The 54,217-nt window shown below is 38.3% G+C and overlaps 1 protein-coding gene across 5 annotated transcripts; it reads left to right on the top strand.

The window, feature by feature from the left end:
• The first annotated feature begins 10,661 nt into the window (after window positions 1-10,661).
• SKIL (SKI like proto-oncogene) lies at window positions 10,662-45,714 on the top strand. Of its 5 annotated transcripts, none has more exons than XM_067738013.1 (7): window positions 10,662-10,738; window positions 14,169-15,931; window positions 27,658-27,751; window positions 36,595-36,827; window positions 39,877-40,118; window positions 40,413-40,637; window positions 41,300-45,714. In XM_067738013.1, the coding sequence occupies exons 2-7, from the start codon at window positions 14,830-14,832 to the stop codon at window positions 41,456-41,458; spliced, it is 2,055 nt and encodes a 684-aa protein (XP_067594114.1). In that variant the 5' UTR covers window positions 10,662-10,738; window positions 14,169-14,829; the 3' UTR covers window positions 41,459-45,714. The 5 variants fall into 5 exon arrangements, with proteins under 5 accessions (XP_067594114.1, XP_067594113.1, XP_067594117.1 ...); XM_067738012.1 differs by lacking the exon at window positions 10,662-10,738 and adding an exon at window positions 12,510-12,574; XM_067738016.1 differs by lacking the exon at window positions 10,662-10,738 and adding an exon at window positions 12,903-13,760 and having other exon boundaries at window positions 40,413-40,568.
• Window positions 45,715-54,217: the final 8,503 nt, after the last annotated feature.

Raw genomic sequence — 54,217 nt, forward strand, 5'->3', positions numbered from 1 at the left:
ACTGCCTTGCCCAAAGGCTCTTGCAGGCAGTCATGCTTTAATGTCCACAGCCCACTATTCCAGCAGGTTAGGCAAGAGGTGGTTTCCTGACCCAGGACTGTCACTCCCAGGTGTGACCCGACTAGTACAGCCTGGCTTAGAAGGACATTCTGAGCCCATGAGAGTCTTCTTTTTGATAATTTAAATGTAGAAACATGAAAGAGCTCAAGTGAAAGGATGCCATGTGTAAGTCACAGTTATGAAGGAAAAAAGGTGGTACCAGGTTCCCTTGGAGCCGAGCGCTTTCTGGTTCCAATAACAGGTGTCCTTATGATCCTCCACCTCTAAGTGACTTGAAGTAAATGGAATGGAAAACTGTTCCTTAACCAAATTATCTGATTAAAATCTATGGGCAAGATGAATGGAAATAGTAACAGGGCTTTTTTTCCCCTCTCTTAGCTCTGAGACTCTCTTGGTAGAAACACCCTGAAAGTGATCTTAGTAATTATAAGGTGGACATTGACCTTACATTTGTATGCAAGAGGATGTGACAAATGGCATGTTACCCAGAACTTCCAGTTTCTCTTTGTTTTACCTCCAACTTCTTTCCCACCCTCCTTCATTTCTTGTCTCATGGATGAAAGGAGAGCAATGAGAAATTAAAGGGGGGAAATAAAATCAAACCAAGTGTAGAGTGAACACAGAACTGTAGCTGGATGCAGTCTAGAAATTTGCTTCTGAGCTTCTGGGGGTATCATGGTTAATAACAACATTTTTAGTATTTGTGAGATAGAAGCAAAACAGTTGAGGCTCAACAGAAGTTTCTCTCATGGGTCCTCATAAAGGGAATAACCATTCTCAACCAACAGATGACAGGTGGCTCTTAGAAAAAGCCTACAAAGGAGGGGAACCCCCCTTGTTTTAAGTATGAACATTTCGGATGGTTGATTTGATCCAAGGAAAAAGAATCTAAGGGGGAGAAAACATAACATGCCTAAGAAGAGTGGATGGCCTTCCAGTCCTCTAGGTAATCTTTGATGAACAGCATTCCTCACAGCTATGTTTTGGTAAGAATTAAAGGGCAGAGAGGTTATATCCTGAAGGGAAGAAATTGGATACAGCTGACAACACCAGATGCATATTTCTGACATTTTGATATGTGGACAATCAATGGCGCAGGTGTCATAGTAGGCATCATTTTCTGGAAGCAAGGGGCCAAACTTGGAGAGGAGAAACCAGACGATCTTCCAGTTTAGGTAGAAGTCTCAACTGAATGTCTGAACAGGTGTGGGGCTGCTAGTGGGGACATAGAGGCCTGTGGGAGACTGGACTCATTTCCTTTTTGGCCGACCATGATCTCTGCAGTGTATACTTTATGGAGGGCCTCAGGAGTCTACATCAGTGTCGATTGTTTACAACTAAATTATTCGGTAACATTTATTGGCAAGTTGTTCTCCATTTTCTTACAATTATGCTAATGCAATGTCTTATCCATTTTTAAATGTGTAAAACATACTGAATACTTGGCACTTGTCCATCCAGGAGAAAGTGACTAAAGCACATGAGAAAAATATTATGGAGAGCTTTTTTTGACACGCTGATTTATTTAAAAATCAACAAAGTGGCTAATGGAACGTTGGGGTAGTAATTTCACATTTATATTAAACTTTAATGAGCCCATGTGGTTTCTTTAAAATCTATATTACCTGTGTAAAGAAAACCTATTCATTAGAAACCCAGTCCCTGATTTTGGTAACAGAGCCAATATTCATATCCCACAGAGGCCAATTCTAGTGAGCTTTAAATTTCAAGATATTTAACTTTATGAATATAAGACTTTATTATCAACACATTTCCCATGCTGTCAGTTGAAAGAATATGTTGACCACCTACTGTAACTAATTTAACTAGTAAATGATTGAAATATTAATGGACAGAACAATAGAGTTGTTAACATTTTTCTTAGGAAAATAACTTTTATACTTATATTAGGCTTATTTGCAAATAATCATTTTACTGCCTGAGGTTTTAATATATAACTTTATAATTTATTTATAAAGAAAAATGTATATGTCAATTCCAATTGGCTAATTCTATATTTTTCTGTTAAATTGTGCAAGGAGAACGTCTAATTGGTCTAATTAATTCGTATGAACTTCTCTGGGCTGGGCTTTTTGGGTCAAAGTCTAGTTGTTGGCCAGCCTATGGTTCGGATCCCCACTCCTGATCCACTCAGTGAACACCCTTTGTTCAAGGAAAAGTCTAAGCCCACAGCAAGGGATTGTGACCAGGGTGGGTTCTGGTATAAGAGGATGGAGGAGATGCATGCATCATGATTGATGCATTTCACATTAGAATTTTCCAGTCTTTCTGCATTGTTAACAACACTGATACACGACCTTGTTATACGTCTTTTTGCATTTGTCCACTAAATTTGTTAGGATGAATTTTCAGAAGAGTAACTGTCTAGAGTCAAACGGTATAAAAAATTTTAATTTTTCTACCTATCTTGCTAAATTTTTACCATTATATTTCTCTCGGTCTCTTAATATTTCACTTACTAAACACCAAGAATATAATTCTCCCTCTTTTCATGTGTGTAAACGTGTAAGAAAGAAAACTTTCGCTTCTGTAATCAGCTCACAGACATGGTTGAGTCTCACAACCTTGTTCTCTTCCTTTTTTTTTTTTTTCGTGAAACTGCTTATGAAAGATTTTTAATGTTATTTTGGGAAATATTCCTATCTCTAGAATGTTGTTTTACTTCAAGAAAACGTTAGGGTGGCTTGACTGCTGCTAGTGAGGCTACCATCCAAGAAAGAGGAAAAGATAAAATTCCAGGTGCTGTTTTTCTCACTTAATTTTGCAAATTCTGTAAAAGATTAATTAGAAAAACCCCAAACTGCTCTCAGGACGGTGGAACAGCTGACAAAGTTTGGAAAGTCGGGCCAGGCTGTTCTCTCAGGAAAGTTTGCACTTGCACTCTGCCCTGCCTGCCCGAGTGGCTGGTATGAGCGATCCTGTTCCCGTGGGTGTTCCTTGTCACACTTCAGGGAGGAGAATTCTTCCCCGTGCTTTTCTTTATACTTCCCTTGGTGTAGAGCTTCTCAAATTGAGAGGGCAGAGGAGCACCTGGGAATTTGTGCAAACTGCAGATTCCTGTGCTCCAACCCCTGAGATTTTCTAACTTGGTAGTTCTGGGGCCCAAGGACCTATATGTTTAACAAGTTCCTCAGATAACTGGCACAGGTGCTCGATAAACCGCACTTTGAGAAAAATTGCTTCAGGGACTTAATGGGTACTTTTGGGGTGAGAGGAAATGAAAATTAAGTTTTCTATTTAGGGACTTCCCTGGTGGCACAGTGGTTAAGAATACGCCTGCCAATACAGGGGTCATGGGTTTGAGCCCTGGTCGGGGAAGATCCCACATGCCACAGAGCAACTAAGCCCGTGCACCACAGCTACTGAGCCTGTGCTCTAGAGCCCACGAGCCACAACTACTGAGTCCGCGTGCCACAGCTACTGAAGCCTGCGAGCTTAGAGCCTGTGTTCTGCAACAAGAGAAGCCAGAACAATAAGAAGCCCGGGCACTGTAATGAAGAGTAGCCCCCGCTCAACTAGAGAAAGCCCGTGTGCAGCAACAAAGACCCAGAGCAGCCAAAAATTAATTAATTAATTATAAAAAAGATAACTGATGCATAAAAAAGTTTTCTATTTAAAAAAAGTTTGTTCTATAAAAAAATTGGTTATGCTACACTTTGTTTTGGTAAGTCAGTTCTGGGTCTTATCAAACAACTTTCTTAAAGAGAATATTGAAATCTGTCTCCCCACTACTTCACAAACAAGAATGCTATTGACCCTTGCTTTTTCCTACTATCCATCCTGTTTAATTGACTTATGTGTTCACAGTCTTCCATTCCTAAATCCTCTGGTTCGGTTCTTTTTGGACCACGCCAGAATCCATTGAGGAGCTCTACAGTTTCTCCTGATCCTACTTTAGCAATTAGTATTTTGAAGACTAGCCCCTTGGACAGGTCAAGGCATATGTGCGGAGGTTATTTGGCTGTCTGCCAGGAAAGGACCAGGCTGATGTTATCTGGGTTAATTAGAACCTGGCTCTTTGCCTTGATGGTTCAGATACTTGATTTTGTCAACAAACAGGACTGGATCTGGTCTGTGAGCAGGTTCACTTTAACCAAACTCACAGCACCTTGTGCACATGACCAGCCTGCCACACAGTTGTTTACAGTTAGAAAGGGACTGGAACATTTCCACCATTCGAGTGCTTTGGGACGTCCAATCACAATCAGAAGTTTGCTTCCTGGGTAAGAAATCAGAATAAGGGAGGTTCAATACATAATTTGCTTTCTGATACCTTGAGCCTGATGCATTCATTGCCGCAACTGAGATAGCCTCGCTAACCTTGCTGACCAGATAGCCTTCTGAGGGATACATTTATTTTGTAGATTTGTTCATGCTACCAGTTAAATTTTAATCTGACCAGAGAACTATCTTTTCTCTTCAGAGTGACTTTGCCTCTCTCTGCTTCCCTCCTTGCTTTCTTTTTGTTTATTTTACAGGTAGTTCTTATTATCCTTTATCCGTTTTAATATCCTTTTCCCAAGTTATTGTGTGGAGTAGGAGATAGAAATGCAGTTTACAGTTACTGGGTCAGGCACTTCATAGTTGTGCCCTAGTGTTTCTGCACTGCTCGCAGTTTTCTTTTGATTCTTATCTTGACACTGCAAGCCAACTTTACTATTTGTATCTTGTTACAGAAGAAAACCTATTTTCAATGATTAGAGAGCTGTCCTGTTCAATATGGTAGCCACTAGCCGCATATGGTGGCTATATATATATATATATATATATATATATATATATATATATATTTTTTTTTTTTTTTTTGGCGGTACGCGGGCCTCTCACTGTTGTGGCCTCTCCCGTTGCGGAGCACAGGCTCCGGACGCGCAGGCTCAGCGGCCATGGCTCACGGGCCCAGCCGCTCCGTGGCATATGGGATCCTCCCACACTGGGGCACGAACCCGTGTCCCCTGCATCGGCAGGCGGACTCTCAACCACTGTGCCACCAGGGAAGCCCCTAGATATATTTTTTTTTAAATTCGGGGAACTCCCTGGAAGTCCAGTGGTTAGGACTCCGTGCTCTCACTGACGAAGGCACAGGCTCAATCCCTGGTTGGGGAACAAAGATCCCACAAGTCTCATGGCGTAGCCAAAAAAAAAAATTTTGGTTTCTTAGTTGTACCAGACACATTTCACGTGCTCAACATGTAGGTAGTGTTTCCTACTGGGCAGCACAGATATAGAACATGTCCATCATTGCAGAAAGTTCTACTGACCAGCACTGGTCCACAGACTCCTACATTTAAGAGAAGTGAGAAGATCCTTAAATATCTCATATGCCAAAGGCAAGAAAAAATGATTAAAAACAATTTTAGTTGTTTTTTTTTTTTTTTTTTGGTTGAGGACTCTATTGCTAATGAGACTTGGCAGTTTATAACTAAGTCCAGCGATACATAAAATTGAAGTGTGTGGGTCTTTCTGCCACTATCCCATCCTTCCACTTCTTCTTCAGGCTCTCTTGTTTGAAAGTAACAGAAACCCACTCTGACTAGCTAAAGCAAAAAAAGGGGATTCTGTTCAAAGCTGCAGGATTATCCAAGGACAGGAGTACAGCTCAGCCTGGAACCAAACTGGGACCTAAGACTTAGGTCTTATCAGCACTCTATCTGCTCCTCTCTGCACCTGCCTCATTTTGGCTTCTCTCTGCAGACCAGCTTACACTGCTTTTCTACTCCATGATACAGCAAGTATGACCACCAATAGCTCCCAAGATTATATTACCTCCATTCACTATGTCAGCTAGGCTGAGGCTAGACTCTTTCAGTGCTCATTCCAGTCATCTCTGGGAAGGTGTTCATTGGCCTAGCTCAGCTCAGGTGTCTATTCCTGGTCCAATGGCTGTGACTGGGGGCAAGGTCAACCATAGCTGCATGAAGCCTTGCTGCCGTTACCATGTGGTTTAGAGAGTGCGACAGGAGCCAGGAAAAGACACAGCCAGGAAAAGACACAGAGCTTGGCAGCCAACCCCATGGGAGGCCACCGCAATTCTCACTGTATCATTTGGTGGCCCAGGACTCCCCTCTTTAGTCATTTACCTGAACTATACGCTCCCTGAACTATTTCCCTCCCTCAACTATACCACGAATATACTCTATTTCTACATCCTCCTCTAAGTAAAGTTTCTTTATCTTGTGTATCATTATAATAGGATTATGCTAGAAGGGCAATTATTCTGATATTGACAGCAAACTGTAGCAAAGATTCAGATAAACCTAGAATATCAGTTTTCTCATCTGATAAATGAGGATTATTTTGTCTAGCTTAAGGTAGTTTTTGAGCTTTAGAGTTTAATAATAATAATAATGCTATGCCCTTCAAAGTAATACATTTTCAGTTTAACCTGGATATTAATGGAAATAAAATATCTTATGGGAATTTCAAACACTGTCAGAAAGGCAGTGGGGGAGATAAAAACTTTACTGAACCTGAGGTCATATAATATAAACTTTAATTCTATTTTTTTTACATCCAGATTGATCTTGCATAGAACTCAGATTTGAAAATCAAGTATAATCTTTTTCATAATCTGAGGGGAAGGATTTACCTAGCTGTGTGATCTTGAGCACAACACCGTGCCAGGTTCTTCACCTATAAAATGGGATAATAATAGCCACTACCTCACTGGCCTGTGAAGATTAAATGAGTTATCCTATGTAAAATATAATAGAACAAGAGCCTAGCAATAGTAAACACTATGTAAATGTTAACACTGATTATTATTCTTTGACACATTGTTTCTTAAACTGTAGGTTGGGATGCATTAGTAGCCAATTAAAATACAAAGAAACAGACCAGAGCAGAATAAAATAGTAGAGAGCACTGCACACGGTACAGGTATTATTGTGGGTTGTGATAAATATGCCATAACAATTGGTACAATGCTACCTACTCTGTAAGTTTCAATATTTGCTCTTTTTTGGGCTAATTTGAATCGGTTCTTAAAGCTTATTTGAATGAATACCAAGAAGAGTGAGAAAATGAAGAATGGAAACTCCACTGATTGGGGGTCAGATGCATTTAGTTCTAACCACTGTTCTGCCACTGATCAGCAAAGTGGTTTGACACATGACCTGAACTCGACACCTCTTTTATTAAAAAGGGAATTTCTTGTATGTACCTCAAAGGAAAGTGTGAAGCACTGTGAGCCCTTATAGTCCAGCACTACATATGAATTAGACAACACCTCTCAACTTGTCCGTTTTGAATTATAGCTTGGCAACATCATAGGGCTAATTATGACTCCTCCCATTTTTTTTTTTTTTTTTTTGGTTTGGAAAAAAAACACACGAAGTTCTCTGATTTGCAATAAATGCAACTTTGCCAAATTCTCTGACCACTCATAAAATTCCGAGAAGTGACAACGAAATACACTTAATATATCTGTTACGTTGATTTTAGAGTTTATTGCAATTTAAGCCTGAAAATTCAAACATTTCTAACATCACCTTTTTCTATTTTACCCTTTCCTTTTTGCTTTCTTTCTCTTACTTCCATTCCAATTCCATAGGGCCCAAGTTAAAACCTGAAGAAAAGGGCTTCCCTGGTGGTGTAGTGGTTAAGAATCTGCCTGCCAGTGCAGGGGACAAGGGTTCGAGACCTGGTCCGGAAAGATCCCACAAGCCGTGGAGCCACTAAGCTCGTGCGCCATGACTACTGAGCCGGCACTCGAGAGCCCGCGAGCCATAACCACTGAGCCCGTGCACTTAGAGGCCATACTCCGCAACAAGAGAAGCCACTGCAATGAGAAGCCTACGCACCACAACGAAAAGACTAGCCCCTGCTCGCCACAGCTAGAGAAAGCCCGTGCGCAGCAACGAAGACCCAATGCAGCCAAAATAAGTAAAACAAACAAACAAACAAAAGACCTGAAGAAAAGAATTGCTATGTGACATTATTCAGGAAGAGGAGGTGAATAGTTTTTAAAACATCTGGTTCTCATCTTATTTAAAGCATGAAAATGAGAATTGGAATCTTGTAGATCTAGTATTGATTTGGCAGCTAAGAGAAGAATGGCGCCACAGAAGGAAGTCTAGTCAATGAGGGGAAGGAACTTTGCACTGGCAGGGACAGTAGCATTAAACTAACATGGGGAGTAAAGTGCACAGGGAAGAGGATTGGTAGGAAAAAGATGAAAGTGCTCTGAGAAAGTTAAGGGTCATCATCATCCCCATCATCATCATCATCATCATAATTCTGACAAGTAGAAATAAATGAAAAGCTACAGAAAAAAATGAGATGGAAAAGGAAATAGTTGAGATTCTTTTGTGAAATTGAAGGAAATTGTAGCATCTGACTTGCTGCTTTAAAATATTTCACACAAGTTTTTTTGTTGTTGTGGATCAAGGAAGGGGGAGAAGAGGCACTAGAACCATCAAGCTACAACTAGTTTCTCTTGAAAAAGAGCAGAAGGTAAGGGAGGGGATATATGCATATGTATGGCTGATTCATTCTTCAGTGCAGTAGAAGCTAACACAATATTGTAAAGCAACTATACTCCAATAAAAATTAAATTAAAACAAGAATTGATTAATTTAAAACTAATTAATTTAAACTAATTTTAAAAAATTCGAATAACAACAACAACAAAAAAGAAACCAACTACTGATACGCACAACAACTGGGATGGATCTTAAGGGCATTATACTGAAAGAAAAAAGCCAATTTCAAAGGTCACATATGTATAATTCCATTTATATAATATTCTTGAAATACGATTTTAAAGATGGAAACAGTAGTTTCAAGGGCATAGAGATGGGGAGTGAGGATATGGAATGATGGGTATGACTCTAAAAGGGTAGCACGGGGGATATCTTTGTGATGATGTAATCATTCTGTATCTTGATTTTGGTGGTGGTTACCAAATCTACACATGTGGTAAAATGCCACAGAAATATATAGACATATTGTGCCAATGTCAGTTTCTGAATAAGGGCAGGTACGTCTAAAGAACTACCTAGACCACCTGGAATGCAACACAGAACAACAGAAAGTAGAAAATATGAAAGAGATTACAAAACATGGAGGACAGAGTGAGGAGATTTAATATTATCTAATTAGTGTTACAGAAGGAGAAATGGGGGAGAGGCAAAACTAGAAGAGATCATATCTAGGCAGTCTCCTGGTAGTCTAATGGTTAGGATTTGGTACTTTCATTGCCGTGGCCCGGGTTCAATCCCTGGTCGGAGAACTGAGATCCCGCAAGCCATGCAATGTGGCCAAAATAAAATAATAAAAAAATTTTTTTTAAAAAGAGGAAAGAGCAGAAGGTATAAACGAAAACACAAGCCTGTTGGTACGCTCAATAAACATTTATTTGACTTTTCTTCCCCATACTTCATAAAAATAAAATGAATTTATATTGAATGTTTGCACTTTACCCTTTTTTGCTTCCATGTTCTTCATAATTAATATTAGTAGGTCATTATCAATAGATCAGTAAATGGAGACAAGAAGAAAGCATTTGCTTCAAACCATTTATCAGGTCAGAGGGCAGAGCTGGTCTTCAAATTTATAACCTCTAAATTCTTGGTTTCTATTATTACCAGACATCTCTAACTACTGAAAAAGAAGTTCTAGACTACCTAGTACCAGCTAGTTTGCATCTTCCATCTGTGCTGTTTAATGGAAGATGAGACAGTAGGTAGTGCTCCCGTACCCCCAATCGTTTGGAATTTTAACGTGCACACAGGCACACACTCTCACTGTGGCCTTGCTTAGCACCTGCTGGCAGCCAAGATGGTAAGGTAGGAGGCCATGCAAAACCAGTTTAATAGCTATTTACTAACTGATACTTAAACTGACTTTTCAACACTGATGAAGACCATCAGTATGTGGGGATTACAATATTCATTACCTCACCGTGATTATTTTTTCTAAGGCCTGTATTCTCTGTGATCATTCAATTCTGTTTCTCGGATAAAGAACCATTATCATTAGTTTCAGTGCTTTTTGTTTTATGTTATACAGTCAATTTTACCGATAATTTCCAAACATCCTTAAGTAGGCCTGCAAAAATGTCAGTTAGTGTGTGCCTTCCCATCTGCCTCAGATCTATGTAAATGTACCCTGCTTAGTTTCACTTGAGTTCAAACCTGTACCTTTGAGGCCAAGACCTTGGGAATTCAAGGGCAAAGTGAACTTTAATCTGGTACATTTCGTACTTTGATGAATAGTGTAAAAAAAAATCCTCAGAGCTTGATTGGTTCTAGTCACATTTGCCTGTCACTATTTCTCAAACCATTGTACATAAAGTCACCAGCACAAAAGATCCTTCACTAAAAAAACATATGCCAGGGGAAAGCAAATCAAAAGAACAGGGGAGAGGATAATGTGTTTGATTTCTCAAAAGTCTATTTACTGTCCAATTGATTTTGGCCCTTAGGCCTTTGGATGTGCTAGCAAGTAATTATTTTTATGGTTGATAAAATGAGTACTGAATATTTATCATTAATTGCAGTTTGAAATCACTTAAAAAAAATCTGTCATTTTGGTTTCTAAAAATTGTTTCTTCTGGCTAGACACGAGCCAAGTGCCGAGAGCTGACCAGATGCCAAGTCTCAGGACTGTCCAGTCTTCCACATCAGACCCTCAGCCGGGCCTTCTGACTCTTCTTGAGGTTAGAAAATCTATCCCCCAGTCTCACAGATGCTGTTCTCCCCCAACTGGCTCTACAGAGAACATCATTATCTTTGCTGAGCTTCTGTCTCTATGGCAATAACAGATGGGAAGTGCTGCGGAATTATTCATGTTCTGGAAAGGAGGCAGTCAAGGAGGGGAAGATGGGGGGTGGGAGAAGGGGGCACGACCCGGGAGCACGGCGATCGTGGTGTGAAGAACGGAACGTGTGTGTGGAGCGAAAGAGAGGCCCGTGAGCCTTTAGTAGGCCCGTTGGGAGGAAAAGAGGGAAAAAAATCTATGAGCACAGGGGTATTCCCAGTCGGCTGGCTCCAAATGTGGACCCCATACGAGTGACCTCGAAGCAGTAAAACCAGGAGAAATGGGGCGAAAACTGGCAAAAAGAAAAAAAGGAGGGGGACGAAGCTCGAGTCTTCTGAATTTGGTGCACTGAGACCTGGGGGTCAGTCTCCTGATTTTGCGGTGGGGCGGGAAAAAGGGTTTTTTCTTGATGTTTCGAAATATGACGGAGCAGCTCGGCAGAGTTCAATATGCTAACTAGCCACCGCGGAACACAGACCAGGGAGACCACTGTCCGGCCCCGTGGGTCACAGCCGAAAGCTCTTCAGTCGTCTCTTTCCTCGTCTCATCTCCTGATCGCTTCCAAAACAAAACCCCAAAGCCCTCAGGAAACACTGCAGAAACATGTAATTTCTAGCTCCCTTTTGGAACCGAGAGAGCAGTCTGGTGAGGGGGTGGGAGGAGGGAGTCTGAGAAGCAGAGACAAAAATGTTTTCTCTCTGTTTTGCCGGAACTTCGGCCAGCCCTCCGGCCCGGCCGGATGGCGGAGAAGGTCAGCCCCGGCAAGACGCCTGGGCGGAGGCCGCCCGGGCAAGGCGGGGGCCGCCGGTGTGGGGCGGAGCGCAGCGCCAGCAGCTGGCGGGGCGGCCCTCGGGCGGGGGGGCCCCGCAGGGGCGGGGGCAGCCCCAGCGCGCAGGGCCCACACTGTGGGGGGTGCGAAACTGGGAGGCCGCCGCTCGGCTGCCTCCGGGGCGGGGCGGCCCAGCTGCGCCCCGCGGGGGGAGGGTCGCCCGTGCCTGACCTCGGGCGGCGGCGCTCGGCCGGGCGGGCCCTGCCTCCGCCCTGCCGGCTGCTGGGGTCGCGCACAGTGCACCGCGCGGCCGCCCTGCCCCCTCTCTCCGTGTCGTGCGGCGGCCGAGCGACCAGGGCGCCCCCGGGTCTGGCCCGTCTCCACCGAGCAGCGGGTGGGGCGGGGGCGGGGCGGTGGCGGCCCCAGACAGCCGGCTGGGCGACTCGAGGAAGGAAGGAGGGAGGGCGGCGGTGGGGGTGGGGCGGGGAGGGAACATCCTGTCTGCGCCGGGTGCACCGCAGACAGCGCCGCGCGCCAGCCGCCCAGACGGCGCGCGGGGCTGGGAACGCCGGGCGCGCGCCTGGGGGGAGGGGCGCGCGCGCCAGGCGACGGGCCGGGGTAGCCCTCGGGAGCTACAATAGTCCAGACGGCGCGCGCGTCCCCGAGGGGCTAGGAGCCGCGAGGCGGCGGCCGGCCCGCGGGCAGGGTGCCGCTGCTGGCTCCGTTCCCCTCCCCCCCGCCCCTCCGCCCCTCCGCCCCTCCGCCCTCCCTCTGCCCCGGGCGGCCGGAGACGGCGGCGGCGTCTGCGGGAAGCCGTGTGTCTCCGCAGTGACGTGGGCGGGCCGAGGACTCGGTGACGTCAGAGGGCTGTGTGTAGCGATGTGTGTGGGGTTCGGAGCGGCGCCGGCACAGCCGAGGGGAGCGGGCGAGCGGCGGCGGCGGCGGCGGCGGCGGCGGCTGGCACAGGTGCGGCCTCGGCTCGCTCGGGGGACGCGGCGGGAGGCAAGGGGCGCGCGGCCCCCGGGGCGCCCGACGGCAGCGCCGGGGGTAGTGGGGAGTTAACAAAGCTCATCGGGCTTCCTGGGGCGCGGAGGCCGGAGTCGGGGGTGCGGATGCGCGGGTCACGGGTGGGGTCGGAGCCCCGGGGCGTGGGGGCGCGGGGCGGGTGTCTCACGGCGTATCTTGTCTCGCTGATGCCGGGCGGTGGGCAGGGGCAGGGCGCTGCACTTGACCGGAGCCGTCGGGACCCCGGAGACCTGGGCGCCAGTCCCCGCCCCCCCGCCGCCTGTCTGTGCTGCGCGGGGATGCCCCGGGCTCGACCCGGTTGGTCGGCGCCCAGCGGCTGGGGGATCCCGGCTGGGCTCCCCACCCGCCCCTCTCTCTTCTGGTCCCGGGCGGGCGAGGGAGGTGCAGCCTTAGGGGTGCTGAGATAACACCCGAGAACTTCCCGGGGAGAGGGTGCACGGGGGATTTCCAGTCTTCCCAGCGGCCCACTCAGCGGGGTGGTGTGGGGAGGGCCCTGGGGGTGTTCCGAGACCGCGGTGGGGTGCTCCTTTTCCTCCACTTCCCACGACCCCCTGGCACGCCCCGAGGCGTCCCGGGTCCCTTCCTCCCCACCGCCCCGCCGCCTCCTCGGGTTTGAGATGGGTGGGTGGCTTTGCGTGGGCCGAGGATTTCAGGGTTTGGGGGCTCCCCCATTCTAGGTCTCGCCTCCTCCCCTCTTCCTTGGCCAGCGTTGGCTGAGGTGTTCCTGTGGTGGGCGAAATCAGTACGTTGGCTAGTGGCCTTGGTCCTTAACCCTTTGGGTCTGTTTTAAGGTAAATTCCTCGCAGTTTGGGAGGCAAAAATTTCTATTTATTGGGATTCCTTTTGGAATTTCTCTCAAGAAGGAAGTGGAAGAAGAATCTCTTCTTTTTTTCCCTCTTCCTCCATTTGCATTCTTTGTGAGGTCTGTCTGCCTTGTGCTTTTTGTCCCGGATTAGTCTTGTTCAAGGATGGAGATTCCCAGGAGTGGAGTCTGTAGCTTTTGGCTTCCATTAAGCAAATTCTCTAACCCTTTAAAGGGAAAGTTAATTTTTGCTTACAGTCATTCCAGAAAAATAGCCTACACTGACTAGATGGATTATGCACTTAAGATTGTAACTTACATATGGTAGGGATGTTAACTAGTATCTGATTTTTTTGGATGAAACTGGTGGGTTTTTTTTTTTAAATTGAGAGATGAAGTAATAGGTGATTTTAGCTAAAATGGCATAACTGAGAAAACCTTTAGTATTGAGTTTTGGGTGAGATGATCTCTTTAAGGTTCTTCCTGTTCTGAGTAGGAGTAACCCTCTCCCTTTTGAGGGATATTATTGCAACCTTTACCCATTCTCCGAATTGCTTTCCTATTTAAATGAAGGTACTTCTAGTTAACTGGTATTAGATTTAAAGGAATCACTCAAGTGTCACCTTTGGTAAAGTGAACTCAATTTAAGATTAAGAAACTATTTTCAAACTGACCCTTCGGGCTCTGGAGCAAATTCAAATGTAACTCTCCCCTAACCCCCTTCTCTTCCAGATTAATTAAAAGAAGAATGAACAGTAATCCTGAAGATAACTGGGCAGTTTTTCTTTAGGTTTCATTTTTAATTGTAGAAGTTCAAGTGGAGTCAGAGACTCTTCTTAACTGGTGTGAGGATTTATACAAGCCTTCATTTTGTCCACACAGACCAACAGATCATCATTTTTAGAGAAGATACTTTTTTCCCTCTTTTTTTGGTGTCCTTGGTGCCAAATACTAAATTTGGGTGCATAATTTTGCCTCAAGTAATTGCATAAACTTTTTGCGTGTTGTGCTTAAAACCAAACCAAACTATTGCGTTGAACTTGGACATCTTGAATTGAGAGAACTGGTAACTTTATTTTAATACGTATATCTGAAGAACTTAAGAAAACAAAGGCTTCCTCGGAAGTGTGCCTCTTAAAATTATTTTCTGTGTTATTAGACAATAAGAAATTTTATAGCACTTGCAGTGAAATTATACTTGGAGTATAAGCAGAACCAAAACAAAGTTGCAAAATCTATTGAGTAGTTTAGGGAGATCTCTTTGGAAACTTAAATTTTCTGTTTGAATAAGTTACCATAAGTATTGGTATACATTGTGTTTCTCTCTTCAAATAAGCAACTAGTTAACAATGCAAATCTCAGACTTACTTATTTAACACAATAGTTTTTAGCAATGGAAAACCTACAGACAAATTTTTCCTTGGTTCAGGGCTCAAATAAAAAACTGAACGGGATGGGAGATGATGGCAGCCCTCCAGTGAAAAAAATGATGACAGACATTCATGCAAATGGAAAAATGATGGTAAACAAGATGCCAACTGTAAAGAAGGAACACTTGGACGACTATGAAGCGCCAATGGAAACTGATGAAGAGCATGTCAAGAGAACCTGTGCCTCTGTGCCTGAACCTTTACATTTAAATCCCAGTTTGAAACACACTTTGGCACAATTCCATTTAAGTAGCCAGAGCTCTCTGGGTGGACCAGCAGCATTTTCCGCTCGGTATTCCCAAGAAAGCATGTCACCTACTGTGTTTCTGCCTCTTCCATCTCCTCAGGTTCTTCCGGGTCCACTGCTCATCCCTTCTGATAGCTCGACAGAACTCACCCAGACTGTGTTGGAAGGGGAGTCTATTTCTTGTTTTCAGGTTGGAGGAGAAAAGAGACTCTGTTTGCCCCAAGTCCTAAATTCTGTTCTCAGAGAATTTTCACTCCAACAAATAAATACAGTATGTGATGAATTGTACATCTATTGTTCAAGGTGTACATCAGACCAGCTTCATATCTTAAAGGTCCTGGGAATACTTCCGTTCAATGCCCCGTCCTGTGGGCTGATCACATTAACTGATGCACAAAGACTGTGTAATGCTTTATTGCGGCCACGCACTTTTCCTCAAAATGGTAGTATACTTCCTGCTAAGAACTCATTGGCCCAGTTGAAGGAAACTGGCAGTGCCTTTGAAGTGGAACATGAATGCTTAGGCAAATGTCAGGGTTTATTTGCACCCCAATTTTATGTTCAGCCAGATGCCCCGTGTATTCAGTGTCTGGAGTGCTGTGGAATGTTTGCGCCTCAGACATTTGTGATGCATTCTCACAGATCACCCGACAAAAGGACTTGCCACTGGGGCTTTGAATCAGCCAAATGGCATTGCTATCTTCACGTGAACCAAAAATACTTAGGGACACCTGAAGAAAAGAAACTGAAGGTAATTTTAGAAGAAATGAAGGAGAAATTTAGCATGAGAAATGGGAAGAGGACTCAATCCAAGGCAAGTTTTTTTTTTTTTAATAGCAATTTTGAATAACGGTAATGGTTTACTTTGAAATTAAAAGTCTATTTAGAATATAACTGTTAAACTATTACTGCTCATGCAACAACAGGAAAAACTCATCTAAATAATATGTTATGTTTGTATTACACGTTTTAGGCTATAAAGTGCTTTCCTGTATGTGTTCTCATTTGATCTTCCAAACAACCTACTGAGAGAAGTGGGATTATTCCCATTTTACAGATAAAGAGAATGAGGCTCAGAGAGATCAAGTGGCTTTCCCAAGATTATATAGCCAAGGAGTGGAGGATTTGGGGCTTCTTTTTCAAGCCATGTCCTTGTTTTCACACATCTTGCTTTTTGATGACTAAATCAGTTGTTTTCCTAGGACTCGAGATAATTTACACTTTGGTGTCATCTCTATTTGCAAATGATATAATAGGTAGCCCAAACAACTCTGGTGGTGGGCTCCAAACAGCGTTTTTTCAAAGGTGTATTTAGGATTTCTGACATTGTTTCTGTAATTGAATATTCAGACTTGATCAGTACTGGAGACAAATGCAAAAGACAGATTTATCTGAAAATTTCGTGATTCTAGTCACCAAGAATTTTTTTTAAAGAGAGGAATAATTAAAAAAATTATGGCAGCTAGAATAAAGATTATTTTATTTTTTAAATTTAAAAAAAATTATTTTATTTATTTATTTTTGGCTGCATTGGGTCTTCATTGCTGCACTCAGGCTTTCTCTAGTTGCAGAGAGCGGAGGCTACTCTTCCTTGCGGTGCACAGGCTTATCATTGCAGTTGATTCTCTTGTTGCAGAGTGCGGGCTCTAGGTGCCCGGGCTTCAGTAGTTGTGGTGCGCGGGCTCCGTAGTTGCGGTTCGTGGGCTCTAGAGCGCAGGCTTAGTAGTTGTGGCGCACGGCCTTGGCTGCTCCGCGGCATGTAGGATCTTCCCGAACCAGGGCTCGAATCTGTATCCCTGCATTGGCAGGCGGATTCTTAACCACTGCACCACCAGGGAAGCCCAACATTATTTTAGATTAAATAAACATTAATATAAAAACGTCTCAGCAAAGAGATTTTAAACTTATTTTCCCACTGCATTATCTGGTAGGCTACACTAGTTCATTCTAAGAGTTTGAATGGCTGGCTAATACATAAGATTTAGGCTATTAAATATTCAGTTTGTTGATCTGGTTTTTAAATATTTGCCTACTCGATTAAAATCAGTATAATAGCTAACACTAAGTGTTTAAAATGTGGCAAGCATTGCTTTTGAACAGTTTTACACGTACAATTTTATTTGATTGGTACCACAAAAGATTGGCTGTGTTTCATCTTAAGAATCTAATATTTCCACTATTAATTAGCTTTTATTCCTTGAAATATCTCTGCCCTTTCTGCTTCACAGAAGTATTAAATGACTGAAGTTTATTTACAGCAAGATTAGAGCTTGGGCAAGAAACTTAAGGTTTCATGGCCTGTGCTTTAAACCTTTCAGGTTTTGAGGGAAATTTAGTTACAGTGTAGTTTAAAGACAGTGATTTGCTTCAGAAGCCCAATGAAGATAATTTCAGACTTGAATTCAGGGTAGTTTGCTACTTGCTGATTCCAAACCGGTCAGTACTTCTTGGAAATTCCTTGCCTGTGGCTACTAGGTAAGTTTATATTGTTTAACTGATTTTAAAGCAGAATTGACTTCAAGCCAGTTGTCACATTGTTGGACATGCTTACAGCTGGCCTGGTCCCACGCTGAAAATAGTGTTTAGAATTGTCTGTATTCTCAAAATGTGGAATGCCCCTTTTGACATTTATGATATCTTGCCCTAACGTAACTAGGACTCTCACATGTCCATAGGTGGCCACATTATTTGCCAGATATTCTTGGTCCAATCTTGGTTGCTCTGACATAAGCATTTTGGGGATAAATTACTTTGCCTAATATTCCTGCTCTGTGTTTGTGAGAAAAAATATCTGAGAACCATGATAAAGGTTAAAAAAAAAAGGTGATGAATTTACTTAACTGAAACTGAATGTGCTAGGGTTTGGTTAAAATTGAAACTGTCCTTCATCAGGATGTAGTCATTTATTGTCTCAGAATTTATTAATTTGAATTCAGTTTTTATTTGGGGAAGCCGTGAGATTTTTTTCCCCATCTTTTTACTATGTTATGTTTTGCAGTATTTGCCAGTGTTTCTGGTGTGTTCTGTTATTTTTTCCAATTTTATGTGAATTTTAAGCAATTTAAGGGAATTTGAAAATTTCCAGTAATCAAACCTTTAAGAAAGAAGTGTTTGGGGAGTTCATGCGTAGTAATACATGCTTGCCACTTCACATTTTGAAAATTTACTCCTCAAAACTTGGCGAAGTAGTTCTCTTTTGAAGTTGAGATGAGAAACCGATGGGTTCAGATGGGTCACGTGCTTCTGGTTGTATAACTGGTAAGTGGTAGAATCAGGAGTTGAATGCATTTCTTCTGACTTCAAGTCTAGTAATTTTGCCTACTTTTTCCAGAAGCAAACTCAGTAGCAGAAACTGAATTTTGAGAAACATTAACTTTTCTTATCAACTTACCTTAGTATAATGGTTCCTAAGCTCTCTGTTAACTTGTATGTAGACTAAGGTATTTTACTGGGAAGGGGGCACGGAGATAGTCCTTGGCTGGGGAACATTTTTCATTATCTTCTGTGAGTCACTGAATTGGTTGCCCAACAAACCAAATACATCCAGAGAAAGCTCATTTAAAAAAGTCAAAACAGGCTTTTTTAAAAAAAATTAAAGCATATGCTAAATATATTAACCTCTTATCTAAAGGTCCTTATGTTTAGTGTGAACACTGATGTAATTGGGTATGTTTAGTTAATGTAGTCAGAGTAGGTTTTTGAATTTTAAAAATCCCCTCAAACTCAGTAGGCAATTGTTTGAAATGTAGCAACTGTTGAATTATTTCTAAGGATGGAAATTATATTAGTGATGGTCACCAAACCATTTGCATAACTAAAAACTATATTTACTTTGCATAGTTAGGAGCTATATTTAGATGGGAGAAATAAGTGGTAGAAGGTCAGTGTTCTAAGTGAAGAGCTGACTATTCTTTGCAGACACCAGAGGTATAGTATTTTGAACTCTTTCTCACTCAGGTCACCACAAGAAATAATACTTGATTTTTAGATTTGCCTAGGTTGCTTTGCAAAATGGTGTTATCAAAACTGTCTCTTCATATCATTTGAGTTTTTTATGTTTTTATTAGAAAAATGATTATTGTATTTTATAGTGCACAAACATATGGAAGAATATCATATTCTTGATTCTTTTCCATATCTCCAGTGGGTATTGTTTATTTGATCTAATTCTGATTTTGTTGAATCTTAGTTTCTATCTGTGGAAAAAAGGTTTGCGAAGCAAACTGATCATTTGTAAGTAAAATTTGAAGGGTGATGTTTCCTTGAGATTATTTTCAAGCACATTAGAAAAACCTATTTGTAGTCAACTGATAAGATCATTATAGGTGATTCTTTGCTGTTACAGCATGTGGCTGACATTCTCCAGTTCACTAAGTAAAGATGGTTTATGCCTTTATAAATTTTTAGGGGTTAAAATTTAGATTTCTAACATTTAGACTTGAGTACTGTTAGGTAAGTAAAATAATACAGTTCTTACTTTGCTTAGGGAAAAAACCCTATGGATTATCTGTGATGCAAATAGATTACCTAAAGATATCAACTTAAAAGTTTTCCTCTTAAAGCCTATTAATTAAACATTTCACTTTTTTTAGTTTTGCATTTTTCTTACAGTTCATTTCTGCGAGGTCATTGGCAATAATGATAATCCTCCAAAAAATTTCTCCCCTCTTGTAAGCTATTATACTTTTCTTTAGGAAGTGTGTTTCTTGGTACCAACCTAAGTGAGGTAAAGAAATACACTAGAGAGGATGGGTAACTTGCAAAGAGTAGTGTTGGGACAAAATGTGTACCAGTAATAATTATGATAGATTTGATGGTAATTTGTTACATCAGAGGCAGAGTTTGCATTTTATGATTAGCATAAATTTTTATTAAGTGGCTATAAGGTCAGAATCAAATGAAGTATTTGTGCTCATATAAGGGACGAGTATGAATATTTTTTTCTAACTTTATAAAATTAACAACTGTCTTAATGAGTTTTGAGACGATCTTTTTCCTGGTTTCCCAGAATTTAGTTTACTGCTTGGCAGGTCAAAGTTACTCAGTGAAAAAGAAAAAATTTTTTAAACTGAATAAATTTTGGGGAGACAATGCTCCATTGTATTTTAGAATATTGGGGATTTTTTGGGAAAAATTATGGTTTAACCCTTAATAAACTTATATAATTTGCAAATAAACTGTTGAATAAGACAACTGGTCAAATGAGAGAATGGATTTAAAAGTACTTTGGAAGTTGAGTCTAGAAATATCAGATGGTACTTCAAACTATTATTGAAATATTTACTAATATGTATTTCGGGATTTTTCCTTTCCCCAAACATTTTCTTGATTTATCTAGAATTATCTGAAGATATTTCAAAGTAAGATAACTGAGTGTTGGGCTCAGCTGTATCTCACTTTTAGTTGTTTGTACACAGTAATTATACTAGTTGGATATTTGTTTATTTATCAGAATGAAGTATGCAAGAAGAAAGTACAAAACACGTTTGTTATAAAATATAAGAAGGAAATTTCAGTGAAAACACATTTGTTATAAAAAATAAGGAAATTTCAGTGAAATCTTTAGAATGGCTTTGGGAATAGTGCCCCCTTATGGTTTAGGAAATATAGAGTCTATATTCATTTTATCATTAAAAAATTTTAATTTTTTAAACATTTTAAAATGTTAATATTTTTAAAAAGGCTTCTGATAAAACGCTTTATCCTTTTGGTCTGAGAAATGGGAAAAAATGAAGAAACTTCAAGGAAGAAAAGAAAAAGGATAGGCCTGAATCGGTACATAGTTAGCCAGTAGTGTTCTCATACCTATGCATATGTTATAATTTATACCACTTGGAGAACAAGGAAGAAAGCAAGAATTGGATTAATTTCAATGCCTTTAGAATTCTGGTAGTAGAGAGTGTGGAGCCAGAACTCAATTTGTTCAAGTAAAGAGGTAGAACTAGTTTGGGAATAGTTTTAGTAATGGCTTGAACCTTTATTTTGTCAATGCATAAAATTTGGTCTGTTGAGGTTTCATATACGTTACATGTACATTAAAATAATGTAAGGATTTTATTTGACTAAAAAGGCATGAAGAATATATAATTTAAGGTGTGGTTTGGTTCCATCACTAAATAAAGTATTACAGCACCATGCTAGGCAGAAAGAGAAATGAATAGGAAAGATTTAAAGTTAGTTTAAAACTCATTTTGATTCCTAGACTTAGAAATGGGTCACAGAAATATGTATGTAAAGACTAGTTGGAGGCTCCCTAGGGCAGGAATTCATCTCGTAGTTTCTAAACCTAGAATGTGATGTATGCTTAACAAAAGTTTGGATGCAACTGAATGAAAAGTCTTAGTAGCCCTAGAAAGCTACCAGTGATTTTCAAGGAGGAAAAGAGTTTCGTTTTAAAGTGAAACAGCATTTTGTTTTTATTTGTGGTATTGAATTTATTTTGAGATTTCTAATAGCCTTAAAAGTGCCTATTTTGTTTATCTTATGGGGACAAGGAATACAAAAGTTAAAATTACTAAAGACCATTTTGGTACATAATACTACGGCTTTCCATTTTGAAAAAAAAAAATTTTTTTTTTTTGAAAGCAATATAGGCCCATTAGAGTAAATCCTAAAAAAAGTACAAAGAAGAAAACAGAATTTCCTCATAATTTCACCATGGAGTGATAACCACCATTGGAATTTATTCCTTTACGTACATAATGCTTTGTAAATCTGTGCAAAAGCATCTGTAGAGTGCACAGGTTATTAACTTAAGACCTAATTGTTGAAATAATACATTTGGACAAACTTTAGGACATGTACTTAGAGCAGTGTTTATCAAAGTGCAATTTGTCACCCATGCAGCCTTTCTCATCTGGGGTTCTATGAGGGGAGAATTAAGCCATAGAAAGGATGGTATATAGTACCTTTCTAAGTCCTTTGGAGAGAAGTTAATTTAATGCATACAGTGGAAGCTTTGCAGAGTTTGGGCTTAATTTTCTTGAGAACCTCAGTTGAGAAGGGTGAGGGGGATATCAAAAAAGTCAATTTACTGGGTCACCAGCATTTTAAAAATACATGAAATAGAGTAAAATTTTAAAAAATGCAATATATTGCACATAGTAAAATTAACTAATTTACATTTTGATATTGTCAATTGACATTATTTGAAGGCCAAAATCTGAGATAATTTTTAAAAAGCATCTATGCTGAAATGGGATAGAAAAGCAAAGCCTAACATGTATATAGATTAAAACTTTTTTAAAAAATTAATTTATTTTTGGCTGCGTTGGATCTTTGTTGCTGGGCGCAGGCATTCTCTAGTTGCGGTGAGCGTGGGCTACTCTTCGTTGCAGTGCGCGGGCTTCTCATTGTGGTGGCTTCTCTTGTTGCAGAGGACGGGCTCTAGGCGTGCAGGCTTCAGTAGCTGTGGCTCGTGGGCTCTAGAGCACAGGCTCAGTAGTTGTGGCGCACGGGCTTAGTTGCTCCACGGCACGTGGGATCCTCCTGGACCAGGGCTTGAACCCGTGTGTCCTGCGTTGGCAGGCGGATTCTTAACCACTGCACCACCAGGGAAGCCCTAGATTAAAACTTTTTATAACAGATATTTTAGTGAAAAGATGTATATGACATGGAAATTTTCAAATAATTGCAATATTAAGTGGATTGGACACCATAGAATTCCAGTGTAAAGAAATTATTTTTCAAGTTCCAGAAATTAACAGGATTTTTATCAGTTTGTTTCCTTTAAGTTTTTTTTAAAATAAATTTATTTATTTTTGGCTTCATTGGGTCTTCGTTGCTGCACACGGGCTTTCTCTAGTTGCGGCGAGTTCACAGTGTGCGGGCTTCTCATTGCAGTGCCTTGTCCTTGCGGAGCACGGGCTCTAGGCATGCGGGCTTCAGTAGTTGTGGCACACGGGCTCAGTAGTTGTGGCTTGCGGGCTCTAGAGTGCAGACTCAGTAGTTGTGGCTCATGGGCTTAGTTGCTCTACAGCATATGGGATCTTCCCGGACCAGGGCTCCAACCCTTGTCCCCTACATTGGCAGACGGATTCCTAACCACTGTGCCACCAGGGAAGCCCTGTTTCCTTTAAGTTTAAGGGAGGAATATCGTACTACTGACTTTTACATGGCTTTGTTTCCATGAAGGATTTAAGAAGAGAGTTGCACATTATAAGAATGTGACCTTGCTTTTCCTTTGAGAGTTTTTAAGCACTTTAAACCTAAAATTGGCTTTATGAGGTAGATATGATTCTGTAGTGTGGAGGAGCAACAGACATTGTGATTTCTGCAGATCCATCTTTGATAAGTTAGTGGAAGTGCTTAGACCTTATTGTTCCGGTTTTGCATTAGGTTGATTAATTCTAATAATTACAATGAAATGAGGCACAAAACTAAGCCTTAAAATCTCTTGAGTAGCTATTTGCTACCTTGTAACACTATTCCTGTTTCAGTTGTTGAAACACTCATTCACAGCCTGTTGGAAGTATTGAGAAAACCTGATCCTATTCTGAGAGATTCAGTTTCTTTCAGTAGGAGTTGTTGGCAGCTGTCTGGTAGGGTGTCTTTTGTGTCCTTCTGAAATCATTTATGGACCACGTGAATGTCTTAGTATTATACACAGTAAAAGGAACCTGGCAGGTATATTGGCTTTATAGCTAAGGAGTTGTTGCTTAACTATGTGTTTGGTCATGTGTTTACTAAGGTTGCTAACGATTTATGTTTGGCTTGTACAAAGTAATGTGTATTTAACATGCATTATACTTTACTTTTTATGTAAGCACACCATTATAGGAGGATAGACTATGAAATTTATCAGTCTACTAGTCCTTCATATGCTTACTGGCTTATAAATACCAAAATGTAAACATTAATCTTTGTCTTTCTAAATTCTATTTTAAAAAATATTTTCCACATATTTTAAAAAGATTTAATTCTGATTTTTTGAGGGGAATTTTTGAAATCCCATCAATACTTTGAGATACTGTCTTGATTTCTTTAGTTCATCAATGTTTGTCATTAGGACTTAAAGATCATAATATTAATCTGACACTGTAATTAGAAACTAAAGTGCCACCTCAAATCAAAGTTTATTATTGAAGATAAATCTGGGAATTTTAAAGCATTTTGATTTTTGTTTTTTGGGGTTTTTTTTTAGTGCAAATTGGAATGTTAGTATACAAAGGGTGCTGAGTGGGTGGAATTGCTTTTGTAACTAGAAAGTGGTGACAAATGCTTATTGGTCTTTTTGTAAATGAAATCAAGTTCTCTAAACTATTTGTCATTGTGAGGCTAATAAGCATGGTACCAAAATACAATGATTCTTTATTAGGAAACCTGATTATTAAAGGGTCATGTGTACATAACACAGTAAGTTGAAATTTAGAGAAACTTGCATAAAGCATTTCCTAATTTTTACTTATTTAAAGTTAACTTCTGTACATTTTGGGCTTATTTAAATTTTGCTTTCATAGACGTTATTTGTTGTTTTACGACTTAGAGAAAGAACTTTTGGAATGAAATCATATGTCTGAAATTTTTCTTATATGTTTCAGATGAGGATGCCATCTGTTCATTTTGTGGTAGATAATTATGGGGAAGTTGGGCAATAGAAGTATTTTAAAATCTTAAGGCTCTAACTTAAGCTACTAAGTGATCTACTTCTCTTCTTTGCCAAGTAATGTAATGTATTCTATTTTAATGTTTAAGTACACGAAGGGAATGAAATTATTCTCATATTGAAAGGTAAAAGGAAAGTCAATAGATGTGCGTATCTTGGTGTCTCATTTTTATTCCTGATCAGTAGTAGCATTATTGCTGTGCCATTTAATTATATTGTTATTTTTTTTGAAGACCTAATTTGTATGTTGCCACAAATGCATAATAGATGAGAAAATCTGGCATGCCCGTGAATGTTCTGTTGTATAATATGTGCTTTTCATAATTGTTTTTAACATGCAGTTAGGATAATTTGTTATAAATGTGTTTATGGCTTACCACAGCATATTAGGTAAAATTAACTCCCAACATTTTATCATGGTTAGTGTTGTGCATTTCCCCATCATTTATATTATTTAATTTGTAGATCTGATCTCTCAAAATACAACCCAGAGACTTAGGATTGTTGGTACTTCATTGAACAGAAGGGTATTAAATGTGAAAGAGACTATCTTGTGAGTTTCCTGGTAGCAGATTAACCTTAAAAAAGGCTACCCTGGGAATTAATGAGCTACACTGTCATTCAGAATTCATTCAACAAATATTTATTGAGTCCCTACTACATGCCATGCATGGTGCTAGGTACTGAAAATACAAAAGTGATTAAGACAGTACTTGACCTCAAGCTGCTGTTTAAGCAGAGGCGGAATAGCCACTCGTCAGGGATTTTGTATAGGGAGTTCAGACATTACCTAGAGGACTGCACTAGGTGATCTTTAAGGAAGGTTTTTTTTAATAACCCCTCCTCTGTGAATCTCTTCATGTGTTGGTGCAAGAATAGGAAACAAAATAAAGGTCAGAAACTAGAGAGGGATGGATGTTTAAATAGAAAGAATGTGCTAGCAGTTATTTAAGGTGGCATTTGAAGTTTAGAGACATCATGGAAACAAAGCTATCCTGAGTTTGGATCATGAATAAAGGTAAAACTTATACAAATCAAGCTGTAGAGTTTAAAAATGAACTTGATCAAAATTGAATCAGATTTGAAGTCAAGATCTCTGGCTGAAGAAGTTTAGAATTTGTTATTCTGAAGATTTGACATTCCAGTTATCTGTAATAGGGAAAACTTTAAAATATATAAATCAATTTTAGTAATTTTAATTTAAAACATCTGGAAACAGTTGATTTCTTGGGCAGTACATCCAGAATTGTCTCAGATATAAAACTGATTTAAAGTGGAGCTTTCCATATTTTCTAAATAATGAGTTTAACAGATAACTTCTAAAAATGAAATTCTCATTTAATTTGAGCCAATCTTGTACGTCACTGATTTGTTAGAGTGAGCTTACCCCGGCTCATTAACACCTTTTTTTATCACAGTGTTGGGGTGAAAAATGTTCTGCCTAAGTGAGTTTTCTAGATGATGAAACTACTCTTCTCAGCACTGTGTCTTTTTAAAAACTTTAACCTTTTTTTAAATGAATTCTAAAATGTCTTAAATAGTTTTCAGTCTTTCTAAATGGTATGTGTATGGTATATATATATGTATATGGTATACTATAAATATAAGTATAAATATCGACTATAAGTATGTCATGTTGACTCAAGACTTCTTAAACATCAGTTACTCTGTTGTGATAAGGGTAGGGAACAATTGAGATATATTAAATTATTTGCCCTGGCCTATGTGTGATAAAGCCCTCAGATTGTGTTGCTTTTTGAATCAGTTTTTGTGTTTGTGTCTTGTAATTCTCCTCTCTCCCTAGGCTGTCAGCTGGCACCTGGTATCTATCATTTAGTATTTCTGTTGCCAGCAGTCAGTTCCCTTTCTAATTTATGGTAGAACTAAGCTATAGGCTGAGAAACTGTGTAAACAAATGATTGATTTATTTTATAAATAAGCAGTTGCTTTTGCCCCAGATTCTGAACTTTAGAATACTTGATCAGGATTGTGAGGTTTAGAAACAAATTCTACTCTTACAGAGTCTAGAGGCCCTCACTGAATACTCACCTCTTAAATCCTTTCAAAATGCTCTTCTTTTCCCTATAACCTTGTGCTCTTGTTAGTCTTTCAAATTCCTTGCCCAGTAATTCTTAACAAAACATTGATCTCCTACCAATATGTGTGTGTGTCGGGGGAGGGGAGACAAAATATAAAACAAACCAAATGAGGAAGTTAGTAACCACAGGTTATTTATTCTTTTCTATCTCAGTTTCTGAACCTCAGTTTTCTTAGCTGTAAAATGGAGATAATTATACCTACTTAATCAGGTATTCGTTAGAAATAAGCAGGATATAAAGTTCTTATCGTGAACTTTGAGGTGGCCAGTTACCTTCTCCTCTTACTTTATTTACAGGTAGAGTTCATCCTTCAGGGCTAAAAAGAACTTTTCATATTTATGAGAAAATGTGGTTTACTGATAAGTGTTAGCAGACACAGTGGTTTTAAAGTTTGGCAAAATATTGCTGTAGAATGTTATCTAATATAATATGCTAAGAAATGCTATAGGGATGGGGGGGTATATTCTAGGTAATTGTAACAATGAGAAGAATCAGAACTTAGCAATGCTGCACATTTGCAGAGTACTATTATTTAAATGGATTTTTAAAATAGATTCCATAAGTATGACATTTGATGAAATCATTCTGGTAGTCCATGTTAACATACATGCTAAAACTGTTCTTGTGATGGGACAGTTCATGTCTCTTTCGGTTTTAAGTGACTACACATGGTACTTTAAGGAAAGACTGCCTTATTAGAAGATGATTCTTAAATAACATAATTCCTTACTAGTCAGTGTTCTCCGGAGGCAGCCTATGGCTCTGTCAAGTAGATACATAAAACTACCCATCACATCCTCTTTCAATAAACTTTTCCCCTTCCACATTTTTCTACAGATAGATACACCACCAGGAATGGAATTACAGTCATGGTATCCAGTTATAAAGCAGGAAGGTGACCATGTTTCTCAGACACATTCATTTCTACACCCCAGGTGAGTGAGTATTGGCTCATTCATTCATTCATTCAACATCTATACATCAGGTACTATTCTAGGCCCTGGGAATTCATTTTATAGTTTCAGGGTTTTTTGCTAATCAATGAAATGAATTATAAATAGTGTTGAATATTTGAATTAACCTTTCCTGTGTGTTTCTATGTTTTTTTTTTCCCCTAGAAATAGGTCATTTCTTTTTTGCCGTAAAGTGAAAAAAATGGAAGTTTTCTTTTTATTTCCTTACTTCCCTTCAACAAGTAAACAAACTCTTCAAGAGTGTGGTGTGCAACTTTGATATTTTATTTTTATTTATTATTATTATTTTTTTACATCTTTATTGGAGTGTAATTGCTTTACAATGGTGTGTTAGTTTCTGCTTTATAACAAAGTGAATCAGTTATACATATACATATGTTCCCATATCTCTTCCCTCTTGCGTCTCCCTCCCTCCCACCCTCCCTATCCCACCCCTCCAGGCGGTCACAAAGCACCAAGCTGATCTCCCTGTGCTATGCGGCTGCTTCCCACTAGCTATCTACCTTACGTTTGGTAGTGTATATATGTCCATGCCTCTCTCTCGCTTTGTCACAGCTCACCCTTCCTCCTCCCCATATCCTCAAGTCCGTCCTCTAGTATGTCTGTGTCTTTATTCCTGTCTTACCCCTAGGTTCTTCATGACATTTTTAAATTTTTCTTAAATTCCATATATATGTGTTAGCATACGGTATTTGTCTTTCTCTTTCTGACTTCTTCACTCTGTATGACAGACTCTAGGTCTATCCACCTCATTACAAGTAGCTCAATTTCGTTTCTTTTTATGGCTGAGTAATATCCCATTGTATATATGTGCCACATCTTCTTTATCCATTCATCCAATGATGGACACTTAGGTTGTTTCCACCTCTGGGCTATTGTAAATAGAGCTGCAGTGAACATTTTGGTACATGACTCTTTTTGAATTATGGTTTTCTCAGGGTATAGGCCCAGTAGTGGGATTGCTGGGTCATATGGTAGTTCTGTTTGTAGTTTTTTAAGGAACCTCCATACTGTTCTCCATAGTGGCTGTACCAATTCACATTCCCACCAGCAGTGCAAGAGTGTTCCCTTTTCTCCACACCCTCTCCAGCATTTACTGTTTCTAGATTTTTTGATGATGGCCATTCTGACTGGTGTGAGATGATATCTCATTGTAGTTTTGATTTGCATTTCTCTAATGATTAATGATGTTGAGCATTCTTTCATGTGTTTGTTGGCAGTCTGTATATCTTCTTTGGAGAAATGTCTATGTAGGTCTTCTGCCCATTTTTGGTTTGGGTTGTTTCTTTTTTTGTTATTGAGCTCCATGAGCTGCTTGTAAATTTTGGAAATTAATCCTTTGTCAGTTGCTTCATTTGCAAATATTTTCTCCCATTCTGAGGGTTGTCTTTTGGTCTTGTTTATGGTGTCCTTTGCTGTGCAAAAGCTTTGAAATTTCATTAGGTCCCATTTGTTTATTTTTATTTCCATTTCTCTAGGAGGTGGGTCAAAAAGGATCTTGCTGTGATTTATGTCATAGAGTGTTCTGCCTATGTTTTCCTCTAAGAGTTTTATAGTTTCTGGCCTTACATTTAGGTCTTTAATCCATTTTGAGCTTATTTTTGTATATGGTGTTAGGGAGTGATCTACTTTTACATGTAGCTGTCCAGTTTCCCCAGCACCACTTATTGAAGAGGCTGTCCTTTCTCCACTGTACATTCCTGCCTCCTTTATCAAAGATAAGGTGACCATATGTGTGTGGGTTTATCTCTGGGCTTTCTATCCTGTTCCATTGACCTATATTTCTGTTTTGGTGCCAGTACCATACTGTCTTGATTACTGTAGCTTTGTAGTATAGTCTGAAGTCAGGGAGCCTGATTCCTCCAGCTCTGTTTTTCGTTCTCAAGATTGCTTTGGCTATTCAGAGTCTTTTGTGTTTCCATACAAATTGTGAAATTTTTTGTTCTAGTTCTGTGAAAAATGCCAGTGGTAGTTTGATAGGGATTGCATTGAATCTGTAGATTGCTTTGGGCAGTAGAGTCATTTTCACAATGTTGATTCTTCCAATCCAAGAACATGGTATATCTGTCCATCTATCTGTATCATCCTTAATTTCTTTCATCAGTGTCTTATAATTTTCTGCATACAGGTCTTTTGTCTCCTTAGGTAGGTTTATTCCTAGGTATTTTATTCTTTTTGTTGCAATGGTAAATGGGAGTGTTTTCTTCATTTCACTTTCAGATTTTTCATCATTAGTGTATAGGAATGCCAGAGATTTCTGTGCATTAATTTTGTATCCTGCTACTTTACCAAATTCATTGATTAGCTCTAGTAGTTTTCTGGTAGCATCTTTAGGATTCTCTATGTATAGTATCATGTCATCTGCAAACAGTGACAGCTTTACTTGTTCTTTTCCGATTTGGATTTCTTTTATTTTCCTTTTCTTCTCTGATTGCTGTGGCTAAAACTTCCAAAACTATGTTGAATAAGAGTGGTGAGAGTGGGCAACCTTGTCTTGTTCCTGATCTTAGTGGAAATGCTTTCAGTTTTTCACCATTGAGGATGATGTTGGCTGTGGGTTTGTCATATATGGCCTTTATTATGTTGAGGAAAGTTCCCTCTATGCCTACTTTCTGGAGGGTTTTTATCATAAATGGGTGTTGAATTTGTTTTTGTTTTTGCGGTACACGGGCCTCTCACTGTTGTGGCCTCTCCCGTTGTGGAGCACAGGCTCCGGATGCACAGGCTCAGTGGCCATGGCTCATGGGCCCAGCCTCTACGCGGCACGTGGGATCCTCCCGGATCGGGGCACAAACCCATGTCCCCTGTGTCGGCAGGTGGACTCTCAACCACTGTGCCACCAGGGAAGCCCATGGGTGTTGTATTTTGTCGAAAGCTTTCTCTGCTTCTATTGAGATGACCATATGGTTTTTTCCTTCAGTTTGTTAATATGGTGTATCACACTGATTGATTTGTGTGTATTGAAGAATCCTTGCATTCCTGGAATAAACCCCACTTGGTCATGGTGAATGATCCTTTTAATGTGCTGTTGGATTCTGTTTGCTAGTATTTTGTTAAGGATTTTTGCATCTATGTTCATCAGTGATACTGGCCTGTAGTTTTCTTTCTTTGTGACATCCTTGTCTGGTTTTGGTATCAGGGTGATGGTGGCCTTGTAGAATGAGTTTGGGAGTGTTCCTCCCTCTGCTATATTTTGGAAGAGTTTGAGAAGGATAGGTGTTAGCTCTCTCTAAATGTTTGATAGAATTCGCCTGTGAAGCCAACTGGTCCTGGGCTTTTGTTTGTTGGAAGATTTTTAATCACAGTTTCAATTTCAGTGCTTGTGATTGGTCTGTTCATATTTTCTATTTCTTCCTGATTGAGTCTTGGCAGGTTGTGCATTTCTAAGAATTTGTCCATTTCTTCCATGTTGTCCATTTTATTGGCATAGAGTTGCTTGTAATAATCTCTCATGATCTTTGTATTTCTGCAGTGTCAGTTGTTACTTCTCCTTTTTCATTTCTAATTCCATTGATTTGAGTCTTCTAGCTTTTTTTCTTGATGAGTCTGGCTAATGGTTTATCAATTTTGTTTATCTTCTCAAAGAACCAGTTTTTAGTTTTATTGATCTTTGCTCTCATTTCCTTCACTTCTTTGTCATTTATTTATGATTTCTTTCCTTCTGCTAACTTTGGGGTGTTTTTGTTCTTCTTTCTCTAATTGCTTTAGGTGCAAGTTTAGGTTGTTTATTCAAAATGTTTCCTGTTTTTTAAGGTAGGATTGTATTGCTATAAACTTCCATCTTAGAACTGCTTTTGCTGCATCCCATAGGTATTGGGTTGTCGTGTCTCCATTGTCATTAATTTCTAGGTATTTTTTGATTTCCTCTTTGATTTCTTCAGTGATCGCTTTGTTATTAAGTACTGTATTGTTTAGCCTCCATGTGTTTGTATTTTTTACAGATCTTTTCCTGTAATTGATATCTAGTCTCATAGTGTTGTGGTTGGAAAAGATACTTGATACAATTTCAATTTTCTTAAATTTACCAAGGCTTGATTTGTGACCCAAGATATGATCTATCCTGGAGAATGTCCCATGAGCACTTGAGAAAAATGTGTATTCTGTTGTTTCTGGATGGAATGTCCTATAAATATCAATTAAGTCCATCTTGTTTAATGTATCATTTAAAGCTTGTGTTTCCTTATTTATTTACATTTTGGATGATCTGTCCATTGATGAAAGTGGGGTGTTAAAGTCCCCTACTATGAATGTGTTACTGTCGATTTCCCCTTTTACGGCTGTTAGTATTTGCCTTATGTATTGAGGTGCTCCTATGTTGGGTGCATAAATATTTACAATTGTTATATCTTCTTGGATCGATCCCTTGATCATTATGTAATGTCCTTCTTTGTCTCTTCTAATAGTCTTTATTTTAAAGTCTATTTTGTCTGATATGAGAATTGCTACTCCAGCTTTCTTTTGGTTTCCATTTGCATGGAATATCTTTTTCCATCCCCTCACTTTCAGTCTGTATGTGTCTCTAGGTCTGAAGTGGGTCTCTTGTAGACAGCATATATATGGGTCTTGTTTTGGTATCCGTTCAGCCAGTCTGTGTCTTTTGGTGGGAGCATTTAATCAATTTACATTTAAGGTAGTTATCGATATGTATGTTCCTATTCCCATTTTCTTAATTGTCTTTGGTTTGTTATTATAGGTCTTTTCCTTCTCTTGTGTTTCTTGCCTAGAGAAGATCCTTTAGCATTTGTTGTAAAGCTGGTTTGGTGGTGCTGAACTCTCTCACCTTTTGCTTGTCTGTAAAGGTTTTAATTTCTCCATCGAATCTGAATGAGATCCTTGCTGGGTAGAGTAATCCTGGTTGTAGGTTTTTCTCCTTCATCACTTTAAATATGTCCTGCCAGTCCCTTCTGGCTTGCAGAGTTTCTGCTGAAAGATCAACTGTTAACCTTATGGGGATTTCCTTGTGTGTTATTTTTCCCTTGCTGCTTTTAATATGTTTTCTTTGTATTTAATTTTTGGCAGTTTGATTAATTTGTGTCTTGGCGTGTTTCTTCTTGGATTTATCCTGTATGGGACTCTCTGTGCTTCCTGGACTTGCTTAACTATTTCCTTTCCCATATTAGGGAAGTTTTCAACTATAATCTCTTCAAATATTTTCTCAGTCCCTTTTTTTTTCTTCTCTTCTTCTGGAACCCCTATAATTCGAACGTTGGTGCGTTTAATGTTGTCCGACAGGTCTCTGAGACTTTCCTCAGTTCTTCTCATTCTTTTTTCTTTATTCCGCTCTGCAGTAGTTATTTCCACCATTTTATCTTCCAGGTCACTTATCTGTTCTTCTGCCTCAGTTATTCTGCTATTGATCCCTTCTAGAGTATTTTTCATTTCATTTATTGTGTTGTTCATCATTGCTTGTTTCATCTTTAGTTCTTCTAGGTCCTTGTTAAATGTTTCTTGCATTTTCTCTATTCTATTTCCAAGATTTTGGATCATGTTTACTATCATTATTCTGAATTCTTTTTCAGGTAGACTGCCTATTTCCTCTTCATTCGTTAGGTCTGTTGGGTTTTTATGTTGCTCCTTCATCTGCTGTGTGTTTTTCTGTCTTCTCATTTTGCTTATCTAACTGTGTTTGGGGTCTCCTTTTTGCACGCTGCAAGTTTGTAGTTCCTGTTGTTTTTGGTGTCTGTCCCCAGTGACTAAGGTTGGTTTAGTGGGTTGTGTAGGCTTCCTGGTGGAGGGGACTAATGCCTGTGTTCTGGTGGATGAGGCTGGATCTTGTCTTTCTGGTGGGCAGGTCCGTCTGGTGGTGTGTTTTGGGGTGTCTGTGGACTTGTTATGATTTTAGGCAGCCTCTCTGCTAATGGGTGGGGTTGTGTTCCTGTCTTGCTAGTTGTTTGGCATAGGGTGTCCAGCACTGTAGCTTGCTGGTCGTTGAGTGAAGCTGGGTGTTGGTGTTGAGATGGAGATCTCTGGGAGATTTTCTCCGTTTGATATTATGTGGAGCTGGGAGGCCTCTTGTGGACCAGTGTCCTGAAGTTGGCTCTCCCACCTCAGAGGCACAGCAATGACTGCTGGCCGCAGCACCAAGAGCCTTTCATCCACACGGCTCAGAATAAAAAGGAGAAAAAGTAAAAAGAAAGAGGATAAGAGAAAATAAAATAAAGTAAGGTAAAATAAAATAAAAATATTAAAATAAAAAAATAATTATTAAGAAAAGAAAAAGATTTTAAAGTAAAAAGCAAAAGCAACAACAAAAAAAACGGACGGATAGAACCCTAGGGCAGATGGTGAAAGCAAAGCTATACAGACAGAATTCACACAGAAACATACACACTCACAAAAAGGAAAAGCGGAAAAAATCATAAATCTTGCTCGCAAAGTCCACCTCCTCAATTTAGGATCATTCTCTGTCTATTCAGGTATTCCACAGACGCAGGGTACATCAAGTTGATTGTGGAGCTTTAATCCGCTGCTTCTGAGGCTGCTAGGAGAGATTTCCCTTTCTCTTCTTTGCTCTCATCCCTCCCAGGGGTTCAGCTTTGGATTTGGCCCCGCCTCTGCGTGTAGGTCACCGGAGGGCGTCTGTTCTTCGCTCAGACAGGACGGGGTTAAAGGAGCCGCTGATTCGGGGGCACTGGCTCCCTCAGGCCGGGGGGAGGGAGGGGCACTGTGTGCGGGGCGGGCCTGCGGCGGCAGAGGCCAGCGTGACGTTGCACCAGCCTGAGGCGCGCCATGCGTTCTCCCGGGGAAGTTGTCCCTGGATCCTGGGACCCTGGCAGTGGCGGGCTGCACAGGCTCCCCGGAAGGGAGGTGTGGATAGTGACCTGTGTTCACACACAGGCTTCTTGGTGGCGGCAGCAGCAGCCTTAGTGTCTCATGCCCATCTCTGTGGTCCATGCTTTTAGCCACGGCTCGCGCCCGTCTCTGGAGCTCCTTTAAGCAGCGCTCTTAATCCCCTCTCCTAGCGCATCAGGAAACAAAGAGGGAAGAAAAAGTCTCTTGCCTCTTCGGCAGGTGCAGACTTTTCCCCGGACTCCCTCCCGGCTACCCGTGGCGCACTAGCCCCCTTTAGGCTGTGTTCACACCGCCAGTCCTCTCCCTGCGATCCCACAGAAGCCCGAGCCTCCGCTCCCAGCCCCTGCCCGCCCCGGCGGGTGAGCAGACAAGCCTCTCGGGCTGGTGAGTGCCGGTCGGCACCAATCCTCTGTGGGGGAACCTCTCCACTTTGCCCTCCTCACCCCTGTTTGCTGTGCTCTCCTCCGTGTCTCCGAAGCTCCCCGCCTCGCCACCCGCGGTCTCTGCCCGCGAAGGAAGGGGCTTCTAGTGTGTAGAAACCTTTCCTCAACACGGCTCCCTCCCACTGGTGCAGGTCCCGTCCCTATTCTTCTGTCTCTGTTTCTTCTTTTTTCTTTTGCCCTACCCAGGTACATGGGGAGTTTCTTGTCTTTTGGGAGGTCTGAGGTCTTCTGCCAGCGTTCAGTGGGTGTTCTGTAGGAGTTGTTCCACGTGTAGATGTATTTCTGACGTATCTGTGGGGAGGAAGGTGATCGCTGCGTCTTACTCTTCCTCCATCTTCCCCTCTCTGTCAACTTTGATATTTTAAAACGAAACTTTTTTGAAAGTTAGAGGATTTCATAGTAGCCACACCCTCAAAATCAATTTTCATATTTTCAATAAAAATGCACCTTAGATTACAGTTTATATTTATAAAACCTAGATTTTTATCTGCTACTGTACATATTTATCTCCCCAAGCACAGTGATAAAGAATCTCAATCTTACTTACATTTATATAGTTCCTTCTATTCCTATTACATTTGAAGTAAGTTTTTGGGCAGTAATAAACCTGTCAGTTTTCTTAGCAGAATACTGAGTTTTCATTCTCAGAATTCATGTGATTGGTAAAGAGGGACTATATAGATGTCCTGTACAAGGAAAATGATATGAGACGAGATTATTTAGAGTTCAGAAGATGAAGTGTTTGGTCAGTTAAATGGTTGCATCTTTTGGCTAGAGGTTAAGCAGATTATAGTTAATCATGTGGCACTTAAATATGTAGCTCAAATTTTGTTCCATGAGTCTCTCAGATAATCTCCTGAACAATTTTATATGAGCTTTGAGTAAAATTGGTAGTTATCCCTTTGATCTTAGTTTTGCACAATTTATTATTGCTGTTTTATCAAATAAGTAAGAAATGCTAAAGTATTTTCAGAAGATTGCTCTGGGGGGTTTGATCCAAGGAGGACTGCCCAGTAGCTGGGCAGCATTCAGAATGCTGGTTCTCTCCCTGAGAAGGGAGAAGGGCCCTGGGAGCTCTTTGTTGGGGCTGTGATGAGTCAGGCCATAGCCTTGCAGTGTGGGACTGAATCAGTCTCACCACAATAAAGGGCAAGGATTCCTTGCTTTGGAGGGGTGGCAGGCACGGAAATAGTCCTCCAGAGTAGTGTATAGTCTGTTTTCTTTCGGCATAAACCTTACCTACTCAGGGCTGTTGAACTGCTCTGTAAAGTACTTCATGGTTTTAGTTCTCGTGGTTTTGAGGGAAGGAGAAGAGACTGATTTTCCATTATCTTTTTAAGTGCTTAGAAACTACTTTTTGTAAAATAACAAAAATAACCTGATAATTTTACTCTTTCTGCCTCAACTACTTATTTTTCAAGAATTCCTTTCTATGACCCTTATTTTCTGAGTTGTTCTGTTATCTGTTTTGATTTAAAGAAAATTGTTTAACCATAGAAATTGATGTAATATATTTTGCTTTTTACCTAAATGTAATATGTATCTTCTTTGGCCATTCTTTGTTTTCAGCTACTACTTATACATGTGTGATAAAGTGGTTGCCCCAAATGTGTCGCTTACTTCGGCTGTATCCCAGCCTAAAGAGGTCACAAAGACAGAGGCAAGTAGATCTATACCAAGGCACTCAGAGAAGCCTCACAGTAGTGGGAAACTTCAAAAAATAGTGTCTTATCCAGATGTTTCACTGGAGGAACAGGAGAAAATGGATCTAAAAACAAGTCGAGAATTATATAGCCGCTTAGGTAAGTATTCAGAAATTATCTTTTTAAAATCAAATATCTAATAAACATATTCAGCATTTTCAAAGAGGACTTCTATTTAAGAGAATTTTCCAGATAATGGAAGCTTTTATCTTAAAAAAAAATACCACCTTTCAAAACTCTTGAGTGACTACATAGACCCTCAGTTGTTCTGCTTATCTAGAATGGTGATATATAGAGAGAGGCTAATGAGCTAGAAAATAGACTATATGGCTGCATATTGCAAGTGACTTTTGTCTAATTATTTTTCCTTCTTCCTGCCTTTTCTTTACTGTCAGATTTCTTAAAAGGTCCTTATTTTTCTTTCTAATTTGCTGTGAACTGAGAAACCTTTTAACTAATAATGTGAAAAGTATATGATAATCTATAAAAATATTGAATCAACTTTGTTATACACCTGAAACTAATATAATATGGTAAATCAACTATAATTTTTTAAAAAAGTGTATGTAAGAGTAGTTAGGTATAGGACTCAGAGACACTTAGTCATGGAAATAAGCAAGGTTTGAAAAGTCATAGCTGTGGGCGCCAGGCAGATGGCATAAATGCAGAATGCCGGCTGGACATTAAAAAAATACTGCATAGTTACGGTGCCTTTCAAAATACTGTGGACCAGACAAGACATGTCTGCTCACATGCTTCCTGTGTTACCCTCTTCATAGATGCAGAGCTTTGCTAACAGCTTAGGCAAGTGCAACAGTTCTTTTCAGCTTTCTCAGAGCAGTCTAAGAGTCCTCTAGTTACCTGTTTTCATAGATAATTGAGATTCTTCAGGAGTTTTTGTACTTTAATTTTGAGATTTTTAAAACTCAGTTTTCCTTGGATTTAAAGATGGCAAACAATAATTAGTAATGTATTAATACCATTATACCATGTTTGCATTATATTTCCTAAATTATTTAATTCTAGAGACTTTAAAAAAATTGTTGAGATGTAATTCACATTGCTTAAAATTTACCCTTTTAGAGTATACGATTCAGTGGCTTTTAGTAAATTCACAAAGTTGTGCAATGATTACAACTATTCAATTTCAGAACATTTCATCACCCTAAAAAGGAACCCTGTCATCCAGTAGAAGTTACTCTTCCTTCTTCCCTTTCACCAGGCTCTGTCAGCCATAAATCTGTTTTCTGTTTTTATGGATTTGCCTATTCTGGACATTTCATATAAAAGGGATCCTACAGCATATGGCCTTTTGTTGTCTAGCTTCTTCCACCAAGGATATTTTCTCAGTCCATATTATAGCATGTATTAGGACTTCTTCCTTTTTTATGGCTTAATAACATTCTATCATATGGATGAATAATACCCCATTTTATTCATTCATCTGTTGATGGACATTTGGATGTGTCCACTTTTTGGCTATTATGACTAACGCTGTTATGAACGCTTATGCACAAGTTTTAATGTGAACGTACGTTTTCATTTCTCTTGGCTATATATTTTGGAGTGGAATTGCTGGGTCAAATGGTAACTCTATGTTTAATATCTTGAGGGACTGCCGAACTTTTCAAAGCAGCTGCACCATTTTCATTTCCTGCAGCGGCTTCTGAGGACTCCGATTTCTGCACATCTTTGCCAACACTTGTTATTGTTTGTGTTTGTCTTTTGATTATAGCCATCCTAGTGGTTGTGAAATGATATCTCATAGTTTTGATTTGTAATTCTCCAATGACTAATGATACTGAGTATCTTTTCATGTTTTTATTGGACATTGCAAATCTTTGGAGAAGTGCCTGTTGAGATCCTTTGCCTATTTTTAAATTGGGTTGTCTCTTTACAACTGAATTGTAAGAGTTCTTTGTACATTATGGTACTAGAATTTGCCATTCTGTCAGTTGTCTTTTTACTTTCTTGGTAGTGTCCTTTGAAACACAAGTTTTAAATTCTGATGAAGTCCAATTTATTGTTTCTTTCGTTGCTTACTTTAGGTGTCATGTCTAAGAAACCATTGCCTAATCCAGTTAAGAGTTTTAGCTCTTACATTTAAGTCCATGATCCATTTTGAGTTAATTTTTATATAAGGTGTGAAGTTCAACCTCATTCTTTGTATATGGATACAGTTGTCCCAACACTGTTGAAAAGAATACTCTTTCCTGATTGAATTGTTTTGGCACCCTTGTTGAAAACCAGTTGCCCGTAAAAGTACGGGTTTGTTTCTGGGCTCAGTCTTTATGCCAGTACTACACACAATTTTGATTTCTGTAGCTTTGTAATAAGCTTTGAAGTTGGGGATTGTGAGTCCTCCAACTTTGTTATTCTTTTTCAAGATTGTTTTGGCTATTTTGGTTTCCTTTTATTTCCACGTGAATTTTAGAATCAGCTTGTCAGTTTCTGCCACAAAGCCAGTTGAAGTTTTGATAGGGGTTGCATTGAAAAAATAGATCATTTGGGGAAGTATTATCATTTATTGTAGTCCATTTGGGCTGCTGTAACAAAAATAACATAGACTGTGTGGCTTATACCACAAACATTTACTTTTCAACGTTCTAGAGGCTGGGAAATCCAAGATCAAGGCACTAGCAGATTTGGTCTGGCAAGGGCTTGCTTCCTTCCTGGTTCATAGATGGCCATCTTCTCACTGTGTACTCAAATGGTGGGAGAGCTCTCCGGAGTCTCTTTTATAGGGGCATAAATCCCATCAATGGGGGCTCTACCGTTATGACCTAATTACCTCCTGAAAGCCCCATTTCCCAATACCATTGCATTGGGGGGCTAGGATTTCAACATATGAATTTTGGAGGTCACTGACATTCAGATCATGATATCATCTTAACAATATTAAGTCTTCCAATCCATAAACATGGGATGGCTTTCCATTTATTTGGGTCTTTTATTTCTTTCAATAATGTTTTGTAGTTTTCATTTTACAAGTTTTATACTATTTTGTTAAGTTTATCCCTAAGTATCTTATTATTTTTTATTTCATTTGTAAATGAAATTGTTTTCTTAATTTCATTTATGGATTGTTCTAGTGACATTTTAACAGAGTGATATTCATACTCTGTTACTTCATTTTTGCCTTTCAAAGATCCATCAGTCTCGAATAATTCTACAAGCAAAAAGAAACCTGAGCCTACCACTTGCAACTTAGCCAGAGACACAGGCAAGGCAGGAACTGACCGTGATGCTGCAGCTTCATCGCCACTTCTTGTCAAAGATGTTATATGTGAGGATGATAAGGGAAAAATCATGGAAGAAGTAATGAGAACTTATGTAAAACAACAGGAAAAACTGAACTCAATTTTGCAGAAGAAGCAACAACTTCAGATGGTAAAATTGTTATCTAAATGATAGTCCATTGTGAAAAGATACTTTTGCATATTCTTAAGGAAAGTCAAGATGAGATGCTATAAATGTATTTAAGATTATTCAGTTTTACATTTATAAGAAAGATTAATATACTTTAAAATTCTTAGAGAAGATAGTTTTCAAGAAAATTACTTATGTATAGAATTGATATGACAGCTGAATTTTAGATATTTTCTGTCCTGTTTTTTCCTGAATTGAAAATTCTAATGTGATGGAAATAAAGTAAAAATTATATTGTGATTCTTTAAATTACAGGAAGTTGAAATGTTGAGTAGTTCAAAAGCTATGAAGGAACTCACTGAAGAACAGCAGAATTTACAGAAAGAGCTTGAATCTTTGCAGAATGAACATGCTCAAAGAATGGAAGAATTTTATGTTGAACAGAAAGACTTAGAGAAAAAATTAGAGCAGGTAATGAAGCAAAAATGTACCTGTGACTCAAATTTAGAGAAAGATAAAGAGGCTGAATATGCAGCACAGGTAAGAATTACAGTTTGTATAGTGTTGCCCTTTCAATGTGGAAATTGAAGCCGTTATTTTAATTTCATTAAAGAAATTACTTTATGTTAAGCTCATTTCATTTGGACTAGATTTCAAAATAGACAGTTCTGTTAAACACAACTTTATATCATCCAAGATGATTTTTTGACCTTGATTACTTTATTACTTTAAACTTATCAGGTTTCTGTAGTTTAGTTGTCCAAATTGCTAATCTCTAGCTATCTGAATATCAGAGGTTATGTTATTTTAATGTAGTATATGGGCTTTCAAATCAACGAATTAACAAACATGAACTGTTGCCCACTGTGTTCACAGCACTTGGGCAAAAATGAATAGTAGCTCACAACTTGGGGAAGATGAACAAATAACTCTTAACCTGAGCCAGCTGTGATGAGAGGTATACTGAAGTGTAGGGCATAATGAAAGTGTTCTAGGTGTTCAGTTCTCTTGACCTTTTGTTTCACCCTCATTTTAAGGTCATGTCAAAGTCTGATTAATAGTATTAGGTATTCAAGAGATGCATGCATGAAATAGTTCATTTTTGTAATAAGTAATTTGAAAGTAGGTCTTTGCCATGATGTGAGGAGTAAGTGGAAAAACAACACTGAATGAAAACTGACACAGTCTTCTAAATCACACAGCTGGCAGAACTGAGACAGAGATTGGACCATGCCGAGGCTGATAGGCAAGAACTCCAGGATGAACTCAGACAGGAACGAGAGGCAAGACAGAAGTTAGAGATGATGATAAAAGAGCTAAAGCTGCAAATTTTGAAATCATCGAAGACTGCTAAAGAATAGAAACCTTTAAATAGATTCATCTGTGTGTTCCCAACAGGGTTTATTTTTGTTTGTTTGTTTATTTGCTTTGGTAATTGAATTCTGAACAATTTATCTGCATGAAAATAACTAGGCATTGTATCCATTTGTAGATCAGAGAAAGGGAAGAGATTATATATTACTATATAAATTTTTACATTTTCCAAATGAATGAAAATGTATGTTTCTTTGTACTTTTTTTTCAACCAGCTTAGTAACAATACTTTACGGTTTCAACTATTACATAATCTGCCTATATTTCTAATGCAATTTAGCAGTTGCATACTTTTTAAAAGCTGCATTGTGTGATGGAAAATAGTTTTGATCAATTTTGTTATCCATATTTTAGATTCAATTTTAGATACAATGGTGGCTTCATATTTCATATATAGAGCTACTCAAGGGGTTGGATCTCCATTTTTTTTCATGAACACAATCTCCTTTCTAAGTTAATATAGCATACTCATTATTATAATCAAAATCTGCTTTTATTTTGTTCATATTGTTGAATTTCCACCAGTTCTCCTCTATTTAATATCTCCTAAGACATTTTGTCAATAGAGGAATTTCATTGTTGAGGTTATAGCACACCCCGTGGGGAAGGATAACATGCTTTCTTATACACTGCTGCTAAACACAAGAAGCGGTTATAATTAGATTTTCTGTTTAAATGTGGTTATATTTAGAAAAAAAATTTTATGCAGCAACTTTAGAAGAGGGAATAAAATGTAATAATTTTTGAACTTTTGTTTATGTTGTTAATAGTGGTGTGAAAATATTAATGTACTTGAGAAAAATTGATGTACATCAGTTCCCATACAATCCATAATCCTCCTGTACAGTTTTTATATGTAGTTGTGGGTCTTCCTGAAACTTATATAATGGATTTGTCTTCCTTTAAATTGTAAAATATTAAACACTTTGAAGGTTATTTTGGACTTTTGTATGTTTAAATGTTAAGTCTTACCAAAATGTGCACGAATGGACCATTTTCAGTTACTATTTAATATCAAAATCAGGAATTTACAGTCAACTGGTAGTGTATGATAGATTAATATAGGGAAGTTTAGTTATCTGCTACTAAAAGGTTTTTAGATAATTTTTAGAAGACAGGAATTCCATAGTTTGGGGGAGGGGCAACTTCTTCTGCACTTTTCTTTTTTTTTTTTGCACAGAAAATCCTGTCATTCTTTAATGGCAAATTTCATATTAGTTAATTCTTGGCTTAAAAGATACTAGGTAAAATTCTTAGTATGCATTTTTTAAAGAAAGTTTCCTGAAGCTACCATTAATTGACATTATTATCCCATGAATTTTATGTTTATGTTCTCGTGTAAGGTACTGTATGAAATTAACTTGAGAGCTAAGTTTATTTTTTAAATATATCAGCTAAGGTTAAGATTATTTACTATTCCCATCTTAGTTGATAGATACTTGGTATAGAACTTCAAAAATAAGTAGGTTATCATTTAACCAGTTATTTTCATATTTTGTTTAATGGTACTTATATATCCTAAAAGAATTTTTGTACTTCCCAATACTAGAGTATGGTCTAAATGTGTATTTTCTATTTTCCATTTAACTTCGACTATATTAAACCTGCAATTAATTTGTTGATTCTTGTTCCTCCTTAAGGAGGAACACATGTTAAAATGACATATAGGAACAAATATTAAAAGTGACATATCCTCCTAATACCGTTTCTTTATCTGGAGAAAGAAAAATCACAAATACATTTTATGATACCGTTTCATTTTAGTTGTGTGTTAGTTGTGTCACAGCTAAGCTTTTTGGGACATATAATTCAGGCCCCTATAATTTCATTTATTTTTCTAATTCACTCAAAATCTACTTATGTTACTTAGTTAAATGGTAAGCTTACTTAAGTTTCAACTCAAAACTTCTAAAACAAATTGCTTAATCTTTGAAATATGTTATTTAAAAATTCTAAGCAATGCTTCATCACCTTTAAATTATCATAAACTCTTAATGTAGAGTTGAGTAAAGAACTATTTTTTCTAGTTCTTCACATAAGGGAAACTTGCCACATGAAATTGTAGTCTTCATTTTCCAGAAGATACACTGATGTGCCATCAGTTTCTGTCTAACTTCTTTGAAAATGTTTTTTTAGTCAATTGTAAATAGTATGCCTATTATAGTTAAAAGTAATTTCAAGTTAAACTGTACAACGTAGCTTGAAAATATAGAGACTTTGTAATACTCTACAAGTGGCCTCTGCTAAAATATCCATATAATTATTGTATTTTTGCATGCTCATTTTGTGTGTTGGTTGCTAGCTTAAAGTTTGTTTCAGTGTTAGTTTTTGTGTGCCAATTCATCAGGCAAGCGGATTTTCCCTCAGACGTCATAATATTTTTCTTTTTAGGAAAAATATAAAAATATTTACTTTAAAAAGCTGCATTAAAGGAACAGCCTATCAAAAGTGCTAGAGCATCTTTAAAAGGAAGAAAAGATAGAATGTTAGTTTACTGGGTGATGAGTAATGTTTAATTTGGGTGATGATGGTTTCTATACTCTAAACTTTATGAGAAAAAGGTACCAAATCTATAGTAAATGTAAAACCTGCTGTCATTGAGGAAGCTCTAAACAACCCTTATTTCACAAATGCAACTTTTAACACTAGGAAAGGCTTTGACCAACAATGTAAGTTTGGCTTGTGCTTTAGTTTTGTAAAGCATATTCTTTTGCTTGAATTTCTGTGTCCAGGAGTCAGGACGTTTTATGGTTCTTGAACTAATTTTATAACATATTTAATATATTACCAGTTGAGCTATAAAATCATTTGTACATATTGAATTGAAAACCAGTTACTAAAGTAGGTGTAATAGACTGAGTACAATGATACTTGCAGGTTATCCATATATTTTAGAAGACATGACAGAACAACCATTTTATTTGCACATCTATGGCTTCTGTTTGAAGGAAAGTAAAATGATAAAGAAACTTGAGTAATATGAAACATGCTCAAGGTTATTTCCCTAAATGTAATAGGAAAGCTGGTGCTGAAGGTTTTTGATCAGTTTCTAAAATTTTCTTCTCAATGACTTACTTTTGATTGCTTAGGGAAGAATCCTCATTTTTATTTGCTCTTACACATTTAATCTGCACGACAGGATATTAAAAATTAATGGAATGAAAAGTTGTGCTCACACTGTACATCTGTTTCTGTGCTTGAAACTACTTGTTAGTTTTTATTGAGCTGCCAGCAATAAGGGACACATTACTGCTGTATTATACATTGTGGGGTTGAATAACTTAAACAGCTTAAAATTTTTTTCTAGCGTAAGACACTTAAGAATTTCCATTATTGGAAGAAATTTGTATGGGTATTCAATATTGCGTCTTGTTTAAAAGGACAGTCTTTTTTTTTTTATTTTGTAAAATCTTTCCATTTTAATTGGCTTCTAAACTATAATACATAATGCAATTTTGAGCCTGTTTTTTAGTGATAGAATTAAATGTCTTATATAGTGCTACTGTGTTTGAATTAAAGTGAACAAATGTAAAAACCGAAATTTTAAAAATTAAGCCCAGAAAACAAAATAGTGTATTAAGTTAGTTGAATGTAAGAGAAATTCGTAAGATTTTTTTTTCTTCAATGTAAATACCTCACTTGAAAATAAAGCACAGCATACTTAAAGTAGTTCTAGTAAAAAAAAAAAAAAAAAATCCTACTAAAAGAATTGCTAAATCTTGAACAACTCTTGGGGAATTATAGTTTGGGAGAAATAAAATATACTTGCTTTTAACCACCCTGTTAGAAGTATTTATTTGTCCTGATAATTTTAAGCCAACACAGTAGTCTTAAAGTATTTCTGAAGTTCTAATCTGTGAAGGCAGTAAATGAAAGATCTGTTGTGCAACTGTTGAAACAAATTGTTGACTACATTGACCATAATTCAATTTAAAATCTTGCCAATGATGTACAGTTTTATGGTTAAAATTGCTGTGGTTGGTTGTATTACATGACACACAAAACTGTCCTCTACCTCACGTGAAATAAATATTTTATATGGTTTTACTATAAAACAAGACTCATCTATCTGGTCACTTAGTTTACAAATTTTGAATTATATTTATTGAAACATGACATACTGTGCTCTTAGCTTATACCTCAACTGTATTTTGTGCTGTTCTCCATTTTCATGCCTTGTAAATAACTTGTATAGATTGTGGATTAAATTCCAAATAAAAACTTTTAATGCCAATGAAATTGATTCAAGCTTTCTTGGTATCCTGTGTGAGTTCAATGTTCTTGTTTCTTAAAATTGACATTTTCTCCTTTTGTTTCTTTAAAGTCTATTCATTACATAGCAAATAACTAACTTGAGAAACTTTTTTTTTTAATTGTAAAATGTGAAATTTTATGTAATATGTGATGAACATAGCATTTTGTGATTATTCTCTTTCAAGATACTTGGACTCTTGCTTTAACATCTTTTCCTCACCTCCACTTCTGGTATTAGTTGTCAATTACTGCATAACAAACTATTCTAAAATCTAGCAGCTTAAAACAACATATCTCACACAGTATCTGAGGGTCAGAAATCCAAGAGCAGTTTAGTTGAATGTGATGGCTCGAGAGCTGTTAGAAAGGTGCTTTTATGATGTTACCTGTGGCTGAAGAGAGAGCTCTCTCATATGAGAGCTTGACAGCTGTTGGATCTGCTTCCCAGCTCACTCAGGGCTATTGACAGGCAGTCAGTTCCCCACTGTATGGACCTGTTCATGGAGCTCTTCACAGCATGGTGGATGGCTTCCCCCAGATGAGTGATCCAAAGGAGAGAGTGATGCCACAATTTGTTTGATGACCTGCATGGCTTCCCCCAAATGAGTGATCCAAAGGAGAGAGTGATGCCACAATTTGTTTGATGACCTGGACTCTAAGTCATATACTGTTACTTTTGCCTTGTACTATTTGTTAGAAGTCAGTCACTAAGTCCAGCCCATACTCAGTCGGAGGAGATTATACAAGGGAATGAATCCCAGGAGGCAAGGATTATTGGGGGATATCTTAGAGTCTGGTTACCATATCCTCCAAACTTTTTTTGTGTGTGGCAAAATGTACATATAAAATTTACCATTTTAACCATTTAAGGTGTGTGTATAATTCAGTGGCATTAAGTATATTCAAAATGTTGTGTAATTATCACCACTAGATCCAGAACTTTTTCACTATCCCAAACAGAAGCTCTGTGCCTATTAAACAATAACTCCCTATTCCCCCTCCCTTCCTCCCTCCCTCCCTCCAGCCTTTGGTATCTTCTATTCTACTTCCTATCTCTATGAATTTGCCTATTCTAGGTACCTCATATAAGTGGAATCAAAATATTTGTCCTTCTGTGTCTGATTTAGCATTGTATTTCAATTAGCGTAATGTTTTCAAGGTACGTCCATGTTGTAGCACGTATCAATTTCATTCCTTTTTATGGCTGAATAATATGCCATTTTGTACATATACAACTGGAGAAATGCCTATCCAAGTTCTTTGCCCATTTTTAAATTGGGTTGTTTGTTTTTTGTTGTTGAGTGGTAGCACTTCTTTATATGTTCTAGATATTAATCCCTTATCAGATATATGATTTGCAAATATTTTCTCCCATTCTTTAGGTTGTCTTTACACTCTTAATAATGTCCTTTGATACACAAAAGTTTTAAGTTTTGATCAAGTCCAGCTTTTCTATTTTTTCTTTTGTTGTCTGTACTTTTAGTGCTATATCCAAGAAATCATTGCCAAATCCAATGTCATGAAGATTTCCCCCTGTATTTTCTTCTACGAGTTTTATAGTTTTAGCTCTTACTGGAATTGTTTTCTTAGTTTCTATTTCAGATTGTTCATTGCCAGTGTGTAGAAAATGCAGTTGATTTTTGGTGTTGATTTTGTATCCTGGGACTTTGCTAAATTTATTTATTAGCTCTAACAGTTTTTGTGTGTGGAATCTAGGGTTTTCTGTGTATAAGATCACATCACTTGTGAATAGAGATAATTTTACTTCTTCCTTTCCAATTTGGATGCGTTTGTTTCTTTTTCTTGCCTAATTGCACTAGCTAGAACCTCCAATGCTATGCTGAATAGAAGTGGTTAAAGCAGGCGTCCTTGTTTTGTTCTCAGAGGGAAAGCTTTCAGTCTTTTATCTTTGAGTATGATATTAGCTGTGGTTTTTTCATATATGGCCTATTTATTATGTTTAAGAAGTTCCCTTTTATACCTAGTTTACTGAGTGTTTTTTTCTTTTATCATGAAAGGGTGTTGAATTTTGTCAAATGCCTTTTCTGTATCAGTTGAGATGATAATGTAGTTTTTTCCCTTCATTTTATTGCTGTGATATATTACATTGCTTAGTTTTCATAAGTTGAAATTTCTTTTGCATTCCAAGAATAAATCTCACTTGCTCATGGTGTATAATCCTTTTCATATGCTGTTATTTATTTATTTGAAATAATTTGACATATAACATTCTATAAATTTAAGGTGTACATGTTCATTTCATACATTTATATATAGTCTAATATGCTGAATTTGATTTGCTAGGGTTTTGTTGAGGATGTTTGCAGCAATATTCATAAGGGATACTGGTCTGTAGTTTTTTGTTTTTTGTTATTTTGTAGTGTCTTTGTTGTTGTTATTAGGTTAATCCTGCTTCTTAGAATGAACTAGAAAGTGTTCTTTCTTGGTTTGATTGTTTTGGAAGAGTTTGAGAAGGATCGATGTTAATTCTTTCAACATTTGGTAGAATTCACCACTGAAACCATCTGGTTCTGGGCTTTGCTCTGTTGGGAGGTTTTTGATTGCCGATTTAATCTCCGTACTAGTTATATAGGTTTACCTATTCCCTATTTCTTCATGAGTTGCTTTTCGTAGATTGTATATTTCTAGGAATTTATCATTTTCATCTAGGTTATCTAATTTGATGGCATACAATTGTTCACAGTATTCTCAAAATCCTTTTTATTTCTTTTTTTTTTTTTTTTTTGCTGTACGTGGGCGCTCCGCGGCATGTGGGATCCTCCCGGACTGGGACACGAACCTGTGTCCCCTGCATCGGCAGGCAGACCCTCAACCACTGCGCCACCAGGGAAGCCCGAGATCTTTTTTAATGGATGCCTTTAAAGCTATAAATTTCCATCTTAGAAAATAAAAAGTAGTTACAAACCAAAACTGCAATAATTCTGGCTTTTATATTTGCCTATGTATTCACCTTTACTGGAGATCTTTATTTCTTCTTACTTCTTCAAGTTATTGTCTAGTGTCCTTTTGTTTCAATCTAAAGGATTCCTTTTAACATTTCTTGTAGGGCTGGTCTAGCGGTAGTCAGCTTTTGTTGATCTGGGAATGTCCTAACTTCTCCCTCATTTTGGAAGGACAGATTTGCCAGATAAAAATTTGTTGGTTGAAAGTTTTTTCTTCTGACATTTTACATCATTCCACTGACTTCTATTGTCCAAGGTTTCTTCTGAGTAGTCAGCTAGTAAATCTTATTGAGGATTCCTTATTTGTGATGTCACTTTTCTCTTGCTGCTTTCAAGATTCTCTCTTTGATTTTGTCTCTCAACAGTTTGATTATAATGTGTCAGTTTATCTTATGTGCAATATATTAAGCTTCTTAGATTTGTAGATTTAAGCATTTCATCATATCTGCAAGGTTTTCAGACATTATTTCTTCAAATAATCTCTTTGCCCCTTTCTTTCTTCTTCTAGGACACCCCCATAATGCTTCAGGATTTCTTTGGTTTATTTTTATAATTTCTATCTCTTTATTAATATTCTTATTTTGTTCATAAAATGTTTTCCTGATTTCTTTGTCCAGATTTTCCTTTAGCTTTTTGAGTATATTTAATACAGTTGTTTTGAAGTTTTTCTCTCGCTAGTCCAATGTCTGTGCTTTTTCAACGGTGGTTTCTATCAATTTGATCCTTGGATGGATTATATTTTTCACTTTTTTTTGTATGCCTTGTGATTTTTTTGTTGTTGAAAGTTGAGCATCTGGCAATTATAATGCGGTAATTCTGGAAATCAGATTTTCCTTCTTCCCCAAGGTTTGCTTTTTCTTTTTTTAAATTATTACTGCTGTAGGCTGTGGTAGTGCACGTGCTTTGAGATTTTTCCACACTATTTTGCAAAGACTATTCCTTATTGTGTGTGGTCATGGACGTGTCCCTTTAGCTCATGTTCAGCTAATGTTTTGACATTTCCTTGAATGTCAGGAGTTAAAAAACAAGACAACAACAAAAACTTACAAAAAATTTTAAAAAGAAGCAGAAAAACAAATCCAACTACTTCTCACAGTCTCTGCATCTTGGCTCTATGTTAAAACACTCCTTCAAATACTCCAGTAGGCTTTCTCTGATCCTAGGAATCAGCCCAAAGTGAAAACTTAAGGCCTTTTCAGGTCTTCCTGGGTATGCAGCTTGCCTGGGCATGTGTGTAGCTTTCTAAATTCCCCCTATAGACAGCTGCTTTTGAATGTCCTAATTTCCCAAAGAATCTCATCCTAACTCATCCTCCAGTTCTTAGACAATCTATCGGTTGTTTACACCTGTAATCTTTTTTTTTCTTCTTCTATTTTTTTGGCCGTGTGGCATGTGGGATCTTAGTTCCCTGACCAGGGATGAACCCACACTCCCCGCAATGGAAGTGCATTGTCTTAACCACTGGACCGCCAGGAAAGTTCCTATACCTGTAATCTTTTGTCCCAGGCATCTGTGAGTCTGTAGTCCACATTGCATCTTTTACAAGCAGTGCCCACTGCTTTTTCCAAGTTCCAAGTTAGACAAATTGAAGATGAGAGTCTTGTGTCGGTAGTTCATGTATACTCCAGAGATGTCAGAATAGATGTACATGATGCTTTTCAAATAAAGTCTCCTCTGTTCCCTGTTCAAGGGAGGGAACTGGGAACTGGGCTGCTGCTGCTTCAAGATCAAGACTGCTGCTGCACTGGGGTGGGAAGGTGAAAGGGTGAATAAAAATGCCCCCAAACTTCCCTATCATTTTGAAGATGGCTTTTTCTTGATTGGGTATTTGTTTTGTTGCTATAAACCTTTGACTATTTTTCAGAGCATCAACAAAGTTGGTCCTGACATTTTCTTCTCTCTCTCTCTTTTTGGATGTTTCTGTGGAAACATTATCAGTGTTTATCCAATATCAAACATAATGGAGTTTCCTAGTTCATCATTTGTCTTACCACTCTTATTTAGCCCCAGTCTTTTTATAACCTGATCTTGCAAGTGATATACCATCACTTCTGTCATGTGCTATTGCTGGAACAATGTGGGAGGAACTACACAAGAGTGTGAATACCAGGAGGTGGGGATCACTGGGAGTCATCTTAGAGATTGCTTACCACAGCATAGGACAAGAACTTTCCTCTAAAGTGATGTTGGTTGAAACCACAGTGTTTATTTTATTTATTTTTTCCCTTTTTTTTTTGGCCATGCAGCTTGTGGGATCTTAGTTCCCCGACCAGGGATTGAACCCAGGACCCGGCAGTGAAAATTCAGAGTCCTAACCACTGAACTGATAGGGAATTCCCTACCACAGCATTTTAGACATTAAGCTAGAACTTTAGTTTGGAAAGCATTAAGAGAAGGTGTTTAGCTCAGATAACAATGATTACTGTTTGCCCTGGCCTGACACTGATACTCTACTAGATATTGGACTTAGGGGAATGAGTCAGACACAGCTTCTGCCTTTGAGGAACTCCCAGACAGCTGAACAGCTAATTTGAAAGCAGCATGACTCAGTCCTATACAGAGGGCTAGGGGAACCTGAGGGGTAGACTTCGCTCACCCTGGAGGGTGAGGGATGTTCCTGTTCCAAATGACACCTGGATGGAACTTAGAGAGATGTGAGCTGTGGCTGTGCTGGAAGGCATTCTAGGTAGAAGGATCTGCATGAGGATAAGTTGGAGGCTAGTAATGAATGCAATATTATTCTTGCTGAGAAAACAATCCACATGGTTAAATTAGAAACTAGACAGCATAGTATGGGTAATTTATGTTTTGATAAAAGCATGCACAAGGTCTTATGGGACCCTTCAGAACTTCATAGGAAGAGGTAGGAAAGTCCTGTCGTAGGAGGTTCTTGGGCTAATTTTGGGTGACTGCTAAGTAGCTGGGTGGAGAGGTCACTTCTTGCAGAATGAAGGTGTAAAGCATAGGGGACCAGAAGGTGTGGTGTTCCGCTACGAGGTAAGTCCAAGGAGTTCATTATGATTGGTGTGGACATAGTGTGGGGTAGGGAGCTGCACGGTGGAGGGGATTTCACTTAATTGAAATGTAAGGGTTGTTGAGGGGTTTGTGTCATAAAGGGCCTTTGTGAGCCTATATCCTAAAGGGCTTGAACTACGTTCTGAAGGTAAAGAGGACTGCTGATGAGGTAGTCACATAATTATCAGGAGGGTCACATAGTGTATAGGGACTTGAGTACTCTTCGTAGACCCTTATAATAATGAATATTTAAAATTTTAAAAAATATTTTATTTTATTTATTTATTTTTTGGCTATGCTGTGTGGCTTGCGGGATCTTAGTTCCCAGACCAGGGATTGAACCCGTGCCCCGCTGCAGTGCAATGTGGAGTCCTAATCACTGGACCACCAGGGAATTCTCCCAAAATATTTTAAATTACAAAATTAAACTTTTTTTTCTCATCATAAAATCAACTCATGTTCATTATGGAAAATTGGAAAATGCCTAAAGAATAAAAGAGAGTAAAACCCCTCAATCTCACTACTCCAAGGAACGCTTGTTAATATTTCAGTGTATATTTTCCAAATATATTTATTTATATTTAAAAACTAGTCTCCAACTGTACAGGTATTTTGAAATAAAATTTAGCCATTTCCATTTTGAAATTAATATTTTATAACGTTATCATCTAGTTCTTAGTTGAACACTTAATTAAAATGTAAATTGAATAAGTTAATTGAACACTTTCATAATAATTATTTTTTGTAGGTAACTAATACTGAATTTTATTTTTTTAAATTTTATTGAAGTATAGTTGATTTACAGTGTTGTGTTAGTTTCTGCTGTACAGCAAAGTGACTCAGTTAATACACGTATATATTCTTTTTCATATTCTTTTCCATTATGGTTTATCACAGGATATTGAATATAGTTCCCTGTGCCATACAGTAGGACCTTGTTGTTAATTCATCCTATATATACTAGTTTGCATCTGCTAATCCCAAACTCCCAATCCGTTCCTCTCCTAATACCCTCCCCCTTGGCAACCACAAGTCTGTTCTCTATGTCTGAGAGTCTGTTTCTCTTTTGTAGACAGGTTCATTTGTGTTGTATTTTAGATTCCACGTATAAGTGATATCATCATCATAATTTTTTAGATAGACTTTTAGAAGCTGGATCAAAGAACATGCATATTTTATTCTATTTGATATATATTGCTGAATTACTTTTGAAACGGGATTTATCAGTTGTGTTATTGGTATTTGGTGATGTTCATTCTTTGTGTTAGTTATTTTTATTGAATCACTTTTAAATAGCATTAATGAGAGCCTGTGAGAGCCCCCCAGTGGCCAAGCTAATTTCTGCAAAAATATTATCAGTTGATTAAAAAGGAATTGTATCTAGTTGTTAAATCTTAATGGCAAAAAGAGGGGAGTGGCTAGAAATATCTTAGCTGTTTTAAAGGCCTTATCCTATAGTTAGAGAAGAGGTGCAATTTGCTTTCCTTTCAAATTCTTGTTCATCAGACTACGAAATGTTTTGAATTTCACTGCTGTGTAATATGAAGGTTAAGATGATGTTAATTTCAGGGTTTCCCTGGTAGTGCAGTGGTTAAGAATCCGCCTGCCAATGCAGGGGACACGGGTTTGAGCCCCAGTCTGGGAAGATCCCATATGTCGTGGAGCAACTACTTAGCGCCACAATTACTAAGCCTGTGATCTAGAGCCCATGAGCCACAACTACTGAACCTGAGTGCCACAACTACTGAAGCCCGCACCCCTAGAGCCTGTGCTCCACAACAAGAGAAGCCGCCACAATGAGAAGCTCGCGCACCTCAACGAAGAGTGGCCCCCCTCTCTGCAACTAGAGAAAAGTCCGTGAGCAGCAATGAAGACCCAATGCAGCGAAAAATAAAATAAAAAATTTAAAAAAGATTATGTAATTTCAAACAGGTTTAATATCAACTGATTATTTTTTGGTGTTAAAGCTAATATTTATTGAGTACTTACTATATGTTAGTGCTCCAAGCATTTTACATGTAGCAATGCATTTAATTCTCATGGCTATTATGAAATAATTACTATTTTAAATACCATTTTACTGGCAGGAAATAGAATATTAGTTTCTAACCAGAGTTACTTATCAGAAAGGTTAAATAACTTGCCCAAGGCCACACAGCTAGTAAGTATTGCAGCCAAGATTCCAACCAGGGCCCGTAACCTCCCTGCTCTAATGTCTCCCTGGGACTTTGGTGTCCAAGAATGTTCCCATTCAGAATAATTTCATAAAATAGGATCTTTATTTATGTAAGAAACAAACAACAAAAACTATTAGTAAGATTGAGACATAAGCTTCTCTTCTAGCCATTTTTTTAATTGGAACAGTATAGCATTGATAACATAATCTATGACTTTATATTATATATTAAATGAGTAATGACACATGATAGTTTTGATCACTTTATAGTTCATACATTTTCAGTAAAAGACAAAGTTTGACAAATTGCTCTGTACTTTGTTGCCTTAGATAGCTAA

This window comes from Pseudorca crassidens, chromosome 5, assembly GCF_039906515.1.
Source record: "Pseudorca crassidens isolate mPseCra1 chromosome 5, mPseCra1.hap1, whole genome shotgun sequence".
Lineage (NCBI taxonomy): Eukaryota > Metazoa > Chordata > Mammalia > Artiodactyla > Delphinidae > Pseudorca > Pseudorca crassidens.

Coding starts and splice junctions, on each gene's coding strand:
- SKIL (XM_067738013.1), top strand. CDS start 14,830: ATGGAAAACCTACAGACAAATTTTTCCTTGGTTCAGGGCTCAAATAAA. Junction 15,932..27,657: donor GAGGACTCAATCCAAGGCAA/GTTTTTTTTTTT, acceptor TTCTACAGATAG/ATACACCACCAGGAATGGAA. Junction 40,638..41,299: donor AGGCTGAATATGCAGCACAG/GTAAGAATTACA, acceptor TAAATCACACAG/CTGGCAGAACTGAGACAGAG.